This window comes from Cenococcum geophilum (assembly GCF_001692895.1).
Source record: "Cenococcum geophilum 1.58 unplaced genomic scaffold K441scaffold_9, whole genome shotgun sequence".
In the NCBI taxonomy this organism is placed as follows: domain Eukaryota; kingdom Fungi; phylum Ascomycota; class Dothideomycetes; order Gloniales; family Gloniaceae; genus Cenococcum; species Cenococcum geophilum.
This window is the reverse complement of record NW_027137567.1, coordinates 691,881-763,969: the sequence shown is the minus strand read 5'-3', so window position 1 is coordinate 763,969 and position 72,089 is coordinate 691,881. Positions and strand designations below refer to the sequence as shown.

The following is a 72,089-nucleotide window of genomic DNA, read 5'->3' as shown; positions in this document are numbered from 1 at the left end:
TCCTAGGTTAGCTAGATTAAGTTGCCCTTTTATATAATTAAGCCTCCATTAAACTTAATTGGAGTCTGCTTAGTTAACTGCTCTTACGGCTTTACTAGGAACTTAGCTTCTTATAGTTTAGTCTCTTTAGCGTCTATAAATGTCCGGTTTGCTAAGAAGAGGGTATTATCTATTTAGAGTCCAATAATACTAAGGCCGTTTAATGGGCTATATAAGAGGCAGGGGTCGTAGGTCAACTATTCCATTTTAAGTTTACTAATATAGTGCTAGTAGTATGTCTTAAACCAATAGTTTCTGGCTTTTAGTACTCCGTAAAGAGGTTTTATAACCTATAAAATTATTCCTAATTATAGGTTAAGCTTATAGGGTGGTCGTATAAAGATATCCCTACTTAGATAGGTATTAAACTGCATATAGGCTTATAAGATGTCCCATAAATAAAGGGCTACGGATTTAGTTTACTGTAGTCTAGGCGTAAGTGCAAGTATAATCTGTTAACTAACCCATTAAATTATAGGCGATTGCGTAAGGATTAGGTCCTTTCCCTAGTCGTTATAAGCTTATATAACGAGCCTTAATTTCTTAAAGGCTTTATTAGTACTAGGGTGCTTAATCTCGTTAATAAAGCGTAAGTTAAATATACGGACGCCTTATAGAATATCTCTCTCCGTTATAATCGCAAAGACACCCTTTTTAAGTAGTCCATTAATCTCTTTACGCCGTAAGTCCATAAAAGGGGTTTCTTATACTAGAACTAATATATCCGCAGGCGGAGATTGCTTTACGGATATGCCTACGGAGGTTAGGTGGTTCTCCGTTATGGGATTCTTACGGGGGCGTCCTTGGCCACGCTTTATAGCAGGTTTAATAGGTTTAGTGGGTTTCTAAGGGACCTCTAGGGTAGGCAAGGGTGCCTCTAGTTTATCTAATTCAGTAGTCGTTTCTAGTTCGTCTGGTTTAGTGGTTGCTTCTAGTTTATCTAGCTTAACATTATGGGTGTTTTTAGGCCAAAAGTAGGGTTTTACAGACGTGCTTCTAAAGCTAGTTGGCCCACTAGAAAGCTATACGCAGCACGTCTTATTTTCTACGGCTAGTAAATAGTAAGGTCCATTCCAACTGCCGCTTTTACGCCATATAAGGACTTCAGAGTTAAGCGAGAGGTTATATACTAAGGTTGTATTAGGTCCGTTACGGTAATATAAGGCGTTATTAATAGCTTATTTAGCCCATAATTTAACTATTTCGGCTATTGCCTTCTATATTATAGCTGCTTATTCCGTAATAGACGGGGTAGGGGGGCCTAGGTTGCTTATCCTTAGGTAGGCTCCGTAAACTAAAAGGGTAGGTACTAGTCCATTAGGGCTAGCGGTGTCGTTAACGGCTTTTACAGCCATCTATAAAGCCAGTTCCCTTTAGATATCCTTATACTTATTCGTAATAATCTAATAAGCTCTCTATAGAGCTAGGTAAGCTCACTTAATAAGCCTAATAGACTAATGCGCCTTAACTAGAACAGCTTTTATTAATATAGCTATAGCCGTAGCATACTGCTAGAATTCCTTACTAATAAAGTTCCTACCGGCGTCGTAGGTGATATACTTAGGAGGTTTAACGTACGTATTAATCTAGCAGGTCCATAAAATATCCTAAGTATACTTTATAGATATATTTTGCAACTAACGGGCGGCTTAGTAGTGGGTTACCTTATCAATTATATGTAATACTGGGCTGCCGTTAATATACATAATGTCTACGTACACTAAGTGGTTAAAGTTAAGGTCCTTACAAAGGGTGAACTTAAATCGGCCTAGGGAACGTCCATATTTCTAGTAAAAGGAGCAGTATTTAGTTAGGTAATTAACTGCCTTCCTATTAACATCGTCATGTCTAGAGCGTTCAAGGACTCTATATAGCTTTTCGGCTAATAGGTAGCCGAAACGGCGGTATAGACGGTAGATCTCCGTACTGGTAAGGTAGCATAGGTTATAGTCAAAAGATTCCTAAATGTAGGTCCGTAAAGTCTCTCCCTATATAAGGAACGGGTGTCCAAATCGTCATATAATTGGCAGGGTAATATACTTACTTCCTAGGGCAGTTATAGGGCCGATTAAGGTGTCTGTAATATTATTATAGTAAACCTATAACCTATCTATATCCGCAAGGCAAAGTAAGAAAGGGGTGTCTGCTTTTACTATATAGAAGTTAACTAGGCCAATTAGGGTCTTAACTACAACTAATCCAATTAATGCAGTTAAGCCAATGCCGAATTGGACGTTTACGGCCCTAGTTTGCGTAATATTAATGTCCGTATTGTTATTTACGGTGGTCCTATATATGAGGTATTATCCGTAGCCTGTAGTAGACTTCTTAGAGGCGCCTATATCGATTATAACACCGTAGAATTCCTTAGGGGTATAGCGTTCTATAGTGATATATGCAAATAGGTCCTGCTTATAATCTATAACATTTATAATAGGGGTGCTTGCGGAATGGTTTTTAGGCGTAACTAAGTGTATAAAGGAACGGTCAGCTAATACGGTCATAATATTAAAGGCTTAGCTATCCGTAAAAGGTTTAAAAGTAGTTAGGAACGTCTCTAGGGTCTCCTATTCCTAGTTATTTAGGTTAAAGTTAATTATAAGGGCTTCTATTAACTTATCAGGGGGCTCCTCTTCTTCCTCTCCTTTATATTCTAAGATAAACTGGCTAATCCGTTTATCAAATCTCTTCTTAGACCTATTACGTTCTTTCTAGGTATACCTTATAGACTAATATCCTTCCTTACTACACACGAAGCATTTCTGGCTTATTTGTCTGTGGGGGTATGCTTTTATATAGGGGTTGCTGCGGGGGTTACGGGTAGGACTTAGTCGGTACAGGTGCTGCTAGCGGTAGCGGCGGTCCGTAAAGTAGACGTCTAAGTCTGTTTATAGATATTAAATATCCGTAATAAAGGCTTAAGTGCTGCCTAATGGGTTTAAGACTTTATAGGTTATAATAGAGGAGCGTAGATCATTAATAAGGCTAGCTAAGGTATCTACAGGCTTATAGTAGGCGTACTTATAGGGCTCTACTTTCTAGTAGGCCGTAATAAGTTTATTATATAGGAAGTCGTCTATTTAAAGCTTAGCGTTAAGGCCATACTATAGGTGCCGGAGGTCTTTAATAAGAATTTACAGGCACTCTATAGTCGATTTTTCAGTATTCTTATTGATTACGGTCCGTAGCTTAGTCGCATTCCATTAGGTAAGGATATTACGCCTATATTTTAGTCCTTTAAAGTAATTATAGGTAGCTTTGTATAGCTTATTAAAGGGGACACCAAGGGGGTTACTCTTAAGGTTAGTGTAATAGTAGTTAAGTGCTAGGCCGCGCAGCATAGTAGAGTAGGCTTAGCTAAACTCTTGTTTAGGAATATCAGCCTTCTAGCAGAGGTCCGTAAAGATGGTTAGTTTAAAGTCAAAATTATCATTTTCACCGCTGTACTTAGATTCGTTGGTATAGAGCTTAGCTAGGTTAGCTAGCTCCTTGCTATAGGTCTTTACTTAAGTAGGTTGCGGATCTATAACTTACGGATCTATAGCTTGCGGATATATAGCTTGCGGGTCTATAACTTGAATAGTAGGGGTAGTTTAGTCCGTATTTTGGTTTACAGGGGTATTATAATCCGTAACTTAAGAGTAGGGTATATTTTAGCCAATAAGGTCAAGTCTAAAGCCACTTAGGTTTATGGGACGAATTTAGTTAAGTGGGTTAGGTATAAGGCTAGCAATTATATTAAGTTTAGAAGAAGTAAAGAGTTCCTTAATTTCTTAGAACTGGTCTAAGATTTCCTCTTTAGTCTATTTTATTTGGTCCTTTTTATATATTATATTATATAAGGACTATATAATAGTGACTTATTTATTCCTTTTAACCCATACACCTTAGTTATATAAAAGGGTTTATAGTTTATGGATAGTAATAGGGTTATAGGCCTTAAGAATAGCTTCCGTAAAGTCCGTAAAGTCTTCCTAGTATTGCTCCTATAGGTCGTTATTTATAAGCTTAAAGTGTTTATATTTAAGGATTTTAAAACTAATATAGTTGTTAACGTCGTTTATAGATATAACGTCGACTCCTTATCTCCACTTCTTTTAACCTTTACTAACTTGCTTACTAATGTCTGCCATACTATAGTGTAGTGTAGTGCGTAGCGGGTGGTAGCAGCTTGTAATAGGTGGGGGAGGTCTTATAACGGTCCGTAAAATCAATTAACAGGTCCGTAATAGTTTATAGGAGGGTAAGGGTTTTCCGTAAAAGGTCCGAAGAGGTTTAAGGTTCGAGGGGTTTAAGGATAGGGGTTCCGTATAGGTCTGTATTCGCGTCTATAACTTCTAGTAAACCGTATTAAGACTTAAATAAGTATATAGAGTTAGTAATAGTCCGTAATCCCCGACTTCTAACCTTCTAGTAGGTTGTACTAGGAGTCTAAATGGGTGGTTGCTGTCGTGTGTATCGCTCAGGGGGAGGTATTAAGTGATTGCTGATCTGTGCGCGCTCACTAATCAGTATTCGTACTAACTTAATAGTATGAGTGAGTCGTATCCACGGGCACGAAATATATGTAGTATCGTATGCTTATTTAAATGGTGACTATCGATTATATGAAGCAGACTACGTGGTCTATATACTGATGCACCTCCCCCCTAATTAGTCAGTGCTTCATAAGTGCACCAAACGCGTAAGCGAGTGGTTGGTGCACTAAACGCATAAACGCGTACCTGGTGTACCGAACGCGTAAGCACGCGTTTGGTACAACAGGTGCTGTAATTATACAATTATTTTATTAGCGGGAAAGTATTAGACGTACTTTAAAAACCTATTAATAAGTACGGGAACCAAATTATATATTTATCCTTACCTATTCTTAAATAGCGGAAGATCTATAATAAAGTCTATAGCGTAATATTACTATAGCTTACTAGTAGGAGAAACCGATTTAAGTAAACCCTATAGCTTATACCTCTGGATTTTATATACTTAATACTTTTATAATAGTTAATATACTCCTTTACTTCCTATTTAAGCTTTAGCTAATAGTATTTATATTAAAGTAGCTCTATTATCTTAGTTAGACTATAATAGCTGCTTAAGAAATTATTATAATTCTTTATAAAAACCTTCTATTATAGATTTGCTTCTTATAGTACCTAAACCTTACTATTTATATAATAGGCCTATTAGGTCTAGTTCTTAATAGTAGCGCCTAATAGCTTTATTTCTATTATATTTTTAGTTTACTTTTTATACTTTAGTGTCTTAAACTAACCTAGTGCCCTTTACTATATTAGTCCTTTAACTACTCCTATAGTCTCTAGTATAATATTCTTATTTTTTATAATTTATATATTATTATTATTCATTGCTTAACGTCTAATTTAGATCCCTATTAGGCCTACGCGGACTACTCCTTATATATATATAGGGAGAAAACTCTATTTAAGAAAACCCTATAATCTATCTCCTTACCTTTTAGGACTTACCTATAAGGCGCCTATAAGGCGCCTATAAGTCACCTATAGTGCTCTACTACTTTACTTTTTAACCTCCTTAAGAACCACTACTGCCGTAATAAGCCTACGGACGCGCTAGTATTATAAACTTTACTCTACTACTATAGAGTTATTAGGGGGCGCCCGTTGCTTACCCCTCCCACCCTCTATTATTATTTCCCTTATAACCCGGAACTGGTTTAGTATATTTTAGCTAATAAGCCACTAGGTAACCGCCTTAAGGCCTTTTTATATTAAGAGTAATATATTATAGTTCTCTATGCCAGCTACTAAGAGTATTGCTTCTTAGTTAGTGTATAAGGGGTATAATAGTATTACATGTTTTAGTATCTGTCTTAGCCAGCTATATTTATATCTTAGGCTACCTACTAAGATACCCACCCAGTAGAGCCAGTCTTTTAGTCCTATTATTCCTATTCTTAAAAGTATTACTATTATATTTTCTACCTTTATTAGGCCTTCTTAGAGCCCTAAAGTATTTACCCCCTATAGCGTTAACTATACTATAGCTTAGGTTCCTCTTACCTTAATTAGCCTTTATACCTTTAACTCCTATACGCCTTTCTAGCGTTAGTCCAGCCAGTATTATATTATAGTAGATGGTTTCCTAGCGTTTTTTTATACTCTACTTTAGCTCCTTTTTTTCTCTTACTATTGTTTTTACTAGCCTCTTACACGTTTCCCTTCCTCCTCTATATAGGCCTGGGCCCTAAAGTAGCACTATTCTTCTTTTACTTTCTTTACCTGTTTCTCTAATATATCTTCCCTACTTTAGGGTTATTGGTTTGTTCTCCTATAAGGCGCCCTAAGATCCCTCTATAGTTTATTTAGGCGTATCTTAATATACTTTATAATATTAGAGTTACGTTTATTTTACGCCCTTTATATTGTAGTGGCTTTAATATATAGTTATAGGGGGGGAATATTGGCTTCCTTTTTAAGTAGTGCTATGGCCGTTTGCTTATATCCGCCTATTATACTTTAGAGGTAGGCTATTTAGACCTTTTAGAGTGGTTTAAGGAGTAATTTAGGGGGGCCTTTCTTAGATTCTCTAATGGCCTAAATACTGGACCTATACGTTATAGTTGGCTAGATAACTGCTATATATAATAGGCGTAACCTCTAGTAGGTAGTTATATAGTAGAGTTTAATATACCTGCTTATCTAGGCCTCTACCCTAGTTTTCTAGTATTTATCCTAAACTTAGGCCTAAAGGCCTAGGGGCTTTTTATAAATAGTTAGCTGCCACTACCTTAATAGGGGGTTTTACCAGTTCTTTTAGATATCTTATAATAGGATTGGCCTAAGCACCAGTCCGCCCCCCCGTGGTCTATATAAGAGTCTCCTCCTAGAGTTAGTACGCTTTTATACGGCTTAGGAGCCTTCTATAGCCTCTAGTTTTATACCTTTTCTATTATTTCTGCCGGTATGGGTATAAGCTGCCTTTTTTAGAGGTCGCAACTCCCGTCTTATATGCCTACTAGTATAATCCTATAAAGGTATTATAGCTGTATTCTGCAGTATAGAAGCCTTAGGTACCTTCTATAGTTAAGGCCTAGACTAAAAAGCCTCCTCTACCTAAGTAACTCCTATTTGCTCCTTAAGCACGTCTTACTAGTATACTGCCCTAAAGGCGAACAGTTCCGTCTATTAATATACTAACACGCGTATCCGTTCTCTTAAGCTACGTAGTAGTTTTCTCCGGCTAGGACGTAATCCTGCCTATATACTAAGTGCACTAGGGGTTAGAGCCTAGCTAAGGGGTAAGATCCCTAAAGCTAGTAGTAGCTACTACGTATTACGCCCTGTAGGAAACTAGTAGTAATATAGGGGCGTAACACTCTATATACTACTAGCTCCCGTTTTACATTACCTATAAAGGTCTCCCTATAATAGGCCGACCATATCTTATAGGAGGGAGCCGTAGACTAGGTCCTGTGCTAGGCAACCTACTCCCCCCTCTCCTACTAACTAAGCTTATGTCCCCCCTTTTTATAAGCTATGCCTATGTCTCTAATTATTAAGTCCTTATCCAACTGGCCTATATTTCCCCTGCAGCCTCCCCCATATATATATATTAGGTTGCGTACACTACGCCTATTAAAACCCTCCTATAAGTCGCCTTATACATATACATTAGGTTGCGTACACTACGCCTATTAAGACCCTCCTGTAAGTCGCCTTTTGACGCTATAGGGCCGTTAAAGCTGGCCTGTGTTTCCGCTACCTAGAGCTTTACCCATGTTTCTACCTTATTAAGCCGTCTAGTCGCCGTCGCGTTACTATCGCGTTACTGTTAACTAGGTCGCGCGTACTATACCTATTAAGACCCTTTTCTAAGTCACCTAGGTGTACTAGTATACTAGATAGGCCCTTAGAGGGGCCTTAACGAGTTCTTTAGGTAGGGCCTTAATAAGTTCTTCGCGGTGGCCTTTGGGGCCTTAATAAGTTTTATATAAGGTATCTATAACGCGTTAACCTTAACAAGTTCTTATAAAAAAGGGTTCCCTACGCCCTCGCTATATCCATTCGGTCTCAGAGCTAGTGCAAGCCTAAGGGTGTCCTGTTGTACGCCTAGGACGCGTCCGCATCTACTGGCTTAATAAGGCCAGTTTCGGCCCTAGCTATGAGCTAGGTAGACGTATATCGGGTGGTTTTCGTATCCCAGTTTCCCTTGGTAGGCCTCCCTAGATGGTAGAACGGGAGCTCCAAGCGGAGGCAGTGAGGCTCCTGGTGTTGTTGAGGGCGATGCTTCGTACGCGTTGCGGGCTCAACACCACAGAGTCGAACGACAGCGCGCTGCACGCGCTGCGACGGCTCTCTACCATCGCCTCTGCACTTGGCCATCAAAAGGATTAGTATCCTAATGATGTTTCCACCCGCGGCGACGTGGACGCGTGCAGTAGGGCTTCGCGGGCTTATAATTTATATAAGCTTTATCTTTAAACTATTTATCTCGCTATAGAGTCCGCCTAAATAATTTTTACTACTAAGGTCCCTAGTTCGGCCTTTACTCCTTAGTCTTATAATTACTTAATCCTTAACCTTTAGGTTTCTATACTTTCTTATTCCACTTTCCAGATTCTTTAGGGAACGTTCGGTTGCAAATCGCCTCCATTTCATAATCTGTTCAATCCGTGCGCCTTTTAGTGTCGCCCATTTTGTAATTAGTGGCGGCTACTACCGTAGCTCATTTGAGTATGTAATTGAGTCGATTGTTCGGTTGAGGCTCCATAATAAGGCTCTAGATTTGACTTCGCATAATGCGTGACGTTGGTGAGCGATTCGAATGAGCCCCTCTCTGCCACCAGGCCTCTATCGCGACTCCCTACTTTGGTGTAGTAATGGAGCCTCCTTAGCTAACGCCCTCTCTGCGATCGAGGCTTTCTATACTTTTGCCCACCTCCTGTAGGAGCCGTAGTAGGGTTACAGTGACGCCCGCGACGCCCGCGACGCCCCAAAAATAAGCCTATTGCGATTATAAAGGTTAAGATAATATTATTATTATATAAGGCTTGCAAATGCGACAGCAGTATTGCGATTGGGGTGTGTAGAGTCGCCATATCGTCACTTTGGCACGTATGTGAGAGCTCCACATTAAAATGGAATATGGAACAGGAGCTCGAAGCTACATATTAAAACGGTGCCAAGAGCTCCATTTCAACTACTGTATACAGTATAGCTTGCAAATTTGACGCGCTTACCGACATGGAGGAGCTCCATATTCAAAAGTCGCCATATTTACCGAACGACACCCTCATATTCATATTTGAGCTCCATTTCGGTTACAATATGGAGCCTCCATATTCGTAACGGAGGTGCAACCGAACGATCCCTTAGTACTACTTAGGTCTATTAGCTCTAACCTATTATACTATAGTTTTAACAACTATTATAAAGCTCTATTCGTCTATATTCGTCTACTTAAGCTTTTACCGCCTCTCTTAGACTAGTAAAGCCTATTATTAACTCTTATTACTTGGTTAATTAGTTCTCTTATAGATTATATATCTTCTATAGGTAGTATTATCGCTTAAACTTTTACCTTTTAGCTCTCTTTAGTATTATACTATTAATACTCCATTATTATACTAGTCTATACTATTAGTATTTAGAATTATATTATATAGTCCCTTACTAACGCTCGTTATATAATTTTATATAATTTTCGTTTTACTATTACTGCTAATTCCAGATCTCTATATATTTGTATAAGTCTATCCGCAAATACTTTCTATGTTAAGAATATATACTAAACTTCTAAGTTAGTTATAGTTAACTTATTTGCTTATATCTCCGTAAAATAGGGTCTAAACTATTCTAGTGCCAAACCCATTAAGAATAATCCTACGTACGCGATTTAATCTGCTAGGGTAGATAGCTTTATTCTTTCGTATTATATTTTAAGTTTTATTTACGTAAAGAATCCGTTAAGCTTTAGCTTCTCTCCTAAAAACCATATAATTAAAGGTATTTTAATTTTAATTTTAATTATTCTAAAGTCATTAAGTTTATTTTCGAAACCTACCTAGTTAATATTAATCTATTATAACTATCTACGAGTTACTACTTTCTGCTATATTTATATCTCCCTAAGACCTAGAGTTAATCCTAATATCGTCATAAGTACTACTTTAGGTAGTATCTTATTAACTGCGTTCTACCGTAACCGTAGTAGTAAATGTGTAACGAAGCCTTATAGTAGATACTATAGTAGGCTTATTAATAGGCTAGGTATATAGATAGAAGTAATAATAAGGCTTAACTATAAAGTAAGTACTTAATAGATTAACTCCGATTATATTCTAAGATTTACTACTAAGAGAGAACTATCTAAGGTAGGGACTGTAGTCCTTTAAATACACGTCCTAACTCCTATGAAATATGCTCAGTACGTTAGTACGTTGAGTACGTGAACATGTGATAGCCCATGTGACCTCGCTTACCGCTCGTCCCATGATTCGATCGGTTCCAGCGTCTCCCGGGCTGTCACAACCAGTTCGTCCGTCTCCTCTCTAAGCAGTCGTACTACCACTGATATAAGGTCCGTAACACTGCCAACTGCTCACGAACTCGCCAGGCTCTACCAAACCCAGTGAAGAGACGGCCAATGATCGGCAATGTTCGCCGGCCCGAAGATGAGTTCGTCCGGTTTCCCGGGGATGACTTTGATGCGAGCGTACTGAGCTCCACTGAAGAAATATGCTTCTCCCTCCGGGTTTGGGATCGGAAGCACTGCATCTACAGTCTTGAAGCCAGCTTTGGTGAGAGCCGGCCATTCGTCGGCAATGTTCGCAGGCCCGAAGATGAGTTCGTCCGGTTTCCCGGGGATGACTTTGATGCGAACGTACTGAGCTCCACTGAAGAAATATGCCTCTCCCTGGCGGTCTGGGTTCGGGTTCGGGTTCGGGATCCGAAGTACTGCATCTACAGTCTTGAAGCCAGCTTTGGTGAGAGCCGGCCATTCGTCGGCAATATTCGCCGGCCCATAGATGATTTTTTCGTAGGAGTTACTAGGGATGAATTCGATGCGAGCGTATCGAGTTCCGCTGAAGAAATATGCTTCCCCCCGACCGTCCGCGTTCGGCTGGCCTCCGTTCGGGCTTGGGATTGGAAGTACTGCATCTACAGTCCCGAAGCCAGCTTGGACCAGGATAGTCAGTGGGTGGCGATTTTCCGATAGGTGATTTTGTCATCGTTTGATTCAGGGGCGGGACTGACGCGAGCGTACCAAGCCCCACGAAAAAAAGACGCCTCTTTGTTGTTTGGGGTTAGGAAACAAGCTCTCTCCATGAGGTTATCTATAAGGATTAAAGACGCCAAAGTGGGCTTCGGTCTTAGTGTAATATGGATGTGAAAGGGTGAATGTTTATAAGGGGAGGGTGGTGCTGGGGGGACTTTATAGGGTCAGACCGCTCCTCAAATTGAGGTGCCCACTCTTATTAAGGGGGTTTTGACTTACTGCGCCGAGAATCCTAAATAGTTAAGTAGTCAGGGATTTTCATGTCAGTTGATGCGGTTAAACAGAAAGAAAGCCGTATCCCTTGAACCGTCAATTATCGTCCTACGTTATCGATAAGAATTTGGCCAATCAGGAGGGATAGATTTTTAGTGTTGTATACACGGCAATATCCTTATCGATAACGTAGTACCCTGACGGTTCAAGGGATAGGCTGGCGGGTTCGTCTTAGCGCACATATGTATCAGAGTAATGCTATCCTAAACAACGGATGGTGGCTATTAGATAGAAGTTGGACTTAACAAATAGCAGCTTGACACGTCTCTAATTCCTAAGCCCTAAAGATCTTTCCATCTATGCATGTGTACTACCGCACTTCTACAGAGCCAAATCATCTGGCAGCTAGCTCCTTACCAATAGTATCACGATTATGTCGTGTTGCTGTAACGGGACTAGCCCGGTTACAGTAGGAATGTCTCGGTGAAACACAACAGATAAAACCCGACGCTTTGACCGAATTCTACCGAATTCTGCTAGCTTGATCAACTTCTGCCAAGTTCTACTAAATTAATCGAATTCTACCGAAGTCCGTTGAAGACTACATACGTACATACGCACGCATTAACCGCCAAGACCCCTAACTATTTAATTATAAGATTCTCGCGTTATTCCTTTCTCTTTTTATATAATATCTTATTCTCTATAAGAGCTATACCCCTAAGCTTAGATAGAATATATATTATTCCTTTAAATCTACTTTAAAGCCTCTTTACGCCCTTATATTACGTTATATTAATATAACTACTATTAAAACAGTAAAAAAACTCAAATATCCTATGTTAACTATAAGTATTATAGCTTTATTTAGGGAATAGTTAACTATAATATAATAGTTTTTTGTAAATACCTTAGCCTAGTAATGGGTTATATTAAAAGCTTAGTATTAGTAATTAATTAAAGTAATTAATAAAGAACTCTATAATATAGAAGTACTTACATTAAAAACCCTAATAGTAATACCACTCATAAATAAGATTAAAATAACTATGTTTAAACCTAGCCTATTAAATATAAACCTTAGACTAGTAATAATAGCTTAATATAATACTTATTATAAAATCTAAAAAGCTTTCGAATTCTCTGATATTTAATAGAAATTAAAATAACCTATATTCCTTTATAACTAAGCTCTATTTTAAACTTTTAATAAACTATAATTAATACCCTACTAAAGTAGTAAGGTTAGCTATAGAATATCTAATCTAGGCAAGGACGCTATATAAAGTATAGATTTATTCTTCTATAATAACACTTTTATTAATTTTAAAACCTTTATCTCTCTACTAGAATAAATATATAATAATACTAGCCGCGAATATATAGCCATTACTAAAGTAATAAAGACTAAGAGAAGTAGGTTTATATCTTTATAGATAGCTAAGCGGCTATTAAAAGATTATAACTAAATTCTCTTATAGGAGGACAAGAACTAGTCTTTAAAATTACGCAAAGCTATTCCTATCTAGCTTGTAAGAATATCTCTATTAACTTCTATTAGGTTCCTAGCTATCTAAAAATATATAAAAATAAAATAGTAGATAAATTAGCTAAAAAGGGCCTATCTAAAAGAAAGATATAATCATCTTATGCTTCTTTATCCCATATAGGGAAATTAGTAAGAGAAAAGGTACTAAAGTAGTAAAAAAAACAATTGGCAGCAAAACAAGAATAAAGGAAAATACTACACTAGAATCTATAAAGGAGGCTATTAATTTTCTCTTAAAGCCCTAAGGATAGATATTCTAAAAAGCTGTAATTAGCTTTCTTTTAGCTTAAGCTAGAAAAAGGCTACTTTAAATACTTTTTTTAAAATAATAGGGAAGGATAAAGAAGGTATATGCTTTAGGGAATATAACGTTATACAAACCCCTAAGCACTAACTACTAAACTACAGCCTATATAGGGAAAAGAGAAAGAAAATGCAAAGGCAACTAGGCTCTTCCCTTTCTTTAAAGAAGTTATTTTATATAATAAGTGTTAGGTAAAACCTAAGTAGATAGTTATATAGCCGTAAGGTATGGGCGACCCTAGGGCAACCTAGGGGTGACTTGCCCGTGAGGTACGTGCTCTATACATGCCTAGAGAAAACCCTTTCTACCTCGCATACAGGCTCCTCCTTTCCCTTAAGGATTCGTCTCTATTTATATAATATACCTATTATTCTATTATTAGACTCCCTATCTATATCCTTACCTTATATTTAAATCCTTACCAATCCCCTTAAGAGGATAGCTGGTTTAATTTTTCTATAATGCTTCTAAAAAGAAAACCAATGCCTGCACTTAATAGTAATACGCTAGCAATGCAACTACAGAACGCCTGAGGATTTAGTGCAGATAAAACCGCTAAAAGTACATTAGTAGCATTTAAGCCATTTTCTAAATCTTAAAATAATTAGATATTTACAAACGCTGAAAACTAGTTTAACTTATATACCTAGGCTTAATAGGAGCTTAGTAAGGTTACTAGCGTCCTACCTAATACCGCTAACATAAAGGAGCTAGATAAGCTAGCTAAGAAAATAGCTAACTTATGGAGTATTATTAATTTAATAAAGCCCTCCTATTGCCTCTTTAGTAAAGAGTATAAGTTATATAGCGAACGTATACGCTAAACAAATCTTAACGCCCTAGTTAAGAAGTTACTACCTAATATTAGCGGTACTACTTAACAGCATTTTAACCGGTAGATCGCCGCAGTTAAGAGCCAATTTAAGGTTAATAACGCTAACTATAACTATAAGTAACGCACGCGCTAGGCTATTAAAGGTCTTATAAAAAAGAAGACAATTATCTAACTAGTTTATCACTAGTTAGGTACTAAGGATAAGGGTCCTTTACTATAGGACGAATTTAAGACTATAGTCTAAGACCAGATTAGAAACCCTATAGTAAGACGCTTTAATAACGCTATAATATACTATACGGCTGTTATAAAGGAGAACTAGAGGTTTAATGTCTTCCTAGCCTATATACGTAGCTTAGAGGACCTTTTCTTATATACCCCTTTTATTAATCCTAAATAATAGGTAGACTTTTAGTTCTTATATCTTCTAGCCTACCTATAAGCAGAGCTCTTCCGCCAGAACTTTGCCTAATAGGTAAAAACCACTAAAGATCTCTTTAACAAAATCCGCCGTATAGAGTAATTACTTAATACTATAAAGCTCGCGGAAAATCGCGTAAGTAGCAGCGGCAAATTATTACGTATACAGCGCGGTCGCAGTATAGGCTTTATAGAGTTAGGCTTAGGGAACAGAACCTAAAAAGGGCGACGCTTTTTTAAATAAACTCCTAGGGAGATTACCTAAAAGCTAAATAGCTTAGGGGACCCCCTAGACGCTAGTACTATATAGGCGAGTTAAAGGACCGTAGGCGGCTACTATAAGGAATACTAGAAGTAGGCTAATAAAGAGAAGTTAGCTTAGGCTTCGGAAAACCTAAAGCCCTAATAGCGTATCTCTCTTAACTATAACTAGGGCCTAATATAAAGGGAAAGAAGGAACGCATTATAGTATATATCGCGATAGATATGCCCTAGGGTGAAGTCCGCCTATATGCTTTATATAATAATAGGTGCCAAATTAACCTTATTAATTAAGATATTATCTATAGGTTTAACCTGCCTATATACTACGCGCTATATTTACATAAACCTATTATATATTTCCTTAATAGTAACTAAATAATAATCTAGGATGCTTATAATCTAACAGTTACCACTAGCGACTCCTAGGGTATCTCTCGCACTATTAGCCCGTAGACCTTTTAGGGCGGCTTATTTAATAGTTATAATATAGTTCTTAAATAGGATTGGCTTGTAGAAGCAGATCTATTAATTAGCTTCTATTCTAGACAGTTTATCTAGGGTACTTTAGACCTTAGACATCTCTAAATAGTCACCCTTAACGCTCTTTTAGTAGATATTAAGTCTGGCGAAATAGTCTATTCGCTATGGCTAGAAGACTCCTTCTTTATACCGGTTATAAATATAATAAAGGACCTGTTATTACTGGTAGCGAGTACCTGTACAGACCCTCTGGATATAGAGATACCGGTTATAAACATAGTAAAGGACCTACTATTATTAGCAGTAAGTACCTATAAAGACCCTTTAGTGCTAGCACAGATCACCTATATATAAGGGGGAGGTAATTAAAACCCTAAAACTATTAAGTATACTATAGTAGAGCTATATACACTCTCTATATAAGCATACCTACAAAACGTATATTGGCCGCACCCTTCTCTCTACTAGCTCCCAAAAGCACACTACTATATAATAGTCACTTTGACCTCCGTGGCCCCTAGCCTACTAAAGGTATATAAGAAGGAAATTAATATCTTCTCTAATAAGCTAGCAAGTATACTACCGCAGAACTCTAAGTACAACTATACAATTAACTTAGAAGAAGGCAAAATGCTGCTATAAATGCCCCTCTACAACCTCTTATAAAAAGAGTTATAAATCTTATAAGAGTACCTAAACAGTGCTCTTAAAAAGGGCTAGATTAGGCCTAGCAAGTCGCCTACTAGAGCGCCTATCCTCTTCGTGCCAAAAGTAGACGGTATAATACGGCTATATATTAACTATAGACGCCTAAACAAGATTACGATTAAAAATCGGTACCCCCTACTACTAGTCGGCGAGCTCTTTAATAGGCTTAGCTATATAAAGATATTTATAAAGCTAGATCTTTATAATGCGTACTCTAGGATTTATATTAAAAAGGGAGACAAATAGAAGACCGTATTTAAGATATACTACGGTTACTTTAAGTACCTAGTAATGCCCTTTAGTCTTGCCAATACCCTTATAACTTTTTAGAGCTATATTTATAAAGCTCTAGGAACCTTAGTAGATACTATCTATATAGTTTACCTAGATAATATTCTTATTTACTTAAATAATAAGGATAAGCACGTTAAGCACGTTAAGCAGGTACTATAACAGCTTTACGCTTAGGGCCTATACGCTAAACTATTAAAATATATCTTTTATACTAAGAACATTAAGTTCCTAGGCTTTATTATTACCCCTAAGGGTATTATAATAAACCCTAACCACGTAAAAGCTATTAAGAAATAGCCTAAGCCTAAGTTCTATAGGGATATCTAGGTTTTCCTTAACTTTGCTAACTTCTATAGGCGATTTATCTAGAACTACTTAGATACCGTATACCCCTACACGTATATCTTATATAGTATATCGCAACCCAATATTAAATAGGAAGAAGAAGAAGAAGCGCAAGTTAAAAGGGCCTACTAAATAGTACTAACCTTAGTCCTAGCCTAATAACGCGTAGCAGGCGTTTCGTAAGCTACGCGCTGCGTTTATATAAGCCCCTCTACTTTACTACTTTAACCCTAATCTACCCCTAATAGTAATTACTAACGCTTCCGACTATGCCTATAGCGGTATACTTCTATAGCCTTTAAAGTAGGGAGATTAACTCTACTAGCACCTAATTACTTATTATAGTTAAAAGCTTACTAACCTAAAAGTATAGTATAATACGCATAATAAAGAACTACTCGCTATAATATAATGCTTTAAGACGTAGCGCTATTACCTTAAATACGCCGCGTATATAACGCGCGTGCTCTGCAATTATAATAATCTTAGGTACTTTATAACCACTAAGAGCTTATCTACTCGCTAGGCCTAGTATACTAAGGAACTAGCTAAGTTTAATTTTAAGATTAAATATAAGCTAGGTAAGATAAATCCTACTAATACACTATCCCGGCGCCTAAATTATACTAAAGGCTTTAAAGATAGCAGTAAAAGGATAATCCTTAATACTATACTACCTATATTATAGCAAAAGTTGTAGGTTATAGGCCTTATAGGCGGCCCTAGTGCTACTATACTAAACTAGTAAGTAGTATGCGTGTAGTATATAAGCGACCCTTATAAACTTAGCGTTAGCGGACTAGAGTATCCTACTATTCTCTTTAAAACCACTTTAATTAACCTAATAGCGCTTAACCCTAGGGAAGACCCCTTAGCCTAGGCTACGGTCCCCTATAATAACCTAGTAAGTTACCTATATATCGCACGTTACTTTGCTAGCACTAACTTTACGCAGAGTCTCGTACTATAGCAAGAGGTAATAGTAGCTGCTTTAGCTAAAACAGCGTTTATGGGATAACCCCCTAAGTTACTAGTTAATTTTATTTATAGAGTATAAAAAAGGGACGCCTTTATACGCTCTATATATAATTAGTTAACTTAGGGATAAGTTCCTACTAGTAATAAGGACTCTTAAGGTAAAACAATAAGGTCTAGGTGCTAAATTATATACTACTATAATAGGAGATCCTTAAGCAGAATTATAACAATCCTATAGGCGGCCACTATACTTTTAACTATACTTTTAAGGTAATTGCGTAAAAGTATACTTGGAACGGCCTTACCTAGGACCTCCGCAAATACCTAGATAATTATAATACCTACTAACACTCTAAATCGCGCCGCTATAAACTCTATAGTAAGCTACAGCCTCTCTAGGTCCCCACCCAAGCTTAGCGGTATTATTTACTTAACTTTATTATAGATCTCCTAGAGTCTAAAACTCCTAATAGCGTAGAGTATAACTCTATCCTTATTCTTATAGACCGTTTTATAAAGCTAGTACGCTACTATCTAGTGCGTAAGATAATTAATACTATGCAACTTGCAGAACTCTTATTTAGAGTCTTTATGTAAATAGGGCCTCTAAATAATATTATCTCTAATAGGGGTAGTATATTTATAAGTAAGTACTAAAGCACTATATACTACTATCTTCGCGTTTAATATAAACTTAGCACTATATTTTACCTATAAATAAATAATTAGATAGAGCGTTAGAACTAGGAGCTTAAGGTATACCTATATATATTTATAAACTAGGAACAGTCTAATTAGGCCTCCCTACTTAAAGAAGTAGCCTTTACCTATAACTCTAAGGTCTATACTATAATAAAGTATTCCCCTATTAAGCTCGCCTATAGCTAGCTACTAAACATTTTAAATAGAGTTCTAAATAGCGTCTAAGACGCCTAGTAAGGTAGGGAGGGGTCTAAGTTAATAAATATATAACTTATAGAGACGTATTTATAACACCTACGCCTTATATATAAGGTAGCGGCGGCGTTAATAATACACGCCTAAAAGCTTTAGGTAAAATACTATAATTGTCACCACCTAGCTAAATACTTCGCCATTAGTAAATAAGTCCTACTTTCCTCTAAGAATATCTACACAAAACGTCCCTATAAAAAGTTTAACTATAAGTTTATAGGACTGTTTTAGATCCTAAAGCGCGTAAGGCAGTAAGCATATAAGCTAGAGCTTTTACTTACTATAGCACAGCTCTACCTAGTCTTCTATATCTCCCTACTAGAGCCTTATAGGTTACGCCCTAGGTTTTAACCCCTAGTAGTAAAAGAGCTTAAGGAAGGCAGCTAGGAAGTAAAAGTAATTATCGCCTACTAAAATCGTATGGGATAACTATAATACCTTATTAAATGGCTAGAATGGCTAAATAAGTATAACAAATAGAAATACAAGACAGAACTTAAGAATTATTAATAACTATTAGATAAATACTATAAGCGGAACACCCTAGCCTTATAGCTAAAGCGTAGGTAAAAAGTAAGCATCACTATTAAAATATAACCTGCATTAAAGCGGAGCAGAGGACATTTTAAGGGATTAAAGAATAAGTAATAATTGCTATAAGAACTGCGGCGTATATATGGGGTAAAGTTTTAATTTATTAATATCTTACGCCCGTTTATAACCAGGGTCTATTTAACTAGGGTCTATAACCTACTAGTGACCTACTAGTAGTAACCTGTACTAATAACTTACACTATTTTATATATATGCTATACAGATAATACGTAAGGCTAAAGCATAGGTTAGCGGCGGATTTAACGGGTATATAGCCCTGCCGTCCTAAACCTAGCTATATATAAGTAACCTATAACCTACCCGCGAAGTATATACGCCGCTACACCAGTATAGCGTAAGGCTAAAGCAGGGTTAGCGGCGGGTTTAATAGGTATATAGCCTTACCGTCTATAAATCTAGCTATATGCGAATAACCTATAACTAACCCGTAAGGTACTAGCGACCTACCTATATAAGTAAGCTTTTAGAATATTTCTAGTCTACTAAATTTAGGTAATAGTATTAAGCTCTACTAGCTCTACCTATTAAATAGACTAGTTAGGATTTTCTATACCAGGTATAGAAAATCGCTACTAGCTTAGTTAAATGCGGGGAAGTCTTAGCAAGTTAAATCTAACTAATTAGATAACTTTAACTGCCGGTTAAAGTTCCTTAATATCTTCGCGCCACGTATATATACTACCCGTCTCTTTATACACAAAATTAAAACGCTCTTTCCCCTCTAAATTTTTTCCTTACTAAGGTTTTTTATAGGGTTTTATTAAGGCTTAAGTATATAAAGGATTAGGGACGACCCTTTTTAAAAGGGGGGGCATTATTAGGTAAAACCTAAGTAGATAGTTATATAGCCGTAAGGTATAGGCGACCCTAGGGCAACCTAGGGGTAAATCGCCTATAAGGTACGTGCTCTGTATATACCTAAGGAAAACCCTTCCTACCTCGCATATAGACTCCTCCTTTTCCCTTAAGGATTTGTCTCTATCTATACAATATACCTATTATTCTATTATTAGACTCCCTATCTACATCCTTACCTCACAATAAGAAAAGGAAGAAAAGGATTTTTTTAAAATTCCTAACTAAGATAGGGATAGCTATTAAAAAGTAGCTAATAATAATAGGATCTTAAAAAAAAAGCTAACTCCTATTAGGTTCCTAGTAGATAAATAATAAAGAGTAAAAAAATAGAATTAAATTATATAAGAATAGAGGCAGGCGTTAGGATTTATTATTTCTTATAGTCTTTTCTATCGTTTTCTTATTACCTAATGGTTGTTAATAATTTAGTACTCTACTAAGGAGCTGTAAACCCTTAGGGATTTATAAACCACTAGGATATAGTTACTAGTATATATTAAGCTGCCTAGGAAGGATTTATATATATAGCGCTATAGCGCTATAGCCTAGAGGCTATATACGTAGTATTATATATAGTATTATATAATAGATATAAATATATATTTAATCCTAAGACCTCTATCTATAGTAGGAAGGCGGCTATATATTTTACCTTTATCTAAAGTACTCTATATAGTTACTCTCTACGCTTTTGCCGCCTTCTTCTAGCATTATTTTTACTTAATATTTATCTATTTTACGATATATATAGTAGATCTCCACTTATACTAGTAGCCTCGTATCCTCTATTACTATACTAATACTTTATTAGTATAACGGTAAGTCTCTACTTAATATTATAATAGCTTCTATATTTTTTATTCTCTTTCTACTACTTATAAATAGAGGGCTTCTTAGCTTATAAGCTTGGGCGTAATACCCCTTTAGGGAGCCATTACTCCTATATACGTTTTAGTATATAGCGTATCTCCTTCTCTACTAAGTAGCCTTATACTATAGATACTCTCTATATCGCAGTTACTTCTATATATACGTCTAGTAGTAGTAGTACTTTACGTTCTACTATAGCATATAGTGTCCTTTTATAGGCCCCTATAATTTTATATAGGCATTAATTTTACAGCTTCTTTAGTGGCACTAGGGGGCTTTTTAGTAATAGTTTACTATTTAGTCCTATGCTATAAATCTAGGCGCTATATCCCTTTCTATACTAATTTATATCTAACTATATTAATAAGGATCTAGCTAATTAGATACTCTTATTTAAGCTAGATTTTATATCTAATACCAGTATTTATATACTTAGCGCTAAGGGTTAGACACTAGCGTATAAAGGGATAGTATCGTTAGCCCTGCTATTACTATATATAGTAGTTGTGTACATTTAATAGGTAGCTATATAGCTTAATAGCTAATAGTAAGGTTTAACTACCTACTTATCTAAGCCCTTACCCTAGTTTATACCTATAGTAATATAACTCTTAAGGTAAACTAAACCCCTTACGCCTGTTATAATAACGAAGTATTATATATAAACGCTAGATAAACAAGCATTAAATTTAAAGAATTAATAGCTATATATAGCTGTCGTAAAGACTTAAAGGGATTGCTAGAGAGGTTAATAGGAATATAGCTACGGCTAAATATATATAGGGGCAATTAGGGTAGATAAACTATTTACCGAGCGATATTAATAAGGAAAGAAAGCTAAGGAAAGAATCCTATAACTATAATAAAGCCTTATAGAGAATACTATGGTAGACTTATTAATGGGCTAAGTATATAAGTAAATAAGAAGTTAACAATATAATAATAACTAGTAGAGTAGTTACCTAATAGATTAACTCTAATTATATTCTAAGATTTACTATAAAGAAGAGAACTATCTAAGTAGGGACTGTAGTCCTTTAAATATACAATACTGCGCCTAAGAAATGTACTAAGTACGTTAGTATATTAGTATATTGGTACGTCCCATATTCTTATATTCCTATATTCTTATATTCTAAACTTATAGCATAACTAGCTACGTAATTTAACTACCCTTTATTTTATAGCTTAATCGGTTTTAGCGCCTCCTATACTATCTTAACTAACCTATTTATATCTCTTTTTAGTAGTTATACTACTGCTAATATAAGGTCTATAACACTATCCCCCTCCTCTTTATCTTCGTCCTTAAAGACATCTCCTATCTCTAAGTTACTTACTAGAGGTATAGCATTCTTATTCCTAATTTAATAACCTTTATTATTTTTAATGCTTTTTATTAAATCCTCTACGTCTACTCGTTATAACTAGCTAGTAACTGTTATTCTTTTGCCTAGTAAAGTTATACTATCCTATTTTTATTATAAGGAAAGAAAGCTAGTATATATTACAATTGCGGCTCTATCCGGTTACTAACTTTCCTTTTATACTAAGTATATGTAAGCAAATATGTGATCGTTCTATAATGTTTAATCTATTTCTAACGCTAAATGTACCCGTTTTATTAGTCTTTAAAGTCTTTAACTCCCTTATCTAATTTATTATAGGGTTCTATATTTAATCTAAGGCGTCCTACCTTAAGAATAAACTTACTACTGCTTTTGCTAAAGTATAAAAGCTTTATAATAATAGGGAGCGGATTTATATTAAAGAGTAAAAAGTGTTTAAGACTTAATAGACTGCTTATACTTATCTAGTTTATCTTAAAAAGGGTTATAAGAAGGTACGCTTTAAGGAGTAGCGTCTTACTAAGTAGGGTCTCCGTAAACTTAAGGCTAAGGAGGCTAAAAAGAATTCCACTTATAAAGAGGCGGAAATAGTTTATATACTAGTAGTAGATCCCTTAGATAATCCAGCTTATCTATTACCCTTAACTAATTCTTTTATTTTTAGCTCCTTCTTAATACTACCTAACCCATTCTCTTCCGATACTCCTATACCTTTTTTATAACATTTTTTTTAGGTTTCTTAATAGCTTCTAGGTAGTCTTATTATAGCCTATTTACTTTAATTCGTACTATATTTTATTATTAATGTCCTTATAACCTATAATTCTTAAAACTTGCTATTTATCTTCTTCTTATCCTCTATATATATCTGCTTTATAAACTAGTAGCTCTGCGTCTCTATACGCTAGCTCTAGTATTGTAATATATTATGTAGAGTAGATCTTTATTTCCGCTGTTAAGTTAAGTCTATATATAACTTAATAAATGTTTATAAGGGTGCTATATTATACTATAAAGCTACCATATTATATTAAAAGGTAAATTTAGGTATTAGGCGTAGTATATTATTATACCATCTACTAATAATAGTTATGTATTTACCAAAAGTTACTAGTAGTTCTACGCCTACTAAAAAGACTTTAAACTTACGGTTTAATAATTTAATAAGGCTGTTATAAGGCAGTATTGCCTAGGTATATAGTAGGGAGTAGGTAAGTCAGGCATAAGTATAAGGAGAGTCGATAGAAGAGGACGATATAGTAAAGCGTATGGCAATAGCCTCGTATAGAGAGACGAACCAATAAGGAGGTGCCAAGGGCTAGCCGAAGGCTAGCTTTGGCACCCCCTAAGAGCTCCTAAGCATGTACCTAAGTAAGGGTTAAAATAACCCTTATAGCTATTAATTAGCGCAAAGTCGTTTTAGCCTATTTCTTTTATATAATAATTAAATTTAGAGAAGTATAACGGGAGGCTTTTAGTTTCTTAAACTATATAGTTAATCTTTCCTTAAATAGTAGCTTAGCGGTTTAGATTACTATATATAGCTTTAAGGAGGTTAACTAGGGTTTATATAGTACTTAACTAAAAGGAGTTAATAAGGTTAGCTACTTCTCCTCCTAATTGGCTTAGGGCGCAGTAGAGTCGATTCTCCTTAGTTAGGTAATAGTTAATATTACTATTTAGCTTATTTTTAAGCTAGTGTAGAAAGAACTAGAGCTCTTATTATTTACTAATAACTATTAAGAGATTCGGTAGTCGTTTAGATTATTTAAGTTATTATAGTATAGCGGGCAGATCTATAGAATAAATAACTATAGCTAGCTTTGGGTTCGTAACTAGTGAGCTAGGTCTATAGACGGCGTATTAGTCGCCTCTTAGGCTAGTATTTGGTTTTATAACTCTAACATAAGTACCTTAAGGGTATGGACTTCTTTATAGAGTGCCTTAATTAATTATCGTTAACGTACTTCTTATTTAGCTTATTATTTATCTATAGTAACTTAATACTATATAAGGGTATCTACGAAGGACTTCTATATACTTGCTAATTAGTCTTAAAGTATAGATATAATATTGGCGGCCAATACGGGGGCTTTAGAGCCGTTTTATATTTCGGCGGGTAGTATATAAAGATAACGCAATATAGTAATATGGAATAGATATAAGCAATAATATTATATAGTAAAGTAGATAGTATTAAGCTATATATATAAACTATATAATAAGTTAAGATATTATATAAGGAAAGAAAGTAAGAAAATAGAAGGGAAGGGGTATATATTATTACTTAGTTAATAGGTTAATAGGTGCCGTATTATATATAGGGCACGTAACAGTGCCGGGGCGCGTCTCCTACTATATTCTATTATATTCTGCTATATTCTACTAAGTTTTACTAATAGGGTAGGTAGAATATAGTAGAGCGCGTCTCTTACTATATTCTGCTATATTTTACTAGGTCCCGCTAATAGGGTAGGTAGAGTATAGTAGAGATAGGTAGGAGTATATAAGGTATTATAGAGTAGTCTCGTAATAATAAAGGTATAATAGCTATAGGAATAACTACATACTATTAAAGGGTAGAGAAGAGCTAAGAGGAACGCTAGATAAAGGGCTTTATTAATTATTAAATAGGGGTATTGTTGGTCACACAGGGTGACTCACCAATAACGACTACTCGAGTAGGTTATAGTGATGTTGGTTAATAAAGCTTTTTAATTGGAATAAGGAAGGGCAAGGAGCTTAAGGCTCCTCGCCACGCTAGTGCCGCGGCGACACGTGATGGCAAATTGCCTTATTCCCGACACTGGCAACTCTTCTTTTATGGTTGCCCTCTATATATAAATACTGCTTAACTATTATAATAAATATGGATCCTTCTTACTTACTATTGCTATTATAATATAAGTCTCGCTATCCTAAAATTTGCCTTTTAGCACGTGGTGCTTTCTTACTGAGGAGTCGTAGGTAGATATTATGTTAGGGCCATTAGGGTCGCTAAGGCGCTAGCTATAAGCGAGCTAATAGCAATTTTCTATGCCGGGTATGGAAAATCCTAATTGGCTGGTTGAAATTAGGGTCTATAGAGCGTTATACTCTTACTCCCTTTTAACCTAACCTTTAACTTATACGCGTAAAGTATTTATGTTAATAAACGTTTCTAGAGCCTTATTTAGGTTTACCTTTATTATTATATCTGCTAGGTTATCTTAACCGTTAATCTATTAAATCTTAAAGAGTTCTTACCGTTTGTAGGATTGACGAAGTGCTATAATATTAATTATAAGGCGCTTCTCCTTTGTAGTACTAAGCTTAACTAAGCACTTATAAAGGGAGTATAAGTCGGTATATATAATTATAGGGATAATAGGAAGTTTGAGTTGATCTATAATTATCTTTAGGGTAGTTCCAATTGTAATTGCTATGTTAACTCCGCTAACTATTCTATATATCTCTAACGCTAGAACGCTTTAAATAACGTACTTACTCTTGGTTAAGCTCTAATAGATAAGATTGCCGTAGATTATAAAGTTATTCTCTCTAGTAGATTTATTTGTAATAATAATCTTATATTCTAGCTAGGAGCTAAAATCTTTATTATTTATAAATGATCTATTAATAAATACAAAGAGCTTAGCGGTGGGAAGATTAATAGGCACGTAGAGTAGTCCCTAGTTAAGATAGTTTATTTGCTAGGAGAGACGCTTATTTAGGGTAAGGATATTATCCTTAATTGGTTCCTGGTATTAAGCGGCAATAAAGAGATTAAATAAAGCCTTGGGTTAATAGATAAAAGCAATATAAGCTCTATAAGCGCGTTACTCTACATATCCTTATTTTAGAGAATTAATATTAATAACGTTAATCTTCTTGCCTTAACCCTTCTGGTATAAAGCAATGGAATCCTCGTTTAGGGAGAGGACATATCCATTAAAGAGTAATAGTGTTATTAAATTAAGCTTTTTCTTTAGCTTTACTATAAGATTTGCCTTTACTAGCTTATCTTTTTTAAGAGCTAAGAATCGGTTATCTCCTAAGATAATTATATTATCGGTTTATATGCCGATAATTCTAAATAGAGTTCCCGTAGTTATAATAAGGAAGTATAGATTAAATATAAAAGTAGTTATTAAAAGCTTCTCTTTATAGTGCTTGCTATAAGTAGCCTACTAGTGAGTTCCTGCCTCTACAATTCTATATAATGGCTTAAGCATAACTATAATCGTATCTTCGGAGTATTAGTGGCGAATTTACTCTAAAAGGTATGCTAATATTAAGCGCTAAAGGTGCGTCTTTAATTGGGTGTAGGCCTAAGTAATATCTTATAGATAGACTGCTATTCTATTCTTTATTAGGGAGGGAGCTAGTATAATAATAACTCGCTAACTGGCTCGTTAAATTATAGAAGATTATATAAGAATTACCTCCTTACTATTATTGTTGTAGCCTTGGATAATAAGCCTTAATTTCTTAAATAGGGCGTTAGTAGCTTTGCCTTTAATCTCGTTAACTATTCTTAACTTAAAGATACGAACTTTATTAAACTTAGTAGGGTTATACTTCTTGAATTTAAAGACCCCTCTTATAATAAGACTATTAATCTTCTGCTTATCGGATGCTTGGAAAGGAGCTCCTGGAGTTATAATACGACCTTCCTTTTAAAGCTGTTTTGCGAGTTTAAAGTTAGCCTTCTTCTTAGCTGTTATAAAGGCCATTAATAGCTTAACTCTATTCTTAATGGCGGTAATAAATTGCTCTTCGAAATTAATAAGATATTAGCGATTTTGTAATCCCTTTGGGCGACCTCTACCGCGTTATAGTTACGGTGTATCTACTACAATTATATTAGGATTATGGTCGCCTTTTAGAGTATATTAATTATAGCTCTCCTTTAGGGTATCTTTTATAGTATCCTATAAAGGCTCGGAACTATTATCTTTATAGTAAGGCTTAATAATAGTTAAATGGAATTAAGTGGGTCTGTAAGGCATTTGAATAGTATAAGTTTAACTATTAATTATAATAAGTTAATATGGGCCTAACTATCCTCCCTTTTTACACTATACGCGTACCTTAGACTAAAGTAGTAGATTAAGCGTAGTCAAGGTATTTGGGCCATTTCTTATTCCTAGTGCGTTATTAACCTAGCGTATAGCATAGAGATATTATACCTCCTTTATTGCCTTGCGAATAGCCTTAGCTTATTATATAATAGAGGGAGATAATGGAGAATTATTAGTTATTTAAGGGTAGGCGCTAAAGACTAGTAATATAGGTATAAGTCTATCCGGGCTAGCGGAATTATTAATAGCTTTAATAGCTATTTATAAGGTAAGTTTTTTACTAGCGTCCTCTAGTTCTAAAGAGATAATCTTATATACGCGGTGTAATAGCGTATAATATCGTTTTACTTTTCTGATACTATTATATGCCTTAATAGGGACTTCCTTAACCTTAATTGCTATTGCCTTTATCTGTTATTAAAACTCTATAGATAAGAAGTTCTTTCCTACATTGTAGATGATTTAATTAGGGGGTCCTAGGTAGATATTAATCTAGTATAATTAAAGGGTATCCTATACGTTCCTAGCTGATATATCCTTTAAGAATTGTACGGCTTAGAAGGAGGTTAAGAAGTTAATAACTTAGAGTACTAGCTTGCCGCTAAGATATATAACGTTAACAATAATATAGAAGTTAAAGTTATAGTTATCTTTAAGGGTGAACTTAAATTGGCTAGGGGACTTCTGGTTTATTTAGTATTAATAGTAGTACTTTATAAGATGCTTAATTGCCTTAACCTTAACTTTATAGCCTACCCGCTAAAGAACCCTAAGTAATTGGTAAATAGATAGGTGGCTAAAACGACGGTGTAGTTGATGTAACTCTAACTTAGTTAAATGGCTTTAAGTAACACTCTTTTCTAGTTAATAAAGGAGTAACTAGGGGTGACCCTACTTGCGTATAACAGGCACCTAATTATCTCCCTAAATGAGTATATTCTTAAGGTTATTAAGCTTAACGCCTAATTTATCTATATCTTTAATGCAAAATAGAAATAGGGTGTTTATAGGAACGACGTAAAAGGTAATGTACCCTAAGGAGGTTTGGACCCTAATTGTGCTAATAGAGATTGCAGTACCCTTGCTAAAACGAATCGTATGTTGGCCTGCTGTTAAATAGTTAATCTAAATAGAGCTATTAAGCTGCTAAAGGGCTTAAACTTAAGGTTCTCCTACTATAGATACTCCTGCGGCTCTAGTATTTGGTATAATACTATAGAAGACATTTGCTAAGTATCTGTCATTAAAGAAAAACGCGGAACTCTCCCTTGGCTTATTAAAGATATCTAACTTTATAGTAAAATAGAGCGTAGATTGGTTATTAAGAATAGTGACGGTTTATATACTATCTACCTCACTATACTTAGTGAAGTATTGGTTAGGTAAGTACTCCTTAATTTCTATATCTATAAGGAGCTATTTAGCCTTATTAACCTTACCCTTAAGATCTTCTACGCCTTTATATTAAACTAGGAAGCTTTAGAAGTAGGCTATAATAACCTTATAATTTCTAACGTTTCTTATACTCTGGCAGAACTTATTATATACCTCCTTTTATTTATTAAGAGAATGCCTAGTTAACTAGCAATTTGGTTTCTTATAAACGTAGCACTTCTTCTAGCGATTATTTTAAAATAAACCTCTATAAGGACCTCCACCTTTACCTTATAGTCGTTAATTGTACCCTTTACTATATTGCCTACCCCGGCTACTATATATTTAATTAGTCTAGTTATAATTATATTGGTCGGGCGGGTTAATTAAAGTAGGTTAGAGTTAGGTGTTAAATTACTGTACTTTTTAAGAGCGTAGAGTGGTGCTAATAGAAGATCTTAATTAAGTATATACTCCTTTATAAGTATTTATAGGATTAAAAAAAGTAAGGTTATATTCTTTAACACCTTAATATACGCTAATGACTTAATTATATAGGCTAAAGTCCTCTTAATATAATTCGGATAAACTACGCTAAATTGTCTAAAGTTAATTAAAGAGCTTTTAAAGATAATTAAGCCGAGGGANACCTAGGTTTATAGTAATAATNCTTAGGAANNTAGTCTCTCTCTATTCTAATATATACTACTACTTATTCTCTTCTATTTTAAAGTGGTATCTTATTTTATATATTATTTGGTTAAAATTATATCCTTTTCCTNCNAAANGATTATAATAGAAGGTANTAGCTNNGCCCTTAAGNATAACNGAATAGGCNTTNTGGTATTAATTAGACTCTATTCCTACCTTCTAGTAATAGTTATAGAAGATACATAGTTTTAAATTAAGAATATCGTATAATTCCCTACTAAACTTCTTCTCCTAATCTAAATAGAGCTTTATAAGCTCTATAAGCAATTTTAAACTGCCTTTAATTTAAGATTAAGATAAAGAAGGTAGGAGTTATATTATAGGCTATAGTAGGGATATAGGTCTAGTTGGTAGAGTTTAAAGGTTAGTAGATTACAAAGCAAGGGGATCTTATACTTGCTCGTGTTAAGAGGTAGTAGTTAAAGTTATAGGTTAAATTAGTGGATTCTAGGGAACTAAAGATAGAGGTAGAGATGATAGATATAAAACGGAAGAACTTGTGCCTAGAGTAATGGAATTAGAACACGTCTCTTGTGGTATATTACTTGGATTCTATTATAAGTTAAGCTTCCTTATAGTGCGTAGTTAGTGCTTAATCTCTTATACAGTCTATTTGTGCTCTTCTTTTACGTTAAGAACCTACTCCTAAATATTGTCTCTAATAGTACCCCCGTCCTTAGGGATAAATACTCTATTCTTCCGAAGGAAGTTACGGAAGTCCTATATAATATCCTTGTTTATAGGGCCTATGTTTCCTTTATCTATCTAATAAAGTCCTCCTTTATATATTCCTATAGCGCGGTATTATTATATTTACTGTCCTTATAATATACTATATGGTATAATAAAAATCTATTTAAGTCTTGTTTATTAGCGTTTATAAGGTTAATTATAGCTTTATTCTATGTCTTTAGGTTAATATCTTCCTTATACTTCTTTGGGTAGGTTAACGCTATAGTAGGTATAGAATTAATAAGGTATTATACGTCGAAGGTAGGTAGGATTTTCGGTTTTATAGGATCTTATAGGTTTGCTGTTAAGAGGTAGGCAATTTAAGATATTATTTAACGCGTTTTAGATGTTAACTTAGGACCTTAGGTTTAGTAACACTTTTAACCTAAAGTACTTAACTAAATCTTTATAAACGCGGTTGTTTTGCGTAATAGACGTAACTTGGTATCTCCTAGTACTTAGTAATACTTCTATTACTAGTTTTCCGTAAGTCTAAGGTAGTACGGTATTGCCGGGATCTATTCTATATAAGCGCATATAGCACCTCTATACAAGACTATCTCTTTTATTTAAAAACCTAGCTACTCTATAGTTAACTATATATTTAACTACTAATTAGTATTAGTTATATAGGGTAACTTACTAATAACGACTACTTAAGTAGGTTATAGTAATGTTGGTTAATAAAGCTTTTTAATTGGAATGAGGAAGGGCGAGGAGCTTAAGGCTCCTCGCCACGCTAGTGCCGCGGCGACACGTGATGGCAACTTGCCATCACGTGACGGCAGTTTGCCGTACGTGACGGCAAATTGCCTTATTCCCGACAGGTATAGTATAACATATCCCGCTCTACGTCGCTATCGGCTAAAAAATAGATAGTATTTATAAATCTATTGCGACTATTACGAGATCTAATATATATACTCTTATAATTACCCTCCCCTCTATACGCTAAAGGCCTTATATATATTAGCATCTCCTAGTAATATAAGCCTTACTAAGTTATAACCAGATTAGACTTACCTAATACCTAGCTCTAGTAAATTCGCGAGTATAATTATAACGTATCCCACTCTACGTCGTTATACAGCTAAAAAGGTAAGTAGTACTCACGAATCTATCGCGACTATTGCAGGATCTAATATATATATTCTTATATACAGGTATTTTACTAATAATGTCTATTACTCTTAATAGGATAGAGGAAGTAAATGGCTTTTAATTAAATACGGTTAGGAGTATTTTAGAATTAATTTAGGGTATAAGATATAACGTATATAAAGGACGTCTATAGCCCCTAAACTCTTAAGGAGAAATACCTCTTAGTATAATATAATTAGTTTAGGACTTTATAGGAATTTACAGGACTAGGGTATAGTAATTTAATTGGCTTAGGACTTTACAGGAGTCTATAAGAATAGCACTAGATCCTTAGCGTCACGCCGTGGCGCAATTTCTTCCCGGGAGTCTGATTTATGGGATAAACAAGCGCCCGCTTTGACTACTACGAGCACCTTGCACATCGTCACGGACCTTCAGAAGTGCGTTGCACGGGTGCACCCATACACTTGTCCATGCGAGCTTGACAGCTTGCTTGTTACCATCAGAGCGGTTATACAGCGGGGTTGAGCCGGAGGGGAGCCGGAGGGGAGCCGTAGGGGAGCGAAAAGACAGTTGCGAATCACTTTCATTGAACTAAGCATAGAGACCGTTTCGTTTTATCATCCACTTCAAATGTCATCAATAAAGAACAAGCTTATTGCGATTACTGGTGCTGCCTCCGGCATCGGACGGGCTACTGCTCAGTTACTAGCAAGCCACGGTGCTATACTCTCACTTGCAGATGTAAACGAAGAATCCCTACAGCATTTTGAGAGTGAGCTAAAGAAGGAAGGAGTGGATGTGATCACCCAGAAGGTGGATGTTCGTGTCCGCACGGAGGTGGATAATTGGATTGGTAAAACGGTGGAGCACTTTAGCAAGCCATTGGATGGTAATCGTCCCACTCTGATTGAGATTCTGGAGATCTTAGGTGAGGCCCTGGTTACAAGAGCTAATATCCTGGCTTAGGAGCTGCGAACCTGGCTGGAATAGCTGGCCGGCCTAGCACCCTCCGAGAATTCAACGAAGAGGACCTCGACGAAGTCTTCACGATAAATGTAAAGGGGGTATTCTATTCCATGCGAGCGGAACTGGAACATATGAGGACGGCGAAAGACGGATCTGGCGGAGGAAGTATTGTAAACGCGGCTAGCATGGCAGGACTCAAGGGGATGCCTGCCGCTGGTGTATATTGTGCGAGTAAGTTCGCGGTTGTTGGGATCACAAAGTCGGCAGCTAGAGACGAGGTGGCAACGGGAATAAGAATTAACGCTGTTGCTCCGTAAGTACAGTACTATGAATCTCTTATTAGATACACTGCTGAAAATAATCATGCGTAGAGGCTTCGTTCAGACCCCACTGATGGAGAAACTGGACGAGACACTCGGCTTCCAGCTGCCCAACGATTGTGTCCTGGGCAGGCGTGGGAGACCAGAGGAAATCGCCAAGTTGATAATGTTCTTACTAAGCGATGACAGCTCGTTCACTACTGGTTCAGTATACGGAATTGATGGAGGAGCGGTTTGCTAGTGTTAGTGATCGAACTTAATGCCAAGTTGCACGACTCCTTTAGAGTGCATACGAAGTCCAAAGTCATAATTGCTCTTATGAAGAATAAACATAGATTTTATGGGTGTGGATGTTTGGGATAAGGTTCTTAATAGTGCTGGCATTCAATATTCACCGCTTGAAGCCATTCCTGCTAAGACACTGTCACTATTGTTTAGAGGCCAAATAAATCGTTTCATGTTATATTGACCGACCAGTGAATCTTTATGATTTCTAACCCTTGGAAGTACAAATTAGAGGCGTATAATTTTCTGTTTTATCATTGTGCCGGTATTACCTTCCCTATAAGCCCCGAACGCCTAACTCAATCGAGCTCTTATTTTAGGCCTGCATTATGCACTCTTCCATGCAACGGCTTAGAAAGCTAAATCTCGCACGCGGGAGTCTCTCTCACCTCTTCTCTCTTCTCGGTGGCGACTCCGCAACCACAGCCTCCACATCCTTGTTCGGGCCTCTGGACGCAGCGAAGTTCTCCTGCGAGGCACCACTCCTCAAAGAGTGGGTAGAATCCTGCGCATGGCTGCTACTGCTATTACGCCCAAAGTGGCCGGTGACGGCCTGGGCTGCTGTGATGAACCAAGGCATTCTACCCTGCGGTTTGACTGTACCAATCATTAGAATCGTTGTTCGATGTTGAAAGAAGAGGGGGGAGCCTACGGGACCAGTACTCGCGGTCATCTTCGTCGTCGGGGACGAAGCGGCCGCGCGAAATGAGCTTTGTGAGGTAAATGGGGCCGTTGATGGCTGTATAGACCATGACGCCACTGCAAGGGTTTAGGTCAGGAGCTTTAGAACACTATAATAGGCATGGAGAGCTTACGCAATCAGGCCGTAGGCAGCACTATAGCCGAATGGGATGAACATAATAGTGACGAATGCGGGGACCGCGTCGCCGATGTATTGCCAGTTCACGTTCACGACCTGGCGGATCATCATGCAGCCGACCTAGCTGTGTATTAGCAAGCAGAAGGATTTGGGCTTAATGACGGGTCCTTACAAGTATCAAAGTACATCCAGTCGCCCAGGGTGGAATAGACGCAAAGATCGGAGCGAAGAAAATCGAAATCAAAAAGCAGATTCCACAGGTCATAGCAGTTAAGCCCGTCTTGCCACCTTCAGCAATGCCAGCACCGGACTCTATGAACGCGGTAACGGGCGAGCAGCCAAAAAGTGCTCCAACGGAAATACAGAATGCATCGGTGCAATAGGCTAGGGTTGAGCGGGGGAAATCGCCTGATTGCTTGTCAACAACGCCGGCGAATCGCGCCATGCTGTAGAGTGTGGCCGTGCAATCGATAATATCAACATAGAGGAAAGTGAAGAGAGCGAGGATAAAGTGACCGGGTGCTGCGGAGACGTTCCAGTCGAGGGCATTGAGCGTTGAGTTAATTGGGTGGAAGCTCACAACTTTCTTGAAAAAGTCGAAGCGGGAAGCACCTTCAGGAGTATAAGGAAAGTAAGTGAATGAAGTAGGTCGCCTATATATAGTTAGTGATTTGTTATATACAATTATCGTTTTGCGAGGACTTACGGCCAAGAAATGATGGACACAAGAGCGATACCAACTAAGATGGCGCTCTTTACTCTGAAAGACATGAGATATGCAGTTACAACTCCGCCACAGAAGATTCCAATCCACATCTAATTGAAGCAAGAGCTCCTGTTAGCCGCGATACCTAGGGTAGCCAAAAGATTTTCCCTGAAGATACTCACTGTCGGGTTTGTCATCTTATGGCTTGTGCAGAATCCGTTCTCATCGCGATATTGTGGTGGACATCCAGCAATATCTAGTGGAGTAGCAGTTGCGCCGGTAATGGCACCAATGCCAGCGGAATATGTCAGGCCAATCTCCGCCAAGAATAAGCCAATACCACAGCCGCTAGCAATCTTAATCGAAGTGGGGAGCATCTTTACTAGCCACTGCCTCATACCGATCAAGGAAAGGAAGATGAAGATGAAACCTTCGATGAAGACGGCAGTGAGAGCAAGGCGATACGAAACGGAGCCTGTTCCATGGAACCCAACAACCTGATATGCGAAATAGGCATTGAGACCCATACCAGGACTTTCCTTCTATCAGCGACGCAAGATTAGAATATATTGCACTGAACTTACGCAAGACACACTGGCATATTGGTGAGAAATCCAAAAAGGAAAGAGCTAAAGCCTGCGATCGCCGCTGTGGCTGTAACCAGATCACGATTCAAATCTATAGAAATTAAGCATGTTACCTGTGTGGTAGCAGACCTGAACATACCCAGGAGACATGCATTGTAGGCCGGATCTGTGGAGCACGTTGGATCTTTGGTGCTATTGCAGACACAAGTGCCTCCCGTATCGGTTAGGATGGAAGCCTTTAACTGTCAGCTCTAATTATTTGTAACGTAATTGCTATGGACGTACGTTTACGGCGATGATGTACGCCATTGTAAAGAATGTGGTGATCCCCGCGCGAATCTCCGTCAAGAACCTGGTGTTCTTGATTTCTTTCTCCTACGCAAGTCGTTAGTATACTGGAAAATTTATGTCATAGTAACGCCTTACATGACCGGAACCTTCAAGGCGGAAGGTCCGTCCGAAGGTGGAAGCTCCTGTTTTCTCATTGATAGAGGTGCATGTCTGCCTGATTGCTTCCATGGCGAATATTGAATAAGTGATGCACAAAACTATATCGATAAACAAGCGTGGGATCAAATGAATGTACCAGCCAGTTGATATCGGAAGAATATGCTTTTAGAGTCGGAGGATTTATACAGTTTCTCAAGAGCCCAAGTAATTATCTGACACCTATGAAAAATGTCCGGATTTGAACATTTGAAATCCACAATAATTGGCAGTTTCATGCGATGGAAGGAACACCTAGGATAAATGCGGAACCAGAAATGAAGGCCAAGGAACATGCAGACTACTGCATGATTTAAAAAGCAACAGTAAGCCATTCGAGGTCCTTCGGTAGTAGTTGTGGCTGAAGCCGCAGCTGAAGGCTTTCGCGTGGTAGCTGAAACCGCAACTAATCACACTGTCACTTCGAAAGCTGGGAACGCCATCGCCATCTCTTTCCCCGATGTTCTTTCCAGAAAATTAGCCATGTGCATCTGGAGGGACCGGTCTCGCTGTGTCTCACGGGCTTATTAATAGGGGCGCAGGTCGGTCCGTTACTTTATGGACTTTTTCTTGCTGTGGCTTTTGGCGTTGTGGAACGTCAGGAACCGCGTGGGGCAAAAGATCTAGACTCCGACAGGGCGAACCGAGCTGGATATCCCCGCAAATCCCTGCCACATGTTTGTGAACGTTTCACTGCGCGCGTGGCTTGAACTATAAAGCAGGGGCCTCCATGCAGTTCGCTTACCTTCCATATCTGTCGGGGTCGTACGACTCCACCGTGGTGACATGCCCTGCTTGCCGTCTAAGCCATTCAGCGACTGAATTGGTTTGACAGCTCAGTACAACCTTTTCGCTGTCTCAAATTAGGCTCAATGCACTCGTTTACGGGTCCCCTTGACGCATTCATGCCTAAGATAAGGCTTCTCTACATCCGAACTGAAATCCGAAGAAAAAACCCACACCTGAACAGGAGCATGGCCAGGCTAAACCCGCGCGATTAGATAAGATATGAAAGAGCTCCTATCGAAAAGCGGAGAATATGTAATAAAAGCCACGAGGGGCGTGCAGCATATTGATTTCCGCCCAGAGGTCGATTTTCTCTAGCCGGCCGCCGGCCCAGGATGCAGCTCATGACCACAGTGCTGTCAATCTCCCTTTTCGTCTCCCTGTGCCCGGGACCTGAAAATGCCAGCAGCAGTTCCCTGCTCGGAGCATGATATCCCAATCGTGCCATCTTCAAGGCTCTCGCCAGCGGATTGCTCCTTTGCATAATCATCCAAGATGTTCACTGCAGATCTGTCTTGGACAGATCCAACCGACGAGAAAGTGGGACAGCGTAAGGAGAGGAAGTCGAAAGAGAACTCATTCCCTCCCAAAACACCGTCAATCAGAAGTTCGAAGTCGAGCACGCAAGAAAGTGTCTGGCGACCCTCATTCAAGATAACAAGGTCAACGTCAACCAAAACTGCGAAAACCGAGAAGGCCAATAGATCCCACGAAACATACCAGAACAAAAAGCTCCCAAAACTACCTCCTCAGCCGCTTGATTTTTCATTAAAAGACCCCACTCTTCAACCAGCTTGGACCTTTTCGTCGGCATTTTCACCAAGCCTGCCATCTGGAACATCTATTGGCCTTCCCGGCTCTATCATCCCTGACCCAGATTATGAACCATCGTCTCCAAATTCTCGAAAATCCATTTCGAGTTGGTCGTGCTATTCAAGTGAGTTTGGAATCAGTGCAGAACGATCATAGGCAACTGACTATCCATATGTAGGAGACGGTCAACTTGATCGAAAATCTAGCGAAGAAATCATCGACGAAGTGCACGAAATTCAGAGGCTGAGTCCTAAATCATTCATCTCACGGACCACACGTCGTAGTGCAGAGGTCTGCATACCTGAGAAGGTCCCTGTGGTCCCATCCTTGTCGAAGGAGAACGTAAAGTACGACAAGTAAGTACCTCCCTAAATCCGAATATTGATGCTTCTGACAAGGTTTTAGGCGTTCTTACTCAGTGGACATCCAAGGGTGCCTGGATCTCGACCAATTAAAGTTCAATGATGAAGCCAGAGAAGTAATGCCAGTTCGGGTTGACGAATGGCCATCCTATGCTTCTAACATTTCCCCCACTCTGCTGTCCTGGAAAGCGCCGCCAGAGTGGGACGTGATCCTGTCAACTGAACCAGTTTCTCAGAAACGCCTCTCATCAATTGGAGGAGACTCCTCTAGCTCTGACCCAAGCTTCGCAGGACTTACTCACTTTCAACGATTTATCCGACGCATGGAGAGCGCTGGCCCAAAAATAATTCTAGAACGGTTAAAAGAAGAGTGGAACGATCCAGTCGACGAAGAAGCAGATGAAGAATTGCAGTTGGAAAAACAGCTGTGGGTTCTGACTGCACTGCACCTGCAAACCCTAGATACGTCTTCGCAACCGTCGCAAGCCGCTTTTGGACAGCTGATTCGTCTGCCCACACTAAGTAATCATCGGAAATTCTTGGAGCTCTACGGCAATCTTGGTAGGGTGTCGTTCTCGCATTTTACAACTTGATAATACTAATAAAAGTCTCAGCTGAGGTGTATCAAATCTCCGCTATGCAACCAAAAGAAAAGATATATTACCTCTCCACTAAGCCGCAAGGACCTACGCTGGTGCCCGCGAATGTCTCCTATCTGAGCGTGCCGCAAGCCGGTCTATTGCCTTTTCCTTACGCAGCATCGTCCTTCAATCACATCAGGGCATCCTCGCTTCCCTCGGTCGTCCCTTCCGCCAAACTTCCTCAGATCCTTAGAGAATGCCACAGGCTGCTAACGCCCGGCGGCGTTCTGGAAATCCGCCTCATGAACTCATCTCCAGATAGAAAGACTTCGGGGCCGAAACTACGTGCTTGGCTAGAGGACCGTCTTTCTCTGAATCTTGAGAAATTTTTCCGTTGCTCTAGGCCTTGCCTGCTTGTTCCATCGTGGGTCAAGGACGCTGGATTCAATCTGCTAAATAATTCGTCCACATTGATGCACACTCTGCGACTTCCTACTGCATTTGATCCACAAAGTGGCACTGTCCATGATGAGTTATCGACTCTTGTAGGGAGAGCTCTATGGAAGGACATTTGGGGGGGTTTTGTGGAAGAGAGGCCAGGAGAGCCAAGATGGTGGTGGGAAGACGAAGAGGTAAAAATTGAATGCCTAGAGCGTAAGACTGTGTTTGAATGTGCTACACTTTTCGCATTCAAGGATAAGTAATTGACCTGCTTCATTCTGCTTATCTTGTCGAATGCATTTTACGTTTACTTCCTTGAATCGGATGGAGTACTGGAGACTGGGTAGTGAGGAGTAAAATTCCAATCGGATGAGTTGCTGCATAATGGAGGACGCCAAATATGGTTGTACACGTCAGAGCAAGAGATTCTCATGAAGTGCTTAATAATGGATAAAATTAAATGCCCTCAATTACTGGGTAGTTGCTTAATTACTTAGCATTCCGAGATTTTGCACCGCGTTGGAGGCTCTCGGAGGGTTGTTGTTCTGCCTTATGCCGGCACACGACACCATCCGGATTATTTCTACCTTATTCCGGAACAAAGTCGTCCTCAAGGAGGAACGAGTCGTGTATCGCTTTTAGTGCCTCATTTCGGAATAGATATTTTTATTTTTATTTTTATTTTTACATAATCTATAATAATCCCCTACGTCACTAATATATTATTCCCGTATTTGCCCTTAGGCTATTATATACAGTTAGGGTATTAATTAATTAATTAATTAATTAAAGAGACTACTAAGAGCCGCAACAGCAGCAAAATTAGCCCAAAAACCACTTAATAAAGCAACCCGATATCGGAATCCTATTCCCCACACCGAGAAACCCTATAAAACCACGTCGCCCCTATCTAGAGCATAGGGGACAACGGAGGGGCGCAGGCTTCCCGCTAGAGTCGCGAGAGTTGCAACGCGCGGGAGCCGAACCACAAACTAGGTGGGCAATAACGCGAAAAGGACAGCTACTAGTAATAGTAAAAACTAAAGGAAATACTTAAACAAATTAAAAACAATCTTATAAAAGAGGAGGAAGAAACTCCACGGTACTAGATACTTACCTCTATTTAAGAGGCAATATAGTATATTAAAGCCCTCTTAACGCGTCTAGTCCCCTAGATAACCTAAAAATAAAAAACTAAGGCCTAGCTTAACCAAATTAAAGATAGTATTAAGAAAATCTAAAAAAAAAACGCATAAAGGAGGACCCCTAGGCCTAGGAGTCCCCCTAGTATAGGCCTAAACCTAGGCAGCCGTTACTGTGTAGGCGGCCCATACGGTAAATATAGTCGCGGCACCACAGAGAGCGAGTATACGCGTCCGGCTAGAGGAGCCCTAGGGCTATAAACTAGGGGAGCTTCTTAAGACTATTTAGAGAATAATACTAAGCGTATACGCCGTATATACCCTTAATAGCGGGGATATAGATATCTATATCCCCTCCTAAATAATAAAGGACTAAATCCTAAATAGGCTAAACGCGCCAGGATTTAGGATATTAAGAAAAGATTACCTCCTAGAAGTACTAAGAGTCCCGCTTAAGACTCTAATTAATAGCCAAAAAAATATAGATAATTTAAAATTAACTTAATCTATCTATAAAGCTATAAAGCGCTTTATGCCTAAGATAGCTATTAGCTAGATCTAATAGCTATATAACCCTAAAGCGTAGGTAAAACGCTAGGCAAACCCTAGTAGCGCCTAAAGAGAACCTAAAAAGACTAGGGGAACCATTATAATTAGTATCCCAACCTAAGTAATTTAGCAAAAAATTATAAAAAGTAGGATAGTTATTAAATCCTAGCTTTTTAAGACTAGGCTATTTAAGAATAGTATAATTATAAAGTAATACTACCGCTATAATTAATAGGGGCATATATAAAGCATATATAGAAAGTAAATAAAATATAGGCAATATATAGGACCATATAACACTATAGATTACCTTAAGAAAAGGGTATCCTATATTAACTACGGTAAAGCCTACAAAGTATAGCAAAGAAAGGAGTGTAGGACCTTTTAAAGCTACCTTAAAGGTATCTAAATAAAGAAGATAGCCCTCTTAACGCAGTCGCTCCGTATATAAAAAGCCGCAGAAATAATATACCAACCCTTAATACTAGGAAACCTTATAATTAGCACTAATAAGAAAAGAGGATAGGAAATGTCTTACCTAGGGACCTAAAAATAACCACTTAAACAGGGACTAGGTAGACTATTTTTTATTAAAATAGCAAGTAGAGATAGATTATAATTAAGGCTCTAGCCTCGCGCTAATAGAGTAATAATAGTTAATAGCGAAAATAATAAGGAATAGGACATAGATATAGATAAGCCCACATCTACTTTAAATAAGTAAGTGCATAATTATCTAGTATAACTGCGGAAATGTAAACTAAGGGGCGTATCACCCCTTCTTTAACAGCGTTACGCCGGCGGACTACTAAGTCCTTGTAATTTAGGAGCCGGTATATAATAGATATACTAAATTAATATACTGCCCTAGGGGATTCACACTTATATACGACGCTCTCCCCATAATAAAGGTCTGCTTTATAATTAGCTAGAATATTAACGCCATATATTAGAAGTGTAGATAGTATAGCCCCTTTACCGCAGCCCTCTAGGTACGCCTAAAGGGGCTAGAGGCTACAGTTATTAATATCTACAACCCGCGTAAAGATAGCCCTTAGATTAGGGCATAGCCTAAGGTTAAAATAGCTATTAAGGAAGCTAAGGGAGAAATTATACTTTTAGATAACTTTAACGCCCACTACCTAATATAGGGTGGAAATTATATAGCCAGCAAAGAGCAGGCGAAACGCCTTTTAGCTAAAACTAATACTAGATGCCTAGTACTCGCCATACTAAAAGGAAAGCCTATATAAAAAAGAGGGCAATAGGAAAATATAATAGACCTTATATTTATATTACCAGATCTATACAGAAAAGTTAACTTTTATAGTATAGTTAAGGAATAGGCCCTTATAAGAGACTATATACAAATCCACATCTAAATTAATAACGCTAGCTATCCACTAGCGGAACGCTAGCGCCTTACCCTTAAGAAGCTAAACTTATAGGGCTTTCTCTAAAGCATCTAGGAGCTTAACTGGGCTATATCTAAAGACCCCTTTTAAGCCCTTTAGGAGGGGATTAAACAAGCACTTAAAGAATACTACCTATAAGCACAGCCTAGCTAGTAGGCCCGTTAAGAATAGTCGCTATAGGCTATATAGCTCCACGCCGGCGCCTAATAGGCGCGATAACAGCTCTAAGCTTATAACAACCCCAAGGACCACTAAAGATATTTAGCATTAAACAATTAACTATAAAAAGAGACTAGGAGAGTTAGTCGTAATAACTAAAGACGCTTTATTTATAAACTTACTAAAGATTAATTAAAACCATATAATAAGGGACTTTGGACTCTATTAAAATAGAGTAGAAAAGCAAGTATAGCAAAGGCGGACCCCCATCTACTAGACCTTAGAAAGTCTACTAAGGATCCCTTAACAGACAATAATATTATAAAGGCTAATATCCTTACAGCCAAGTTCTTTCCTAAAACTAGAATAGCAGACCTTAGTAATATAGAGATAATAAGGGAACAAAATATACTTAATATTAGCCCTACCATCTTAACAGAAGAAATTAGTAAGCTTATTAGGAGTCTTCTAAATAGAAAAGCTTTAAGGCTAAATGGCATACCAAACGAGGTCCTTAAAGTAGTTGCCCTAGTTATTATAAAAGATTTAGCAGAAGCAGCTAGTTATTACTTTACTAGCAGAATAATACCGAAAAGCCTTGAAAAATCTATAACTGTAGTGTTACGTAAAAAAGGAAAGAAAGACTACTCTTTCCCAGGCAGCTATAGACCAATTACCCTTAAAAACACGCTAGTAAAAGTCCTAGAAAAGTATATAGCTAACATTATATTTAAGGCTGCGGAGGAGTATAGGCTACTCCCTTAGAACTAGATAGGAGTAAGGCGTAAATAATCCACACTATTAGCGGTAGGACTACTTAGCTCCTATATATAGACGGCGTAGCAAACGCGCCGCAGGTATATAGTATTAATGCTAAGCCTAGACTTAGTAGGGGTATTTAATAACGTCTCCTATAAAAGGCTCCTCCACATTCTAAAAAAAAAAAAGGCTTTTTAAAGTGGCTTATAGACTTTATATAAAGCTTCCTAATAATACGTAAAACCTATATTAAGTTTATAAAATATAAGAGCAACTAGATTTAAACGCAAACAGGTATCCCCTAGGGGTTACCCTTATTACTAATCTTATTCCTCTTTTTTATATTAGAGCTATTAAAGAAATTCTAGCGCCCCAACAGCGATACACTAGGGTTTAGCTTTATAGATAACACAAACCTTATTACCTAGGGGGACTCTACAGCAGAGAACTATTAATAATTAGAGGCTGCCTATAACTACTACGCTATATAGGCAAATCGACACGGGGCGGCGTTCGCCCCTAAGAAGTACTAGCTTATGCACTTTATAAGGCAACGGCGCCACGCCACCGCAGACCTTATATCTACCGTGTATATTGCCAGCTGCGAGACAGCCCCCTAGAAAACCAGCATACGAGTCCTAGGGATCTAGGTAGACCCTAAGCTCCAATAGAAAGAACAGGTTAAAAAGGCCGCGAGTAAGGGCTTAGCAGCCTTTAAAGCAATGTTAAGGATCACCACGTCTATATAGGGCCCATTAATGCGCCGCTTACGCCTCCTATATACAGCCACCATCTAACTAGTAATGCTATATAGCACCTAAGTATAGGGAGTATAGGACAACGGCGGAACGCCAGCGAAAAGCTTACTTAAACCACTATAGAAAGTCTAGAACTAGTGTCTCCGCAGGGTTATAGGGGCATACTAGCGAACACTAATAGCCACAATAGAGAAGGAAGCGGCTATTCCCCTAATCCAACTCTATATTAAAACGATAGCCCTTTAAAGAGCTGCTAAGACGGCCTCTAATAGGGTAGAAAAGGAATTAGTAGAGGCACTTAACGGTATCTAGAATATATTAGTAAAGCGCTAGCAAAAAATAAAACGGCTACTAGTACTATTAGAAGCGCTTAGGGAACGCGTAAAGGACTATAAAAATAAAATATAAGGCTTCCTCGCGTATTAAAAGGACTATATAGAGCGGGAAGCTATAATAAACCCCTATAAGCGTGGCCAGTGGAACACCAGCAGAGCGTAGGCAAAGCGCCGCTACTATATAGGAGGTCACTAGCACCAAAGGCAGGTAACTACCTTTATCGCGAAATGGGTAGATTTAGAATAGCAATAATAGTAGTAGGTAAAGGCTAAAGACCGTATAGAAACCACGTAGAAGACCCTATAGGGGAAACCTATAATCCTATTATATAAAGACCTAACAAAAGCAGAGGCTATAGCACTATTTCTTCTTTGTATAGAGGTAATAGGGCTTAATATATAGCTTGCATCCGTTAGTGTACCAGCGGTTCTCCTATAGTGCGAATATAGCTAGATAAGGTAGATAGTCCACTATATACTATTCTAGTATCCACACTACTAAAGGGCGGACTTTATAGCAAAATACGCCTCTAAACGCCTTTAGGATATTCTAAATAATAAAGAAAGCGCCTAAGCAGCAGTAAAATGGCTAGTATAGTTAGGTGTTTAACCCTAGTTTTAGGCAGTAAAGGTAATAGATATAGAGGATATAAGTAGATACCAGCCCTTTTAAAGCCTAGAGGACTAGTAAAAGAATAAGGGTAAAAGGATAAGGAAAGAAGGGGTAAAGTAAGATTATCCATGAAGCGCGGCCAGTTGGCTTAATATACAGACTTAAAGGCAGGTAAAAGGCGAGCTGCCAGCGCTCTAATGTCGGAACGCTACCATCTCTCTAGCGCGGCCCGAGGTGGGGTTTTCTCTAAGTTAGAGTTTTTCCTATAGAAGGTATTAGCCTGCGTAGACCCACTAGGGGGACCGAGACGGGCGGTAAATTGAATTTATTATTAATTAAAGAGACTTGTTTTTAAGATTTAGTATATATACTTTTAAATCTAGTAATCTTGTACTATATAGTTAGTATAGCTCTATTACCCAGTAAATAGAAGGGATATTTTGCAATAGCACCTATAGCTATTATATAATTATTAAAAACGTCTATAATATTATTCTTTAATACCGTAGTATTATTTAGGTGTAATTTAACCTATATACGTTTTTAATGTCTTAATTGCCTTCCCCTAGCCGCGTGATTAGTTCTTATAAGGAAGTAATAGCTAAATAGCTTATACTTATATTTCCTTTCTTTTAAATTGCGCTATTATAACGGAGTTATATTAGCAAGGCTGTGGCTATATACTAGGAGGGTATTAGAAGGTAGAGTATAAAGATACTTTACTTATTAAGCTTAATCCTTTTCCTTAACACGATACTTCCTATTATTAACCTTTGTCTAATTTTAGACTTTTACTTAATATATTTATTAAGATATACTTCCTTTTTATTATTAATATACCTCTTTAATCTCCTACTAACTACTCTTCTAAGTCTATTTCTTAGCGTATCCTAACCCTATTATTGTATATAAAACCTTAGCCTTTACTAACCCGTAATTAGTGCTAGTCCTACCTAAATAACTTTACCTATACGTCTTTAAAGGACTAAAAGTCTAATAAAAAGGCTTTTAGAAGCTTATAATAAGACTTACTATATAAAGTTTAATCACATACGGGCTAACAGCCGCAGAGAATTGCAGAACACTAGAGAAAGCCTATAATACTTATATAGAATGGGCAAAACGTTATAGAGTCTAATTCTTACTAGAGAAATACCAGCTAATCCATTTCATAAGAAAACGCAACTAATCTGCAGATCTCTAGCATATAATTCACATCTAAGGCTTTAGGGGTCAACTAGTTTAGGGCCTAAGGGTATTAGGAGTATGGGTAGACAGCAAGCTCCGGTAAAGCGCATATGCGGCGTAAGCGGCCCGTAAAGGCCAAGCACAGTTTATCACTTTATCTAGGATTGTTAATTCTATATGGGGTCTATGCTTCCAGAGGTCACGCCTACTATATATAGCAGTCGTCCGGCCAACCATAACATATGGATCCAGTATTTGGGCCATTAGAGAAACTAAAAAGGGCCCCCCTAAATTACTCCTTAAACCACTTTAAAAGGTCCAAATAGCCTACCTTTAGAGTATCACAGGCGGGTACAAGCGAACGGCCACAGCACTGCTTAAGAAGGAATCTAATATTCCCCCCCTACAGTTACATATTAAAGCCGCTGCAATATAAAGGACGTAAAATAAACGTAACTCTAATGTTATAAAGTACATTAAGATACGCCTAAGTAAACTATAAAGGGACCCTAGGGTGCCCCGTAGGAGAACAAACCAATAACCCTAAAGTAGGGAAGAGATATTAGAGAAACAGGTAAAAAAAGCAAAAGAAGAATAGTGCCGCTTTAGGGCCTAGGCCTATATAGAGGAGGAAGGGAGACGTATAAGAGGTCAGCAAAGATAACAGCAAGACAGAGAAAGGAGCTAAAGTAGAACACACAAGAACGCTAGGAAACTATCTACCGTAATACAATACTAGTTGGACCAACGCTAGAGAGGTAAATGGGAGTTAAAGGTACAGAGGCTGACTTAGGTAAGACAAACCTAAGCTATAGCATAGTTAACGCTATAGGGGGTAAATACCTAAGGGCTCCAAGAAGGCCTAATAAAGGCAGAAAACATAATAGTAACACTCTTAAGAATAGGAATAATAGGACTAAAAGATTGGCTTTACTGGGTGGGTATCCCAGTAGGTAGCCCGAGATGCGAATGTGGCTGGCTAAGATAAACACCAAAACACGTAATACTGCTATGCCCCCTACGCACCAATTAAGAAATAATGCTCTTAGTAGCTAGCATAGAGAACTATAATACACTACTCTTAATATAAAAAGGCCTTAAGGCGGTCACCTAGTGGCTTATTAGTTAAAATATGCTAAATTAGTTCTAGGTTATAAGGGAAATGGTAATAGAAGGCAAGGGGGCGAGCAGCAGGTGCCCCCTAGTAACTCTACAGTAGTAGAGTAATAGTTTATAATACTAGCGCGTCCGTAGGCTTATTACAGCAGCAGTAGTTCCCAAGGAGGTTAAACAGTAAGGTAGTAGAGCACCATAGGCGACTCACAGGCGCTAAGTAGGCGAGTCCCAAAAGGCGGGGAGATGGATCACGGGGTTTTCTCATTTTTCTTAAATAGAGTTTTCTCCCCACATATAAATAAGGAGTAGTCCGCGTGGGCCTAATAGGGATCCGAATCAGACGTTAAGCAATGAATTATTATTATATAAAGTTTAATACTTTTAGTTTTTATAATTAGTATTTACGTACTAAAAGCGGTAGTTGCGTTAAGGTAAGCTTTTTTATCCGTAGGTAGTTTTCTATTACTAACTTTAAGCTTTAATAGCTTAGGCCTTAGTAGCAATATTTCTTTAATATTTTTAATTACTATATTACCTAGGTTAAATTTAAGACTATACTATAGCTATTTATACTACCTATAACTTTTAATAGGCTAGCTAATAACGCCTAATATAAAAGTAAGACTAGTATACTAAGGATAGGGTAAGAGATAGGGGTAATAAAAAGAAGGTCGTTATATACTATAGAAAGGAGTTTATATATATACGCTAAGTTTCTAATAAGCATAATATAATATACTATTAGGTAGGTTACCCCTTAGGTACTAAGCGGATAGGTAACTAATAGTTATTATAGTAAGGTCTTAGTAGTTCTAGACTATACTAGCTAGCTAATATCTCTATTTATTTTATACTTAAGTACGTCTTTATTAACTATAAGCTTATACCTTAAGAGCTTTATTAGTACTAGTTTAGGCCTAATATTAGTGTTAAGCGTTTAAGAATTATTGCTCTAGCTATACCTTATTAGCCTACCCCAATTTTTTTTAACCTACTTATATCTCTATAAAGGGATCTTATTCTTATTAGCTATTATTTAGTAAGTTAATAGATATTAATCCTACTCCTCCTAGGAATAAGGTATAGTGGCTTTTAGATTAGGCATTTATAGTTTAGACTTATAGAATTTAGGATTAGTTCTTATATATAGTAGCAGCCGCTATAATAGCAGAATATGCCTACTAATCCTCTAATAAAGAAATAACTATCTCTAATTAAATCTACAGCATATTATATCCTGGAACTAATATATATAGCATAGCTAGAAAGCCTACACGATATAAAAGGGTCGTAGTAGACTTAAAGAATAGACGCTGTATAGAAAATCGCGATACTATAATAAATCTAATAGGGGGCGACGCACCTGTAATAACTGAAGGGTAGTAACTAAAGATAGTAAAAACTTATAGAACTCCTAAAAGATATTAAGGAAGATTTAGGAAAAGGAGAAGATGTATACCTATATATAAGGGTAGTGCGGGTAGCTTAATAAGTAGGCTAAATCGCCTAGGAGCTTTAGATAAAGTATAATAGGAACTAAAACGTAGTAGAGGATAGGCTTAAAGTATTAAGGATGCTATAAAATTATAGGGAATTTTAGTAGTATAGGTAGTTAAGCTATTATAGGCTAATATTACTACAAACGCCTAACCGGCGACTCTCTAGTATATACCTAGCGTAGCACTAGTTAGAGCTATAATTAGTATTAGAATATTAAAGGTAGTAGGCATAGAACTAAAATAGATTCTTATATTAATTAGAGTATATATACTAAGGGTAGTGGTAGTAAGGGTCCTATATAGTGGAGATATAAAGGTTATACTCCCTAACTAGCAGGTAAAGGATTGGATAATTACCTAGGGAGATACTTCTAAGTATAAAATCCTCTACTAGAACTACCTAGTTAAGTTATAGAAGTACCCCTTAATATATAAGTAGAAAGTGTTACGGCACTAATAGGATTTAGTAGAATTACGCACTAGCAAGTTGCTACAGATTGCTGTATATTGCGGTTACGTAACACAAAGATCTTATAAAACATCGAACGGCGCTACTCTTCTTCTCCTTTCCTTTCTCTAGCTTTAGATTCTCGTTTATAGACAATCCAATTATATAGGCTTGCGCGTCCCTTTTGCCGTGCCCATATCTTAATTAACTAAGTCGCTAATATTATCTAAAGCTCTCTCTACTCTTTCTTCTTAAAAAGGAACTTAAATATATTTATAAGAATATAGAATAGGGCCCTAAGGATATTACTAGGACTATAAGGACAGGACCTAAAAGAATAGAATAGAACCCTAAGAAAAGGACCTATAAGATATACACAGACCAGAACCCTTAAATAAATTACCTAGAATTACCCAATACCCCTACTACTATGCTACGAAACACAGCAGTAGGGAAAGCAGCTATAGGACCCTTAAATACTTTAGATAAAGAAATAATTAACGTTTTAACCCNNTAGGCGGAGCTTGNNGCTNCTAATACNNAAATTAAANAACTNNNAGAGCTGCTTAAAGCTAGAGATACCCCTATATCTAATAATAAGTTATTATTAAATAACTAAAGACTTGCTATAGTCCTTTAGGCCCTATTCTAGCGCCTTAGTAGATCTACTAAGGCCTATATAGCACTAAAGCGGTTAGTAAAGGTTGCGGATCCCCTGCTACTTATAAACAGAACTAACCCTATATTTAATAATTAGAAGCTTTAATTATAGGATAAGATTAAAGTTAATATAGACCACTTCCCTAACGCCTAAGCTAGAATGGCCTATATCTTTAGCCGTACTGGCAAAGATACCTAGACGTATTTACGCCTGTAATATACTAAAGACTTAATAAACCCCTATATCTTTAAAGAAGAAATAATTAAACACTTACCTTCTATTTATAAAGACCCTTTTAAAGTATAGAACGCCTACCTTAGCTATAAAAGCCTAAATATAAAAATAACGGAGACCTTTTTGGCCTTTTAAACCCGCTTTCTATACCTGGCTAGATAGGCCTAGATTTCTTAAGAAGATTTACTACTAGACCTCTTTAATAAGCTTACCCTGGACCTATAGCGGGCCGTATTACTAGCTTATACTATAGTATAGACGTTAAGGGAACTTATAGACTATTGCCTAGCTATAAACTAAGGCACGCGCTAATTAGCTAAAAACTAAAAACCTTATAAACCAGGCCGTAAGTACTGCGAGTATAGCCTATAGTGCCCTAGTATAATTAGTAACTTCTATAGTTAACCTAGCAGCTAGCTATATAGCTACCCCTACTATAGGCCTAGTATACACCCGGCCTATATATAGCGACCCCTATATATAGGCCCTTAGTAATTAAGAAGCTTACTTTTTATATAGTTAAATAGGCTACCCTATAAGGAACTACCTAATAAAGGTAAAGATAAATAAGGTCCTATTAATTTAGGAGGATAGTGTAGAGCTAGAAAAAGAGGAACCCTAGAGGAAGACTCCTTTCTAGGGTTAAAAGGGATTAATATGTTATATGTTAATCTGGGTTAGCTAATTAGTAGAAAAAGCTGCACTATCCCTTATACTTTATTCTATAATAAATATTAAGTTTTAACCTTTACTTTAGCTAACTTAGGAGTAAATACCTTTACCTTAATTAATATAAAGTGCGCTATAAAACTAGCTGACTTTTTAAATGTACCCCTTAAAGAACTGCCTAAACTAATCCCTATTTGCGGTTATAACGGATAAATAGGGCTACCGATTTTAACTATCTTGTAAATCTACCTCCGCGTTAACGGACAAAGGTAGTATAACGTCCCCTTCCTTATTATGGACCTTAGAAGCTATAATATAATCTTAGGAAGAAAATAGCTAGCCTATTTAGGCTTATAGCTTAATATACGGAATAGGCAGCTTATCTAGCCTAAAACTATACCCCTAACGCCTTCCTTTATAAAAGAGATTAGTATTATAATAGAAAACCTTATACGGCCGTAGATAAACACTATTTACTAGGCTAATGCAACGCGTAAGGACTAGGCTTTTAAGAAGGATATATAGCTTAATCCGCAACGGATCTATATACTACACCGCCCCTAAACTGCTAGTGTTACACTACCCGCACTAGAGACTTAGGAAGTTAGTAGTGGCCTAGCTAAGTCCCTAATAGAGAACTTAGGCCCTATATAGCTATAAAGGAAGGCTAGGGATATTAGACGACACACTAAACTAATAGACTAAAAGGACAACTTATAAAAAATGGAACGTAAGCTAAGGAAGACTATAAACCCTATACCGCAAAATACGGCCTAATAAATATCTAGTAAAAAACCTACGGACCTCCTACTAGTTAATATTTGCTATATTGGCGCTATAGGATTCTACTAAAACCTAGTTTAGCCTAATACCGTTACCTTTATAACTAGCTTATACGAAATTAATTAAATAATTAAAGAGAAAGAAGCTCTAGCCTAAGGGAAAGGTAAGCTTATAGATAAAAAGCTAGTAGAACAAAAACTGCCCCATTAATACTAGAAATTTAAAAACACTTTCTCTAAAGCAGCGTTTAATATATTCTCGCCTTACCGACCATATAACTATAAGATTAAAATTAAGCCGGATAAGGTGGTTACCCTTAGTTATAGCCCCGTCTAATAGTAATTTACTACCAAATTATAGGCTATAAAGTAGTATCTTATTAATAACCTAGATAAGGGCTTTATTGAGCCTAGTTAAGCCCCTTTTAACTTACCTATTTTCTTTACTAAAAAGCTAAATAAAGGACTTTATTTCCATATCGACTACCGCAAGCTTAATAATTTAACCCTTAAAGACTACTACCCACTACCTTTACTTAATAAGACTTTAGCCTAAATAAGTAGAGCTAAGATCTTTACGAAGCTTAATATCCGCTAGGCTTTTTACTAAATTAGGATGGACCCTAAATTAGAAAACCTTACTATATTTTAGACCCATTATAGAATGTATAAATATAAAGTACTGCCTTTTAGATTAACTAATAGACTAGCTATATACCAATAATATATGAATAATGTACTATTTAACTACCTTAATAACTTCTGTATAGTATACCTAGATAATATTATAATCTACTCTAAAAATAAACTAGAATATAAAGAGCATGTCTATAAAGTCCTATAACGGCTTTAGGAAGCTAGCCTTTAAGCCAATATTAAGAAGTTAAAATTTAGTATTAAGCGTATAAAGTACTTAGGGTTTATTATTAGTATAAACGGGATTAAGGTAGACCTAGAAAAAACGGCTATAATTAATTAATAGGTACCCCTAAGGACTATAAAGGGGGTATAGTTATTCTTAGGGTTCTATAACTTCTACTAACGCTTTATTAAAAACTATAGCAGAATTACCTAGCCACTAAGCCTACTTACCCACAAGGACTGGCCCTTTTACTTTAACACTATATATAGGTAGGCCTTTAACGAGCTTAAGAAACAACTGGTCTCTACTCCCTTACTTGCCTACTTTAACCTAAAATGGCCCTTAATGCTAGAAACTAATGCCTTAGATAGTGTTATAGCTGGTGTTTACTTCTAAAAGTAGATAGACAGTGAATAGCACCTTATTGCTTACTATTTAAAGACTATAGTAGATACTAAGCTAAATTACCTAATTTATAATAAAGAAATGCTGGCTATTATCTCTAGCTTTTAGCACTAGCGAGCCTAACTAGAAGGCACCCCTAAGTCTATTTAGGTAGTTTTTAATTATAAGGCCTTAGAATATTTTATAATAATAAAGGCCCTTACGGCCTAATAGGCGCGCTAGGTAGATACCCTATCTTAGTTTAACCTCCTAATTATATATAGGCTAGGCGCCACTAACTGTGTAAACGCTCTTATAAGGCGTAAACAGGATATAAATAATTAGATAGCTGTAAAGATCTTATTATAGACCTAAGCGCTACTATAACTAGAGTACTTTAACTCCTAAATACGGGTAGAACTAAATACAGACTCTTTAGATGCTAAGATATGCCCTATTAACTCTATAAAACTAGACCTTATTAATAAACTACTGCAGGTAAACTATACGGCCCCTTCTCTATAGGAGTACTATAAAAAGGCAAAGAATGTTTCTAGCCTATAGTCCCTTAAAAGTGGACTACTTAAGTACTGCGAACGGCTAGTGGTAGTAGAGGAACAGAACTTATAGACTTGGCTTATTGCTAAAGTATATATCTAGGTCTTTATAGCCTACCCTAAAAAAATAAGACCTATAAGATTATTGGCGACCGCTACTACTGGCCCGGAATAATTATAGATATTAACCGCTATATACGGAACTGTAATAACTGCTATAGGTCCATAATTCCACAAGATAAGACCCTAGGACTATTAAAACCCCTCCTAATACCTAACCGCCCCTAATAATATGTTTCTATAGACTTTTATAAGCTACCTCTAAACCGTAACAGATATAATATGGTTATAATCCTAGTTAACCGCTTTAGTAAGCGCCCGTTCTTAATTCCCTATTATAAGAATATTAATGCTAAAGAGGCGGCCTTACTGTATATCTACTACGTCTACTAAATTTATAGACTACTAGACACTATTATATCCGACTATAGGCCGCAGTTTATATTAGCCTTTTGGAATAAGTTTACCTAAATCCTAGGTATTAAGCTAAAGCTTTCTATAATATATTACCCCTAGATAGACGGTTAAACGGAGATTATAAATTAATACTTAGACCAGAGACTTTGGCCTTTTATTAACTACTTTTAGAATAACTAGGCCGAACTATTACCCTTAATAGACTACGCCTAAGCCACCCTACCCCATAACTCTACTGGATTTGCCCCTATTTAACTAGAAATGGGTTACCTACTCTGTATAAGCTTTAACTAGGAAAGACTAAAAGGGCCCTAGACCGTACGTAAAAAACTATCTTATAAGGAAGCCTAGTAGTACGCTAAGCGCTTAAAAGAAGCCTGGAAAGTAGCCTATATAAACCTAAAAAAGGCTTAAAAATTAATAGAATAGTAGGTAAATAAGCATAGGCGCGAGCCTGACTTTACTATAGGTAATATGGTCTAGGTTATAATAAAGAACTAAAAAATAGAACGGCCTAGCCGTAAGCTGGACTATAAGATAGTAGGACTGTATAAGATTCTTAATAAAGTAGGCAACTTATATAAGGTTAAGCTCCCAGACTTAATTAAAGTTTACCCTATCTTCTTACCGGATAAGCTATAAAAAGCTATAAATAACCTACTACCTGGATAAAAGAATAAACCTCCTTTACTAATTTAAGTTAATAACAATAATAAATGGGAAATTAAAGAAATACTAGCTTGTAAACTTGTAAAAGGAATATTAAAGTATTATATTAGTTGGAAAGGATATAACCTGGACCCCACTTAGTACCCTATATAGAACTTTATAGGTAGCCCCTATAAGCTTTAGGAGTTTTATAGCTGTTACCCTAATAAACCCAGACCGCTAAAGTACCTAGATAAGTAGATAGAATGCTAGTATAATAAAGATAATAAGCTACCAGAAGAACATCATCAGGAAATTTTTTTTGGGGCTCGTTGTTGCGGTTTGCGGCAGGTGGATATGGTCGATAGCAATTTGCGCAAAACGCACGTTTTGCAACAAAATCGCAGCACCTGATAGCAAATTGCGGCAAAATGCTACCCCTATAAATAAATTGCAGCAAAACGCTACCCTATAAATAAATAGCGCGCAAACTGTACAAATTATAAAAACTGTACGAATTATACAAACCGTACGAATTGTACAAACCGTACGAATTGTATAAACTGTACGAATTGTAAAAACTGTACAAATCGTAACTATATAAATTATAATTATATTATATAATAACCAAATTATCACATATTCCCATAGATTTCTATAATATACTTTTAAATATATTTATATTATAACTATATAAAATGTAGAGCTATCTACTTTGGGCGTTAAGGGGGAAGCCTCTCGCAGAGGCTCTAAATCATCTACCTACCTACCTGCCTGCCTGCCTGCCTGCCTGCCTGCCTGCCTGCCTACCTACCTACCTGCCTACCTGCCTGCCTACCTGCCTGCCTACCTACCTACCTGTCTGTCTGTCCGTCCGTCTATACCTACCCGTCTATGCCTACCTATCTGTGCCTACCTGTCTGTGCCTACCTGTCTATGTCACCTTGATTCGATCGATCGATCGAATCGTTTATCGTGTTCGCTGGCTGGTCGTTCGAACGGTTGTCGTGTGGCTCTGGCGACGGTCGTGTGGCGATGACGACGGTCGTCTGGCTCTGACGGTCGTCTAGCTCTGGCGACGGTCGTCTGGCTCCGGCGACGGTCGTCTGCTGGCTGTCGTTCTGGTGTCTTCCTAGGTAGGGAGGATGTAAGGAAGGGTAAAAAATGGAGGTGGCTACCTAGGTGTATATAGGGGGTATACTTGGGCAGAGGCACGTGGTAGAGGCTATCGGGAATATAGCGGGGACCCGATAGTAGTGTGTCGCCGCGCACACACAAAGGCTTTGTGTAGAGCTTCGTGTAGAGCTTCGTAGAGCTTTATGCAGAGCTTCGTGTAGAGCTTTCATATAGAGCTTTGTGCAGAGCTTCGTGTAGAGCTTCGTGCAGAGCCTTGTGTAGAGCTTCGTGTAGAGCTTCGTGGCAGAGCCTCGTGCAGAGCCTCTATATGCAGAGCTTTGTGTAGAGCCTCGTGTAGAGCCTTCGTGCAAAGCTTCGTGTAGAAGCTTCGTGTAGAGCTTCGTGTAGAGCTTCCGTGTAGAGCTTTGTGTAGAGCTTCGTGCAGAGCTTCGTACAGAGCCTTCGTGTAGAGCTTCGTGTAGAGCTTCGTGTAGAGCTTCGTGTAGAGCTTCGTGTAGAGCTTCGTGCAGAGCTTCGTGCACGAATTCGTGCAGAACTTCGTGTAGAGTCTCGTGCAGAGCCTCTGTACGCAGAGCTTTGTGTAGAGCCTCGTGTAGAGCCTCGTGCAAAGCTTCGTGTAGAGCTTCGCGCAGAGCTTCGTATAGAGCTTCGTGTAGAGCTTCGTGTAGAGCTTCGTGCAGAGCTTTGTGTAAAGCCTCGTGCAGAGCTTTGTGTAAAGCCTCGTGCAGAGCTTTGTGTAAAGCCTCATGCAGAGCTTTGTGTAAAGCCTCATGCAGAGCTTTGTGTAGAGCCTCGTGCAGAGCCTCTGTATTAGGAAAATTTTTTTTAGGCACGTTGTTGCAAGCGAAAATCGGGGTCTGCAAAACCTGCGTAAGTCGCAATTTTGGTAGTTTGCGGCGATTTGCAGCAATTTGCTACGTAGGTAGCCTATGTGTTTGTAGCAAATTGCTGCGAGTCGCCGCAAATTGCCAAAATTGCGACTTACGCAGGTTTTGCAGACCCCGATTTTCGTTTGCAACAACGTGCCCAAAAAAAAAAATCCTGATGATAAGGATAAAAACGCCCTAGAAATTTCTTAGTTATATAAGGTCTTAAGATGTCTAGGAACTTTAACCGGCGGTTAAAGTTATCTAATTAGTTAGATTCTCTTACTAAGACTTCTAATAACAAAGCCTAAGGGTAGGCTTTTTTAGAGGGGGGGGTAATATTATAGTACTAGTAGGACTTAGCAAAACTATATACTAGTAAGTTGCTATAGATTGCTGTATATTGCGGTTACGTGACGTAAAGATCTTATAAAATATTAAACGGCGCTGCTCTTCTTCTCCTTTCCTTTCCCTAGCTTTAGATTCTCGTTTATAGACAATTTAATTGTATAGGCTTGCGCGTCCCTTTTGCCGTGCCTATACCTTAATTGACTGAGTCGCTAATAGAAAGTAGGCGAGGTTCTATAAATATATAGCTTATTTAGAGGATTATAGAAGCTATAAAAAAAACTAGCTTTAGGAATTATTATAATTAGGGTTATATAGCCTAATAAAGAGCGTATAATATATATAGGGAAATTACTAAGGTTCTAAAGGGTTAAAATATATAGTACTTTAATGATTAGCCTCTTAACCTAAGAGATATAAGTAATACTAGCTTATAAGGGAGGAGTTATAAATAGTCTTTAGTATAAAGCCTAATTATACTACTATAGAGTCTAAATCTGACGATACTGTAGATGCTAATAGTAGGGATATACCTAGAGCTTATATAGAAGGTAGGTAAGATGCGGAGAGTATATAGATATCTATAATGCTAGGGACTGCCGTAAGGATAATAGAGCTGGATATGTAAATTGCGGTATAAAAAAAATAGAGTATAGTAGAAGACGGTATATAAAACCTATTAGGTATACCTAAAAGCTACTAGGGAAAGATAAGCCTAGATTTACTAGATTATAGCTATATTATAAAGAAACGCGTATAAGGAGAAGGAGATAAGTAGGGTAAATAATAGTAGTTAGATAGTTATATAATAGAAGAGAGTTAAGGTACCCACTCTAGTAGGGGTAGTATTTATCTAACTAGCAGTAAAATGGGACGTAGAATAACTATAGGATAGTACTAATATAGCTAGGGACCTATCTTAGCAGAGAATTCTAATTATAGCGGCTCTAGATAAGACGCTTATAAGTTACTAGATAAGTTATAAAAGGGTTAATAATAGTATAATATAACTGCGGACACTTAAACTACAAAGTAACTCGCCCTTTATTTAATAGCTTAAACCTAGAAAAATACTAGATAATAGCCCTATAGGAACTAGTATATAATAAGCAACCCTATAAAATATACTAACTAAAAGGATATTACCTTTTATATAAACTAGACCTAGCTACCTATATATACTTCCTAATTGGCTAATACATTAATATATAGGCGTGGAGCTACTATATTATTAGCCCTAATATAGCTAAATTATAAATAGCTATAGATAGAGGCTAAATTAGTATAATTAATATTTATAATTTAAGAGATAATAAACCCTAGATAACTATATAGAGACTACTATAATATACTATTAATATAGTAGAAGGCGAAGTAATAGTCCTAAGGGACTTTAATATATACTATATAGTATAGGGAAGATAATAGGCTATAGTAGAGGTATAGGCAATATACCTACTTAACAAACTAGAAACGTAAGGCCTTGCCTTAACTACCCTAATTAGTAAATTAACTTAAAAAAGAGGGACCTAAGAGGGTATAATTGACCTAATATTAATATAAGAAGCACTTATAGACTAGCTAGTATTCTGCGGGCTAAAGAATATATAGGTAATTACTGCAGACTATAAACCTATACGGATAGCCCTTAATATTAACGCCCTAGTATAATAAACTCGCTAGAGATACGCTATATAAAAACTTAACTAAGAAAAATACTCTTAGGAAATTACTAATAGACTAGTAATAATACTAGAGGTAACGCTAAAGAATATCTAGAGAACTGTAAGTAACTACTTAGAAGAATACTGTTTAAAAGCCTAGCTTAGTAAATATACCTAGTATACGTCAGGAAAACGGGAAGTGGTGTAGGAAATTTGGTTTCGCTAAATGTGTTTTTAGGGCCTAGGGCTAGCTTTCCGCTATATTAGCTAACCCCCTAGAGCCTAGGGCTAGCTTTCTGCTATATTAGCTGACCCCCTAGAGCTATACGCTAGCTTATGGCTATAAAATAAATATTATCACTATTATTGCATTTTTTGCCATTAGGGTATTAAAATCCTAAAGGCCTCCTAGTAGGCTTTATGTTAGGAAAACGGGGAGTAACGTAGGAAATTTAGTTCTGCTAAAAGCGTTTTTAGGGCCTAGGGCTAGCTTTCCGCCATATTCGCCAAAGCCTAAAGCTATTATAATTCTTAAATGGCCATGGCTAAAAGAGCGCAATACTATATATATTGCAGTAATAAGCCAGCTTATAGCTATAAAATAGATATTATTACTATTATTGCATTTATCGCAGATATTATATATATTACTTTCATTAAAATCTATATTTATAACTATGCTTTTTATTTATAGCTCTAACTCTTTACATATTTATTAGCAGCTTGTTTACTCTATTAAAAAAGAAAATGGAGATCTGACTGCCGGTTTTGGAGGGTTCTATCGCCGTTTTTAGAGGTCACGTTGCTAAAACTCCCCGCCGCCCTAAGCCTCTTGCTTGCTGGTCTAACGTTAAGCCTCTTACTTACCACCCTATGCCCCTCGCTTTTTAACAGGTAAATTATAATCCTTCCATACGCCTGGCGCCGAAGCTATATATACTCTATAGCTCCCACCTCTAATCCATTTAATCTAGGCCCCATTTCTCTTATTCTCTACCCTCCTATCTCCTTAACCCTATATTACTCTTTATATCCTTCCCGCCGTTATTACCCTAAGTTCTCTTCTAGCTCCCTAGAATGCGGCGCGCTTAATTATTAGATCGCAGCTTATTATCTAGTGTTACTGATAATAAGTATATGGACACGGACAGCGATGGTGACAGCTACGGGATAAAACTAACTGTCTTCGACAGTAATACTAACAGTGATGCCAATAGTAACGCCGACAGTAATACCAATAGTGACGCCGACTGCGACGCCGACTGCAATACCGATAGTGGCATTAACTATAACGCTAATAGCATTGCTGGATTTAACACTAATAGCATTGCTAGATCTAACGCTGGTAATATTGCTAGATCTAATAATACTTATAAAGCGCCCGCTTAAGCATAGCTTTATAAGGATTAAGACCATCCACCAAAATACTACCTTAAACAGTTAGAAGAGTTCAAGGAATCCAATTTCACGACATAGGACTATACTAATAGTAGTAAGAATCTCCTTAACCGCATTGAAGAGCACTAGTATTAGTAAGTAATAACCTATTTAACGGCTTCCTCTTAGGCCTAACTTAGCGGAGAGCTAATAATTTCTAGATACTATACCTATATAAGAAAAGACCCTAAGAAAACATACCATGTCCTCTCACTTTGGCTCCTTTATAGCTTCTTTAACTAGTTTCTAAACTAAAAACGAGGAAAAGGGGGTAGAAAACGGCGCGGGACAAAGGCTTTTAGCTCGCTTAGCTTATACTAGAAGTACTATCGCCTTATATATAAGAAAGCGACTAGTAGGAAAATTCCTAGTAAACTAAACCGCTAAATATATAAGGTAATTACGTTCCTAGTTAACCCTTTAACCTAGTAAGGTAAGGCGGAGCTAAGATATCTTTCTTAGGTACTTCGGAAACTGGCTAAGAAACATAGCTTAAGCAAGAAAAAGCAAGAAAAGACTATTATAGATATAAAGAATCTCGCCCTAGTTCTTAAAACTAACTTAGTTATAATAAAAAAGAGATATATAGTTAGACAACATCAGATACAAGTCCATTTCTTACTATAGCTAGGCTTTTGCACTATAAGCCAACCTAAAGCTCTTCTTAATCTATACTACCGATATATAAAGGTCACACTTATTTGCGACCCAGAAGGCGGGCCTTACAAGATTATGCTTAAGTTTATATTTAAATTTACTAAGGAATATCTTAGCATAAAAGAAGCGTACGTTCTCTTTCTACCCTATTCCTCTTACCTTACGCTTATAAAGAACTAGTAATACTTTCCCAATTCCTGAGATTATCTTTAACCCTTTACTTATTCTTAGCCCTCACGTCTTTCTCCTAGGCCTTCTCTTTACTAATTAAGCTTTTACACCCCCTAATCTAACGTCCGTAGAGCAGCTTAGTAAGCTATATATTAAGCCTAGGCGTAATAAGTTGCCGCTACCACTCCGTTCAAACCTAGATAATATCCCCGTATTTCAGCAATTAATTAAAAACCCCTACGGCCACAAGGTCTTACTCGACCAGCCTTTACTATACTTAACTCTTTTACCCTAGATTAAGGACCTTGGCGCAATTATAGAATTTTAGTAGGTTGCGCGCCTATATAGTCTCTATTACGGCGTAGGCAAGGCATTTAACGAGAATAATAAGTTCTATTATATAGAGCTAGTTCTACTAAAACCTTTCTAACGCCTATACTACCTAGGTAACGTAAGTAACGCCCTCCGGAACCTAATAATGCAGCACGCCGACGCTTAAACATTCCTAAAGCACTACCTTCTACGGCGTATTAGCGTAGATATATAGGCAATTGTTTAAGGCTTAGAGCCTTAAGAAAAGTTAATAAAAGCGGTATACTAAATAAGCCAATCAATTAACCCGCAGCGGCTATAGCACCTAATAATAAAACAATCCTTATTAGTAAACGAGAACCCGCGTATTTATATCTTAATTAAAATTCAAAATAAGCTAAAGCTTAGCCTTAAGCGTAAAACCGCAGGAAGCATAGAATACTAAAAACTTAGCTAAGAAATTATAAATAAAAGGCAACGTCAGAGAAATACGCTATTAGAAAATATTAAGAAGAATTAGGACAATAAACAAGCTATAATTAATATTAAGCGGCAACTTTCTAGGGATAAATTCAGCGAGGATATTAAAGTAACCTTAAAATCTAGTAATGATAGATTAGTTAAACATAAACGCCTTATCCAAGCGATTATAACGCTTCCTGGTGTATTACTAGAAGATAAGATACGCAGATATAATAATACCATTAATGCGGTTGTAGATTACTGTAATATTAAGGAAGGTAGAGCATATCGGTGGAATTATTACCAGAGACAGTCTAGGATAGATGTCGCCCTTGGCAAAGTTAAGATTAAAGAAAATACTGAGATTTTAGAAGCTGCTAAAGCGCTAAAGAGGGCAAAGTTATCCTTATATAAGGAGAAAAGACTAAAAATATGCTTCATCTACCTTGGGAATAAAAATCTTGTAATTAGCAAGCGCACACACAAGTTCTATACTTTAGCTACTCTTATAAAGCATTTCTGACAAACGTATCTCTCTAAACTCCTACAGTAGGGTAAAATTAAGTGCAATATTTGTAAAGTAACCCTTAAGCATAAAATGCATCTTTAGAACTATGTACTTAGTATATATAGGACCTTTTCCTAGTTATTACGCGCTTATCTTATTATTCTTTACCACTTTTTATTTCATTTTAGTCTATTATTATCTAATCCTATTCCAGTATTTAATAGAATAGATGTAATGACTGGGATTTTGTAATTTGTTTAGGGGGGCAAGGGGTAATAGGTAAGGGTAAGGGTAAGGGTAAGGTGAAGGATAAGATAAAGGGTAGGGTAAGGGGTAAGGTAAGGGGAGGGGAGGCTAATAGGAGATAGATAATATAGTTACTATATAATATTTAACGGACCGACTATGGACAAGATATATATTCGAATTTCTTAAATCAACCCAAACAGAGAAAGGAAGAGAAGTATTATATAATAACTTCCTATCTAAGCCGATCTCCTAAGCTATATATCTTTACTTATGTATAATGCTTGCACCTTTTGCAACGAAGTATATAAGGGTAATTAGGGTTAGATAGATGACTGCTGTCCTTAATATAACATATAAACTCGGCTTTATAACTAATATTATAACAGGTCCTAGTCGTGCAGAGGGTATTAAGATAGTTATTAATGTTTTCGCTTTTACGCTTAGCCGCGGCATACCTTACCTTGGCGAATTAAAGCAGTAATTCTGTTTATTATAGCCGAGATTAAACAGCTTAAAGTTTTAGCATAAAATTTTCCTCTATGTCCTTAGATGCGGTAATCGCTGTCCGTACAATGCCGATAGTGAAATCGCTTATAATATCTAGCTTTACAAAGTCCTTAAGTTTAACAAGCTCTTCGATATACTCGGCCGCTATTAAGGTAATTATATTATATAATGCTAAGTCGCCTATTAAGCTAAAGACATCCTTAATAATATTAGGAAACCTACCTGCGGACCAGCTGGTTCCTAGAATGTGTTGGATTTTTATATTCGTAAGCTCTTTTAGCTGTGGTATATTATAGTAATCGGCAATTGCATTAATATGGACGTGACGAAGTGTGATATAGGCCGTCGTCGGCCGTATCGTTGTGTCTTTATTATCGCCACCGCTATTATCTAGTTTAGATAGCAATGAGGCATCGGCGTTATCAATATTAGATCCTTACTCCTCCTTACTATTCTTATAGTCCCTCTTATATATAAATTGGATTATCCTCTTAACGGTACCGGAATCGAACTCGTTAATATTTATAATATTAGTCGCCGCCTCCTACCCGTTAGTTAGTTAGTTAAGGTCAATTCTATTAGATATTTGGTTAGCTTTTACCTAAAAGCCTCTATTATAGGCAGCTGCAAGTACAGGAGATTAGGTGTATATAATCGCTTTATAGACTTTAAACTCCAGCCCCTAGTATATAAGTTTTAAGTTGCTATATCTCTCGCTGTCTATAAGCCGCGCTAAGCTAAACGGAATACTCTTGGATGGCATGTTTCTCTAGTTTCGACTATATCTTAAGCAATATTTAAGGGAGTAATTTGGTGTCAAACAGGACGATTAAGAATAAGAACTCTGCTTTATTAAACATAGCTCTAGAGCCTCTATATATATATTAAGAAGTCGTTATTAGCTTTGTCTAATCTATAACAGATTTAGCTGGTTAGTTAGAGCTTTAAACGTCAGTCGCTTAACTAAGGACTAGTATAACTTCTAAAGTTCCAGGAAGGGTAAGTGGTAGGGTATGCGGCCGCAGCGCCTAGAAGTAGTTAGTGGTTATATAATAAAGGCTTAGTTAGAGGACGTATTCCCGTGGCTTAGGTTAAGGCTCTACACTCCTCCAAGCCATATTAAGTAAAGTTAAATAGTATTATGTTCCTGCGTACCGGCCCGCCAATTACACTATTCCACTTTTTCCTTAACTATGTGCTAATATAACCCGCACGATTACCCAGCTCGTAAGATCAGCTATGCTTATATAGTTCACAAAATTAAGCATTGGGTTTTAAAAGACTACTTCTATATAGCCTTTCTATCTTTGTTACGAAAGAAGTACATTTATACTAGGTATTTTAGCAAGGCTGGGAGAAGAGAGCGTAGAGAGGGGGGTTTAATTTTAGTGGGGGTTGTAAGTATAGGCGAACGTAAAGGCACAAGGCGGGAAGGGCTTTAGGCTTAGTTATAGAATAATAGCAAATCGCTAGACCATTATATAAGCCGTACGAGATCTTATATTCTCTAAACGAAATTAAGCAATTTAAGTAGTGTGGTTCCTCTATATAAACTTAAATTATTTCCTTTACGGAAGTACTATAGCTGCCGCAAGCATTGGCAGAGCCTAGGATACTAATTAAACTATAAGGGAGGGCCTAGCAGCCCAGTTGGCTTTATTAAGTTCCTTAACCTCTTTATTTAATTGCTTTAAAGCTTCCTTTCCACCTTCTATGAACTGTATATCGCCGGAAAGGCAATTAGATATTATCGCTTCTCTATTGTAATTAAGTGCCGTTATAGCTAATATGCCACCACGGTAGCCCGGTACGGCTGAAGATATTTTAATAATTGTATCGCGTATGGGAATCGTAGTCTAGCGAATATTGGGTGGAATATATAGAATGCTGATAATCTTACGAAGCTTTAAGATTTTAGGGACCTGCTCGCTTATAATATAGGCAATTACTTACCTTTACTTTACGTAATTTGCCTTTATTTTATCTAACTGGCTATATAGTAAATGGAGTACGCTGTGCGCAGGGGTTTAAGGGGGTCTCCCCTTTAAAGCTTTGCTTGAAGCCCCGCTTAAAGCTTTACTTAAAGCCCTATATAGAGCTCTAAAGCTCTACTAATACGCAGCACTAATATACTAGGAAGGTTTTGCAATCGGCCGTATAACCGCCTATATGGTCAATTGCTATATAACTGTCTCTACGAACGGCTCTATAAACGGCTCTACGAATGGCTCTATAAACGTCTATATAATCGCCCGTATAAATATTTATACGATTAATTAACCAAACGCCTATACAATTAATTAGACGCCTATATAGTATCTCTTGTTGTAGTTGCCAACTTGCTATATAATAGAGGACTTAAAGCGTCTCCGAAACCCTAGATATAGATTAGTTGTATCTATATATGGTCCTATTGTAGTAGTATGCTAGTATCCTACCTGGGTTTTACCCGCGGGTATACCGCATAAGAAACTTATATTATACTATACTAAGAACCCGCGTTACCTCCGTTGTTATGCTAGGATATATAAACCGCTTAAAGATGTTATAATAGAGATAGCTTAAAGGGGTAAACTATATAAGCAAAGAAACCAACCAGGAGAGGCGCTAGATAATTATTTAGAAGATCTATTAAGGAGAGGGACACGTAAAAGAAAGGTGGATTATACTATAGATGGAGCCTCTAAGAAGCTAAAGAAATGAGAAATTTCTTATAAGAAAAGATTTTCGCAATTATATTCTTATTTTCTGGCGTTAAGAATTAAGGCGTTAATTAGGATTTCCTTGGCTTAGTATTGTTTTTCTATCTAGTTACTTCCATGTTAAGAGTATTTCGTTGTCGTTTATATATACGTTAAATTAAAGTTAAGCTTATAAGTCCTCTACCTTCATATGCTTAGTAGCAATGAGTTAGCCGCCCTATAACCTGCTTAGTCCTCCACAAAGAATTAAAGTTAAGGTATTAAAGTCTCTAGCATTTTTATAGGTAACTAGGGTGTGGGTTAACTCTAAATTTTATATTAATAAGGTAGGTACGCGCAGAGCTACGTCCAATATTGGTGCCAATTTAGACCGTTGTTCTTAAGGCGTTAAATACCTAGATGGTCTTTACCCATAGCAATACATAAATAAATAAATTCGATAAAAAAATGGCTTTAGTACGTAGGTGTGGTAACCTTTAATACGGCCTGTAGTAAGGCGTCAAATAATGTAGAATAGTAAGATATGACTTAATGTAACCCGTGGTAAGATATTAATCTTCTAAACTTTTTAAAAACAGCTAAACCGTAGCGCTTAGTAGTAACCTAGGCTTATAACCTAATGAACTAAATAATATTAGAAGGAATAAATATAAATCTAGAATCTAACTATAACAAATATAGGCCTTAATATAGGCCTATATTAGTACGGAAACCGAAGTGTCTGCTATAGAGACTGACTAAAAACGGAACAAAGGATGTCTGCTTATGTAAGCAGGAAACGCATATAGAGGACTCTTTTAGAACTATTGTTAGAAACCTGCTTACGTGACTAACTCTATTTAGTAATATTAGATTCTACGTTTTAAGATCCTCCTTATAAAGGTAGCTCTTGCATTAGCTAAGTAAAACTTAAAGACAATATCTGCCCGGCTAAGTCTTCGTCCTTATAACGCTACAGCTCACGCTTTACCTATTCTATGGCTTCCTCTCCGTTTTTTATCTTTTTAACTATATCTAATAGCATTTTACCTAGCTTCTGCGACCCATTTAAAAGAAAAATCCTAAGTAGGGTAAACCGTCTCCTATATAGGGGGGAAGCGCTTAAAGTAGGGCGGAAACTAATTATATCTAAGACCTATAAAACTGTTAACTTATAAAAAGCTATATTATTTATAATATTTACCTTAACCCGCTTAAGTTAGTTATTAAAGGAGACCCATTTAAAGAATTTTTAAGAAGATAAAGCATTTTTTATCTAAAGCTAATTATTCCCATCCTCTACCTTATGTTCCACCTATTTAATTATTTCTAGCCCGCCTTTTATATATACGAGATTACCCAAGAATACCATACGTTTAACTACTAAACCATCAAAATTAAATATCCCTAAAAAGACACGTTCGCCATAATATAGGTGTGGGCTATATTGCTAGTACTGCCGTATATAGTAGAGGGCAAAAATATCTTTAACCTATAGAACTATTAGACTAATATAACTAAAGGGTATATAGTATCTTTTACCTCAATACCGTTATAATCTGTACTAGGTTTATTAAAGCCTTATAGGAAATCTTAAGGAGAAACGGAAGGACAATCTAGTCTAAGAATCAAATTGTCCTTTGTAATTTCCAGCAGTTTTATTATAATCTTATTCTTAAGGTAAAAGTGCTAGGTGAGGATAATGACGGGAGTAAAGGTTTAGTGGCCTCTTTATATAGAACCAAAGGATATATATTTATATGCGCCCTATAGCACATTCTCTTCACCTATAAATATTAAGACAATTTCTATAAGTCGCCCGTACCTCTTCTATAAGGCGCGTTAATGCTTAGGCGTATATTAGTGCGATAACGGTTTTTAGGAACGGGCGGTGTTATATAGGCCCTACCTGACCGGAAATCAACCCTACTAAAAATTAGCCCTGCTAAAGAAAAATCAGCCCCTTTAAAGGGTCTTTATATCTATTTACTAATGCGTCCATTACTTATATCTTTCTTAGACTTATTATGTCCGCACTATAAATAGCTTCTAGTATGGATAGCAGATATTTAGATTACTTGTGCGCCTTTCTATCAGCATAGAGCTAATCCTTATCCTCCTAAAAGGAGGACTTCCCCTTCTATAAAATACCTAATAGTAAAGCAACGTCACCTTATATTTCACTATATGTTAAGGTATTTCTAACGCCAGGTAGATCAGTAGTATGCTAATAAAAAATATTTAGAAAGTCGCTAGGTAGCACGCTATTAAAATCCTCTACACTACTAAAGACGCAGTCTCCGTTAAAAAACAATATCTAGTATATTATAACAATATAAATAAGGAAATCTGGGCGAACCCCGGGGATAGCACGGTAAAGGCTATAGTAATATTAGTATTTGGCCCGCTAAGTTCAGATAACGGTTTGCTGGGGTTTAAGATTTCTACGAAATATAAATACCCTAAACTTTAGAGCGGCAATATAATGGGCGCACTTAATAATACGCCTCAACACTTTGTAGGGAAGGGGGGTAGACATACTCACATATCTCTATAGGTCTATACGGCTGTAGCTTTATAGGAGCCGTCTAAGGCCGCAGCCTTATAGGAGCCGTTTAAGGCCATAGCCTCACAGGAGCTGTTTAAGGCCGTAGGTTCCTTGGAAGTAGAGTAGGAATGATATTAAAATATGCGGGGAGTGCTATATTGTGAATTCTGGTTTAGGTTAAGGCTTGCTATATATAGAAATATAGGGTACAAATTAAGCTAGTTATTTATTACTGTAGTAGCTAGCGGAGTAATTGGCTAGAGATTAGAATTTAAATCGAGAGGAATTAACAGAGGATCTAAATAGATTTTAGGAATTAATAGAGGTTTAAAAGGGGGAGGTACTTTAGAATTTAAGTAATAGTCCAGGTTTATATTAGAAGGAATTAAGGTAGGTTTAAAAGAGAAGGACATCCTAGGGGTCAAGTAATGGCTTAGGTTAAGAGGGATTTCTAAAGGGTACGAGTAGATCTTAGGGATTAAGGTAGATTTAAAAGGTAATAGTATTTTAGGAGGGTCTAAATAAAGATTAGCTATGCTATATTGGTCCCTTAAAGACATTAGAAATATTTAATCGGAACTTTTATTAGGGACGGCTTACGGACTATTTATTTTAGATAACTTACACCTAGTACGTTTAGTATTAGACTGCTTAGTAGTAGCTAATCTTTTTATACCCTTAGGGCTTTAGATGGCGCTGCTGGCTTTAGGCTAACTTATAGAGTTAGTATTAGTATAATAGAGATATATATCCTTTAGGTTCCTTGCTAAAGGAGATAATTCCATCCATTTCTGGCACTATAGTTGTATTTCTATCTAAGTAATTAATATATCGAATTCTTTGGGTGCTATATGCCTTTTAATACTATTATAGGTCAGTCGTTAATTTAATAGAGGTAATTAAAAACTAATATTATACTGGAATCTAGGTTGTAAAGACTAATAAGTATTTTAGGTTTAAGACGACTCCATTTTTAGCTAGCAATATTGTTTAGTTTAAGGCGCTCTCCTCCTAATAGATAGGCTATCTCCCGTGCTAAAGCTCTAAATTATTAGCCCTTTTTAGGCTTATAACCTTCTTTCTTTAATTACTCTACCTTATTATCTAGCGTCTTAGACAGAACAGACTTTATTAACCTATAACTAACTGCATTTTTGCCTACGTTAAGGACATTAGCTAGGTTACAAATTATTACCCAGTTATTAGCTCCTATTGGTTTAATATATAGTTCCTAAAGAGCTTTAAATAATCCGCCCTTAGCTAGATTATAAAGCTTAAGGAACTATTCTAATTCACAATTATTTAGAGACTAAATTTTTGTGTAAACTGTAACTAGTCGCTTTATAGCTGCCGGCAATAAATTCTAGCGTTTTTTAGGGCTTCCTCTGTGAAGTAGGTCTAGGCTTCTATTAGGAGGTAGGGTTCCTTATCTTTTAAGAATCCGGAATAATAAAATAAATTTAACTATGGCTTTTTTGGTCTCTGGATCTATAGGGGTTGTTAAGGCCTCTAGGGCTTTCGCGGCTTTTAGGGCTTTTATAGCTTTTAGGGCTTTCGGGGCTTTTAGGGCTTTTGCGGCTTTTAGGGCTTTCGCGGCTTTCGCGGCTTTTAGGATTGCTAGGGTGTTTTAGGGGCCTAAGACCGTTAGGGTTTTATTTAAGCTAAGCGCCTCTCTATAGTTGGTGGGTAAGGCCTCCAGAATTTTATCTACTACTCTTTTATAGGCTTTCACCGCTTCGCCTTCATTAGTAGAATATAGGAATTACGTAAACAGCTTGATTTTATTTAACAATAACTATTATCTATAAGTATCCCTTAGGAGAGGAGTAATAGAAGGTAAACCTACGGTGTAATAAGGACGGACGGTGCGAGCGAGCTATAATAGTGTACTAGGAAAGACTGCTTCTCTATCCTATAGTAAATAATAATCAGCCTTAGGAAGGGAAAGGCCACGGAATAGAATTACCATAGTGTTAAAATCTATTTTACTACACTGCTAAAGTAGAGAGGCATTTATAATCCTATAGGTTAGTTAAACTAAAAAAAGAAGGTAATAGGGTATAAGAGTAAGAGAAGCAGGAAACGTTGCAGGGAATTATTATTATAATCGCAACGATAATACCCCTGCAATTTTAGCTTGGTGTATATTGGCCCCTCGCCTTATTACCCCTAAGACGCCACACTATACTAAACTTTACTACTATAACTTATGCTCCTCTAAAGATCTATAATGGAAAACTAAATAGCTGATTGAAGTAAGGATATATAGCCGTCTCCCTAGTTAATTAGATATAGCTTACCCGCTGCCGTAAAGTTTAGAAGCTCCCGTCAATTTCTTTTTAATAATGCGATAATGCGTCCCGTAAGAATTAAAGGCTAAAACGCCTTAATAAACCTAAGAATGCTTTAAATCTTAAGGGTATAGGATAGAGATGAGTAATATATAAAGCTAATTTCGCCCCGTCACGCTAGGGATATATAATTGCCTTCACCATCCACTTTACTAGTTGCCTTATCGCGTTCTTCTACAGCTTTTATTTATTACTTCCTTAACTTCGCTATTTTTACCGCTCCTTTTAAACTATTTCCTAGTCTGCCCTATTTCTGCTAGCTATTTACGGCCACTTTATTCTTTAATATAGGTGCTACTTCTTTAACAATTAGCTTGCTCTTTTAAGCCGTAATTCGCTAGACCCTATTAGTCTTAGACTAGTATATTTAGCAGCCTCTTATAACCATCACTAGCAGCTAGGATCGAGATTTGAGCTATAGTGTATTAATTACTGACCTTAGCCTAGGAGTAAGTGCCTTATTATACGCCGGTATAGATCTAGAAAAGGCGTCTTTAATTATATTAGAAAGTCGTCCTAGATCAACTACTAAGCTTAAAACTTCTTTATATTCTAGTACTTACTAACTTAAGGGTATATAAGGCCAGCAAACGGAACCTCTAAAGTCGTGTCTTAGCACTGGCCTATTGGAGGTTTAAATTACTATAGGCCTAAAAGATTAATAAACAGTAGGTATGGGTCTAGGAAATCCTAACTGCCTAAAATACCGATAAGTCGCTTAAATACTTGATAATTTAATATTAAGTGAAATTCTCTGTATTTACCTAGATAAGAGGACTGTGGATAAACTCTTTTACTCCTTAATTCATTCCTTTTTTAAGTCTTAACAGGAGTTCCTTAGTGCTCTTTATAGAAAAACTAAAGGGTAATAAGTACGGGATATTATCTATTTAACCACTTTCCTTAAATTAATGTGTAACCACTCTAACGCATATACGTTTTAAGTACGTTTAATATTTCTTATACGGTATCTATTCTAATTAAATTGCAGACTATAATTTAGAGGAATCTCCAAGGCTTAGAGGACTATATTAAAGAGAAAGGTATAGAGAATGTTTTAAAGTGGAGGCCGCGTTTATCCACTATAGACCCTTAATAGTAGTTATTTGTATCTAGCTTAGAAAACTATATCTTTCGCCTTAGCACCTTATCTTTGCATCTAATGGTATTTAGCAGCGTTAGGCTTACATACATACGTTTCTAAAGGTCAAGTATTAGGTAACACTAAGCAGACACAAAATGTATAATGATGAATTAGCATAATACATGCGGCGATAATTCTTAGCTATACCTGCCGTACAGAATCCTTTACTAGATGCTATCTAAAGGAAGGGTGGAATAGTAATACTAAAGAACCTAATTCTATTGGTTGGAGTAGGGGCTATAGCTATTATATCCGCGATGGTCCTAATAGTCTCGTCTAATTAATATTATGACTTCTCCATATATCTTTTAAGGGTATTCCTCCTTCTGCTACCAATTTTACTTTTCTTCGCTCTCTTCTATAATGGCTACTTATTAAATCCAACTGCTTACGCATATAGACGTATTTTAAGCAACCTATGTTATTATTTTAGCTTTTAAAACCTCCCCATTTTTTAAGATTTGGAGACTATATTTTAAAGAATTCTTAATAAACATATATAACTCCTACGCAGTTGATCTTATTAATACGTTTCTTAGTTCTACCTTAAGGGTTTATAGTATAGAAAGCCTATACAATAAAAACGAAGCTAAGGTAGTTAAGTCGCTATAGGCCAGGCAAGATTTAACAGTATTAATTAGCGAAACTATAATTTCTGGCGTCCTTATTATAAGTGGCCTAGAACCTTAGCTACTGCTAGAGGGGGATATTTATATAGTACTACTATCTATCTAGTATAAGTTTGCAAGCTAATAAAACGAAGGTATTTTTAATAGCCTCCTAAAGGGTATCGAAAATCTACGTTAAGATAAAAACCTAGATAATATTAAGTTTTATAAGGAACAAACTTATGCTAAGGGGCATTAGTATGGTTCTTAAGTTATAGGCCTAGGGGTATAGCTAATTTTGTGCTAGGTACTCCCAAGATTGCCTAATGAAAATCTCTACTCTTACTGTACATAAGTTTTATCAAAAGTCTGGTCTGGGCAGAACACTTATTAAAATAGTAGTAAAAAAGCAGGATGAAGAGGGAAAGAAGATATAGGTATTAACTATACTAGCAAGCCAGCCTATTCTAAGACACTTTAGGTTTAATATTAAGACCAAGTTAATAGAAGGTCCGGTAGAGTATCTATACAATTTTAGTGCTTGTGAACTATAGCGCCGCACTATAAGCGTACAGCTAGGAGACGAAGATTAATGCGGGGTATAAGGATGTAGAAAACTTGTAAGTTACTAGCTGAAATAAAAGATTTATACTCTTCTCTTTTTCTATTTAGTATTACCTAAAATTATAAATAGTATTAAATACTCGATCTAG

At 36.9% G+C, this 72,089-nt stretch overlaps 4 protein-coding genes across 4 annotated transcripts; 2 read left to right on the top strand and 2 right to left on the bottom strand.

Annotated features, from left to right (window-relative positions):
- Positions 1-10,638: 10,638 nt before the first annotated feature.
- On the bottom strand, positions 10,639-11,208 carry K441DRAFT_546434 (uncharacterized protein; the record flags this gene model as incomplete). Its single annotated transcript, XM_067642863.1, has 1 exon — positions 10,639-11,208. A coding segment is annotated over one exon (570 nt), but the record flags the coding sequence as incomplete, so codon positions are not given.
- A 20,629-nt stretch (positions 11,209-31,837) lies between these two features.
- On the top strand, positions 31,838-33,052 carry K441DRAFT_703737 (NAD(P)-binding protein). Its single transcript, XM_067653492.1, has 3 exons — positions 31,838-32,207; positions 32,285-32,597; positions 32,656-33,052. Exons 1-3 carry the CDS (start codon positions 31,949-31,951, stop codon positions 32,843-32,845), a joined length of 762 nt encoding a protein of 253 aa, XP_067506980.1. The 5' UTR covers positions 31,838-31,948; the 3' UTR covers positions 32,846-33,052.
- A 19-nt stretch (positions 33,053-33,071) lies between these two features.
- K441DRAFT_605285 (uncharacterized protein) lies at positions 33,072-35,829 on the bottom strand. The gene is made up of 10 exons (XM_067645365.1): positions 35,429-35,829; positions 35,288-35,377; positions 35,142-35,238; positions 35,000-35,093; positions 34,598-34,949; positions 34,416-34,525; positions 33,882-34,362; positions 33,705-33,829; positions 33,542-33,648; positions 33,072-33,486 (listed from the first exon to the last, which is right to left on the bottom strand). Exons 1-10 carry the CDS (start codon positions 35,519-35,521, stop codon positions 33,275-33,277), a joined length of 1,761 nt encoding a protein of 586 aa, XP_067506979.1. The 5' UTR covers positions 35,522-35,829; the 3' UTR covers positions 33,072-33,274.
- A 940-nt stretch (positions 35,830-36,769) lies between these two features.
- K441DRAFT_674914 (uncharacterized protein) lies at positions 36,770-38,734 on the top strand (the record flags this gene model as incomplete). The annotated part of the gene is made up of 4 exons (XM_067650810.1): positions 36,770-37,211; positions 37,266-37,443; positions 37,493-38,010; positions 38,064-38,734. The coding sequence occupies 4 exons, from the start codon at positions 36,770-36,772 to the stop codon at positions 38,732-38,734; spliced, it is 1,809 nt and encodes a 602-aa protein (XP_067506978.1).
- Between the last annotated feature and the right edge of the window lie 33,355 nt (positions 38,735-72,089).

Excerpts from the sequence above, each read along its gene's own strand:
- K441DRAFT_703737 (XM_067653492.1), top strand. The coding sequence starts at position 31,949 with ATGTCATCAATAAAGAACAAGCTTATTGCGATTACTGGTGCTGCCTCC. Across the intron at positions 32,208-32,284 it reads CTTTAGCAAGCCATTGGATG|GAGCTGCGAACCTGGCTGGA; the intron begins GTAATCGTCCCA and ends ATCCTGGCTTAG. Across the intron at positions 32,598-32,655 it reads AGAATTAACGCTGTTGCTCC|AGGCTTCGTTCAGACCCCAC; the intron begins GTAAGTACAGTA and ends AATCATGCGTAG.
- K441DRAFT_605285 (XM_067645365.1), bottom strand. The coding sequence starts at position 35,521 with ATGGAAGCAATCAGGCAGACATGCACCTCTATCAATGAGAAAACAGGA. Across the intron at positions 34,526-34,597 it reads ATAAGATGACAAACCCGACA|ATGTGGATTGGAATCTTCTG; the intron begins GTGAGTATCTTC and ends TGCTTCAATTAG. Across the intron at positions 33,830-33,881 it reads CTGGATGTACTTTGATACTT|GTCGGCTGCATGATGATCCG; the intron begins GTAAGGACCCGT and ends ATACACAGCTAG.